At 36.9% G+C, this 72,089-nt stretch overlaps 1 protein-coding gene across 1 annotated transcript; it reads right to left on the reverse strand.

Annotated features, from left to right (window-relative positions):
- Window positions 1–7,362: 7,362 nt before the first annotated feature.
- On the reverse strand, window positions 7,363–53,192 carry LOC149250792 (receptor-like protein kinase THESEUS 1). The gene is made up of 3 exons (XM_089453754.1): window positions 52,990–53,192; window positions 52,356–52,703; window positions 7,363–7,507 (listed from the first exon to the last, which is right to left on the reverse strand). The coding sequence occupies exons 1-3, from the start codon at window positions 53,190–53,192 to the stop codon at window positions 7,363–7,365; spliced, it is 696 nt and encodes a 231-aa protein (XP_089309880.1).
- Window positions 53,193–72,089: the final 18,897 nt, after the last annotated feature.

The following is a 72,089-nucleotide window of genomic DNA, read 5'->3' on the forward strand; positions in this document are numbered from 1 at the left end:
GTGTTGTGTGTTCCTAGCTGATTTGGGACTGATCCCTTTCAACCTTGAACTCACCTTCACCTTCCTCTCCTTTCGAAGTGTTGGAACCTCTCATACTCATTCCTTGACTCACTGCATCAGTCACACCCTTGCTACTGACAGAGTTATCTTACTTGCTTTTGTGCGACATCGTGGTCAACACATTACCTTACGACCCACTGCTGGGACTCCTACACCAAATGGTTTGAGGTCTAATTGGGACTTCTTAATGGGGAGATCCCCTTGACATGTTGGTGGGTCCAGCACAGTCAACATTTCTGGCGCTAGAAGGAGGACCTGATGACAAGTAGTGTCCTCTCATCTAGTTTTGAACTTTTGCATATCTTTCATGGAGTCTTGCATTCTTCCTTCGCTGAGGTGTTTTTCAAATTGCGAAGATGTCTCCATCTCAGGGAAGCTTTTCATTCTCTCGTCCACTCACATGTATGATGGTGAAGGCGAAGTGGCCTAGCCTAAGCACTTATATAACTTTATTTCCATTATTTATGAGGAAGATGAGTTTACTAACGAACAGGTCGGGTTGCTTCTCGCATACACACTTCACGAATCTCCATTTCATTGGATGCTCAGCCTACAGGCTGACACCGTGCACTCATGTGAACACTTTTGTGATCTTATTGAAGACATGTTCTATCATTTTGATCCAAACCATCTTGATAGGAAATTGTTACAACAATGGAGGGCTCCACATGAATCCGTTATTTATTTTTGGTGGAGATTCCGTGACTTACAGTTTCAAGCTTCGAGGAGCCAGATGAAGTTTGCTTATCTATGGGACTGATTCGAGTATTGTCTTAAGAAATCTTCCCATCCCAAGAGGAAGCTTGATGTCAAGCCTCGCTGAACCTTCTTTGTTGATGGAACTGTGCAATCCCATGTGGGATGAGGCACTGCCTCAATGAACTATTTGCCTCCCTTTCATTCAATAGTTCCACCATCGCCCAGTGATGTTGAGGATAATGTTCACACATCTGTTCATTCTTCACACCCTCCCAACATCACTCCACTCAATTTTCATGGAGAGTTGGTTGTGATTTCTTCAAGTTCCCATATGCATTCTTTTCTTCGACCTTCATCTTCGCACTCAGGTGTTCCTCCGGATGATGATGTCTTTTCTTCATCCATTCTAGACTCTTCACTTGTTGTGAATGAGGAATAACCCACTGACGGAGTTGGTGTTGCACAACCAACATGCGTTGTCATTCATGAAGAGTATGAGTGGGAGCTTGAACATCAACACTCGACGAAGGATGTCTCCCTTCTATTCGAGCCCCCTCCATTCCTTCCTATCTTCTTTGGTTAACCTGTCATCCATGATTTTGCATGTGCATCTTCATCCATGGATGCACCCACTGTTGATCACTTGCAAGACTCACCAGATGCTAGTCCATCATTCGACAATGAATAGAATAAGTTATTCATTGAAGATCCACTTGATCCTTCATCTGCCTTTTCCGGAAACACAGAGGATGAGTTCGTTCACTTTTCATCTACCACTTTATTTGTTTCATCTGATCATGAGGATGCCAAAGAATTCATTGATTTTTCTAATCGTGGCAGTCATGATCCATTTGCTTCCATTTTTTATCACAATCATGAATCTATCATAGTTTATCTTTCGAATCCATCGGTTTATGATGATCTACCTAATGATGAAGTTGAGACACCCAAGACTGTCGAGGCACTTCAGCTTGAGCTAATGGTTATGTCAGGCCCTTGCTCTCTTAGATTTAGTCTCACTTCCGATCATGAAACTGTTCAATCACCCAAGGCTCCTCATCACTTGTCTATATGCATTGAAGATCCATCTCACACACAAATCTCACTTCCTCCACTCAAACTGCACGATCCCATTGCTCATGCATTGGAGGAGTCTTACATTGCAAGCACTCGTTCACGACGTAAGTTATCTCTGTTTCTTTCATTTTCTTTCTTGTCTCAGTCAAGAGTGTGCTTTTGCTTCAAAGTTGCATGTAGTGTCACACAACACCATGATAAGTCCACGGACTGTCCGTCATGTACATGCACTCACTTATGTCCCATGGTCACTTTGAAACATGAAGTGTGGCTGTCTTCATTGTCATATCTTTCTTGTAGATTGGTCAGCATGATTGGGTTAGTCGTAGACCAAGCCTTCACCCACATGGGTCTACCAATGCACCGATGGCTGCATTTTAAGTATCACTTCACGTGATCATGCCCATGCACCATTAATGTAGGAGTAGGAGGAGTATTTGCTTTCAGTCCTGTGCTTGCATGCTTGTTTGCTTTCATGTTTTGATTGCTTGTTTTTCTGCTTGCTTGTTTGTTTACTTGCTTCATGTTCATTTTTTCTTCTACTCTTTCTTTTTTTTGTTGATTGTTAGTTCGTTCACTTGTTTTTTCGTAGGCTAGTTTGCATGAAACCATGTGTGACTTATGAAACGTGCTGGGTAAAGTACAATAGGGTTTGTACAACTATCATTACTTGATTATATGTCATCTTGCCTTTGTATGATGAACTTGTTACTCTTAGTCCATGATAGATCGAAGGAAAATACATACTCTTCAAAGTGAACCTTGGTAAGCACAATGCTTTCGTGCTAACTAGTGCCACCTTCCCTAGTCAATTGTTTTTGGGTTAACCGTTTTCAGCTGAGTCAAATAGAGTAAGGTGGGGGGGAAACCTTAACAAGCATATCAAAGATACAATAAACTAATTCTTTGTCAGAACAACCTCTCCTGCACTCAATAAGTCGGGATCCCTCTTCTGCCTCTGAAATGAAAAATGAAAAAGAATGAAATGAAAATGAAAAATGAAAAAAAAATTGAAAATTCAAAAAATTTGAAATGAAAAATGAATAAGGAAAAAGAAGAGAAATGCTTCATATGCAGGGAGGTGATGCAAGTAACTCCACCGAGGTACTGACCAGGCTCGCTGGTAGCGGAGCCATGCTTGTGTTCCTATGTGACTCCACTGGGGTATTGTCTAGGCCTGCTCATAGTGGAGAAACACCAGAGATGAAACTAAGACTCTGACGACTATACATCTTGTGTACCTATATACCCTTCAATCCCAATTGAAACAACTTTGTTTCATTGGTTTGGAATGTGTGTCAATCGACCAAGAGTTTGGCAGATGCTACATCTTACATCAAGCTAGTGTGAAGCCAATATGAGCTAATAACTGAACAATACTTCCAGAGGTGTTAGACTCGTTTTTCATGAACAAGGTCTATTTAAAGAGCTGGAGTTCTACCATTGTGTTACCTAGTGTTGTAGCGGCTACAACCACCTTCCAAAATTTTTCCTTTGCCTATTTTAGAGCCTCCCCTACCAACCTTACACAACACTTTGTCTTGTTTCATCAAGTACTCAAGCTTCAATGCTTTCCTCGCAAAAAGGCAAACTATCGATCACACTTGATCCATTTTCCTCATAGGTTTCTCACCCAGACTTAGTCCAGCTACAAGACGAGCAGCTTCCCAATGAAATTTTCGCATTTCTAGAGGGCAACTAGCCTTCCCTTAGGGAATTGTGCAATTCCCTCTAACAGCTTGCTAGGCTCCAGGATTATGCAATCCTGCCAACCAACCCTCCCAGCAAGATTTCCACAATTTTTCCCATCAATAGGCTATTCAGCCTAGGATTTGAGCAGATCTGGGCAACAGTCAACTGTTGTGCTTAGAAATTTCACAATCCTCTTAGGTAGTCAGCCCAGCTTATAGTCAGGAATGCGCATTTTTCCCAAGCAGTTGAGCACTGGCATGCATGAACAGTCTGATTGACTAGTTCCACCCAAGACCGAGGAAACTTGCCTTGCATGCATGCATGACTTGATCTTCTCGGAATAGCAAGAGGCAACATGAAAAGGGAATCCCGTGGTCCAAGGAGCTATTTTTAGCCACCAGAGGTTACATGGAAAGTTGTTTTAGAATTCCCTCCAAGTGTCAATTTTTCCTAGATTTGTGGCATGCACGTCTTGAGACCAAAATTATTTATTTGACACATCAGAGCTCATTCATTCACATTGATCTTGGAGATTTGACATCCCATAGCACATCCAAGACTCTTTAACACATCCAGCTCAGATGTTCATGGGTAAGTGGCCTCAACTTGTGTTTTTCATCATTTTTGTTGCTTCTTGTGTATTCACTTGTGTGAGTGTTGTTTGCTTGATTTCTTTGAATTCCTACTGCCATTTAAGTATATTATATATTTTCCTAGCTCTGTTTCAATTTTCATGCTATCAAATTATTGTCACATGCATGGAACTATTTTGCACGGACGTTTGCCCAACCAGCGAACAGCCTCACCCACATGCATGTTGATCTGTTTGCTCAATCTTCCATTCATGTTTTGAATGCACTGATTATAACTTTTTCTTCCACTCAGTGTCGCCATGCATTTCATTGACTTACTTTATTTCAGTTTCCCGCCGATGCGTCAGGCCTACCTTGGCCCGGTCTCTACCTTCACCATGGCTGCATTGCGCAATCTGGAGAAGGAAGGCTCACCTTCCTCTCTAGATTTGTGCATTTTGGCCCATCACTAGACTCCTAGACTGAATTGCACATTTCTGGATGTCATTGGCTACTTTGCCCTAAAATTTGCACAAATTTGTCCCTGGGCTAGCAGTCTTTCCCAACCGGAATCACGCATTGCACAATCCCAGTAGCCAACTGCCCAAATGGATTGTGTGTTTTGTAGATCCAGTAGCCAATTTAGCCTCCGAGTCAATCCAGAGTGCATTTTATGTAATTTTGGCAGCTAGTCACTCAAACTCCCAGTGAAATTTGCACAATCTTGCTCATCATTTCCCGAGGTATGTGTTGTTTTCTTCCATGAGTTTTATTTGTTTTCACTGACATATTTCATGCCATGCATGCTGCTTGTTTCCAGATCTTTCAAGTGTTCATATGTCTCAATGGCTTCCAAGAGAAAAGAATCCCAGGACAGTGATGGTGTTGTAGCTAGAACAACAGTTGAATAGGTGTCATATAGCATGGCGATATACAAAGATAAGAAGTTGTATCTAGACAAGGAAATCAAACTAAAGTGGTAAGAGGTGAATGAAACATTCGCGAGTACTTTTGGGGAAGACCTTGAAGACCGTTAGGTGTATGTGAACATTCATAATCCGACTTGTACCGGATTGCATGCAGATACCCTACGTTCCCATGTGCAGATATGATTCACTAGATCATCTCTCACACTGACCTCGAGACGATGACCTTGAGCAGTGTGAGTGGGATGAAGCTTGCAACCTTCTCAGCATGAGATTATGATGAGATGTATCAAATGGATGAGCCGTGACTGTCATGACCCCTCCGTTCAGCTTGCCCAACAGTAAAGGCCACTCCAGAGACATTCTAAAGGATTGGGTAAAAGAGCCTGCTCATTTCAAGATGACCCCTAGTCGAATCTATAAGATGAAGATATTATGGAAGGCATACCAATACTTTGTCATATTTTGATGTGGACTAAGTGGCCAAGCAAGCACTAATACCTTCCCTCAAAGTTGGGTGGTTGTGCTAGACCAACTGGCTAGAGAAGGAAGACCATGCAACTGGTTTGGCATACTAGCTCATCAGCTGAAGGAGCAAGTCACGAAAGCTCGACAGTCACCCGAAGGCATGCATGTAGAGATTTACATGTTTGCCTACATTCTAGATGTAGTTTTTTCCCGACATGAGTTGTCGGACTTAGAGTAGGAATGGTCACTAGTGGACATTGTTGTGAGCACGTGTTTCAAGCTATTCTCTGAGTGCAGCTTCAGAGGAGTGATCAAATGGTCGTCCGAACCTCTTGTCACCCCAGTGTATAGGTTAATATTTGAACAGGATCCCCCTTGCATGTCAAACGAAGCGATGAAAGAATTGTTAGGCATTGCATATTGGTATGCCTCACTGGACAACACGTTCATCCAAGTGTTTAGTGCGGAGAAGCCTCTACATGTTCTTCCAAAGTTTTCTTTGGACGTGCTTGTCATGCAAGAAGTAGCGTATCATATCTCAACAAGATTAATAGCTAGGTTGTAGTGGAAGAAGAAGGCACCTTGGTCCACTCTTCCATTGCGGGTTAGGTTATACAAGATCTGGAGCATCAAGAAAGAGGATGTTGAAGCTGAACAAATGAGTAAGTACTCCTTCGACCTCTAAAGCTTCAACCCATATGACCCACATTGCATTGTTAAGGATCACTGCATGAGATTTCAGTCCAGTTAGATCCATGGGGCATTTCATTGGTTCGAGGAAGACTCATGGAGGTATTGTTACCATTACTCCAGACCCAATGAACAGGTTGGTTTTTCCATAGAATGATTAACACAGCAATGTGAAGTAGCATCACAAATAACACCAGCAGTAGTAGCAGCAGTAGAAACAGTGGAGCGAAGAATACCTACGCATGACAAAGGGAAGAGAAATATTGTCAACCCATGGAGGAGGAACAGAGCTACAAGTTTTGAGTAGATCCACTTGTAGAACAAGCAGCTAAAGCTATTCATGCAAAGAGGTAGCAGTGCGACAAGTGAATCGCGCAAAGGAAGAGGGAGAATAAAAGAATGGGAGAAGCAGAGAAGGAGTTTCGTGAGCTGAGGGAGCAACTCCGAAAAGAACAAGAGTTGTGCCAACATGAGAATGAAGTGCAACAGTAGTAAATTCAGTAGGTGACACATCACGTGAAGACAAATGAAGCAGTTCTCGTATAGTTAGTTGATTCTTCGGAACAATTGGCATCAGGCGAACATGGTTAACCCTCGCAAGGGCAAGAATTTTCTCGTGAGATAGAATAGGCTCTTGAACAGTTGGGTGCACACATGGAGCAGATGGAGTTGGAACGGGAAACTGACAATATGCCTCACCACAAAGAGGTTGACTCGCCCACTTTCATGCATCCAGATGATGATCAAGTCTTGAATGACCAAGGAGGCACTAAGATCCTTGGTGGTCAGACGGAAGCAGAGATGCGCAATAACTCCATTGATGAATCTCAACATAGAGTTGTGCAACCTGACAAAGTACCAACTCTGGAGGACTGAACATCCCTTGCACAAGTTGAAGAACAAGTGATCATGACCGATGTGCACAAAGACCTAGCTGCTTTGGCTGGTGCAACTAGAGTGTATGCCAAAGTCACTAACTTCAGTGTTTGCTTCCTCATAGCTGAGAATGAGAGAATGGAGAAGGAACTACAGGTGGCCAAGCAAGGAGGAGACTTGGTGACAATGTATGCCTGAGCTGAACTAAAGAATGCAATACGGGAGGAAGTGTTGTCCTTGGACACGGTTATGCGAGCATTGTACTCCAAGTTTAGTATCTTACATCAAGGAGTCATTCATATTCACAGATGGCGGCATCCATGTGTGAGAAGAGCTCGCACCTTGAAGAACATACATGATGTCATTGATAACATGCGAGCATGGACGTTGAAGTATAAAGGATCCTTGCTTCCTTTTCCAAATATGATGAAGGCCAATGCGGTCAAGCTGCAAGAACATATTCGGAATCAGATTCGGAACTATGAAGACCTTCCGCAACTCATTACTAGCATACATGCTTCCCATGCATGAGTAGTTAAGAGCATGGAGGTTGTGGTTCAGACACATGCAATTCCGTAACTTGGGACTCTCACCCAAGCGAAAACCAAGAAGCAGGTCCAATAGGAGCTTAACTTGCACATCGATGAGTTGATACACATTGCCACCAATCCATGTTGGCATTATGACACAGGTTGGCGCTATGGCACTGGTATGGCACAGGTGTTGTCCTTGATGGCAACTCACTCTGGTGACAGATCTCAGTTCAGGTTCTCAGAATGAAAGAAAAATATATATACATAGGTTCATCATGACGAAGAAGCGTATACACGCGGGTTAGTCGTTCAAAAGTCGCGTATACGTATACATGCACTTTCATGCAAGGAAAAGCGCGTACATGTGGGAGAGCTTATTTTTGGTCCGTAATATTTTGTCCTTGGTATTTGAACCTATGGTTTTGGGCCATGGTATCTCGTCAGAAGTGTTGATCCCAAGCATTGGGTCCATGGTATTGATTTGTTATGGTTTTGGACCATGGTATTATGAAAGGCCTAAGACTATAAAAGAGGAAGGAGATCATTTGGCAAAGGATCATCTAAATTATTGAATATCTGATAAAAGTGCTAGATCTGGAATACTGGTGACTGGGTTATGGTGTAGATCTGGATTTGAATGAAGGAAGAACCTGAGCGCAAGGAGAAGGATAAGTTATATTGATGGGTTAAAATCTTAAGGCTTGAATAATAGCATATTTATATGATTTTGATCTGTTATGTGTGGCGCATGCTTGATCTATAAATCTGGTAATCTGGGTTAACTAATGTCTGAATGTTTGAAAGAGTGAATTATCCTTTATAGACCTATACACAAGTTCAGTGAAGTGAAGGCACGTATACACGCTGGTTCTGTGAGTAAAAACAGTGTATACGCAGGTTGATCCAAACACAGAAGTGTATGCCCGCAGGTTTCTGGTTATTGCAGTAGCGTACGTTTTTTGAATTGTGTTCTAGCTGCTTTTGTTTATTGTTGCAGTGTTCTGGGTTCAGAATTGGTGTGTGGTTATTGTTACTATGCTCTGGGTACAGCTGTCAGAGAAGTGGCTATTTGATTCAGTGTTAATTTGTGGAAAGGAGATTGTTTGATGTAGAAATTCTTGATCATTGATTGATGTTCATGGATCTAGTCTGAAAATTTATGAAACATGGTCCCTGAGAAGGTTGTAGCCTTCTGTAGGTAGTAGCCTGCGTACTAGTATCCCAGCTAGTACAAGAGCTAAGGGGGTTGTAGCTCCCTTCTAGGAAAAGCTGGAGAATGAGAGAGGGTTGTAGCTCTCTGCAGGTAGTAGCCTTCGTACTAGTAAAGGACTGCACCAGTACAGAAACATTGTAAAAATAAGTTTCTAATTAAAAGAAGATAGAGACGAATTGCAGCAGGTGGTTTTCACCCACATTGGGTTTCCACCTTATATCTTGTGTTCTTGTGTGTGATTATCTTCTACTCTATTTCATTGTTTCTGGTTACTGTTTTGATACACAGATTAATGATCAACATCTGTAAGATAAATTAAATTAAGTCTGCATGGTATACGTGGGTTTCCTTATCTATAGTTGTGTATATACGCGGTTTTAACTAACTTGAAGTAGCATATATGATCTGGGTTTGAAAAAGAAAATAATTGACTTGATAATACTGTTTCACACCCCCTCTCAGTATTATTTCAACAATTGGTATCAGAGCAGGTCCTTCAGAAGAAGCTTGATCACTTGAAGGAAGATCTATCATCATGAGCAACTACGAGATAGAAGCATCAATCAAGGCACCAATTTTCGATGGGACCAACTTTGTCTATTGGAAGGTAAGAGTCACAACATATCTTCAATATCTTGGTACAGAAGTCTGGGATATCATAGATACATGGTACACATTTCCTTCAACAAATCCTATAGATTCAGCTGGTAAGAAGCAATATGAAACAAATGTGTGGTTGTCAATACTCTATTAGGATGCCTATCTCAATCAGAATTCATCAAGGTTATGCAGTATAAATCCGCAAAAGAAATATGGGACAAGATCGTTTTGAGCTATGAAGGAGATGAACAGGTAAAACAAGCAAAACTTCAAACCCTCTGAGTTCAGTATGAAAATTTCAGAATGTACAATGATGAAAGTGTGGCTAACTATTTTCTACATATAGATGAGATTGTTAATTGTATGAAAAACTTGGGTGAAGAAATAAAAGAGGTTGTTGTGGTTGAAAAGGTTCTAAGATCTTTGTCCTCTAAGTTTGAATCAAAAGTTTCTGCAATAGAAGAAAAACAGAATCTACAGAACCTTACCATGTCACAGCTGCAGGGAATTCTAACTGCTTACGAAATGAGGAAAGGAGGACCATCAGACAGGAGAGAAGCTGCATTGAAGGCTTCAGGCAAAGGAGATTACTATGTGTCATGACATATGTCAGAAGAACAGGAAGAGTCAAATTTTGTTAAGAACCTTCAACGGGGTGTTGGAAGATTCAGAGGTAAGTTGCCTTTCAAATGCTTTGCTTTTGGAAGAGTCGGTCATTGTGCTGCAAAATGCCCTCATAAAGATAAACTAGACAAAGATAAGGAGCCAGTTAGATGGAACAAGAAACAAAATGTAAATAAGAAAAGCTATTACACTCACGAAGACAATGATGGACTTTCAAATAGTGATGAAGATGAATGAGGTAATAATTATAGACTCTTAATGGCTTTTGAAGATGATGATTTCTTAGATGCTATAGATGATTAAAGTCTTTATGAAGAGATTTCTAAACTCAAAATTTTCTTAGAAAAGAAAAATATGATTATTAATACTCTGCAAGTCCAACTGGCTGAAGGGAAAAACATCATGAAAAATTCTAATGTGAAATTGTGGGACTTAGAAAAGAGATTGAGAAAACAAAATCTCTTAATCTTAGATTTGTTAAAGGATCTGAAACGTTAGATGAGATTATCAAAGTGCAGCGTTCTCCACTAATTAAGACAGGTTTGGGATATAATGAAGAAGCGTCTCAAGCGCAGAAACCATCTACCTCCAAAAGTTAGCTTGATGCAGCAAGGAGAAGTGAGCAAAGGCCCCATGGAGATCACCAGGTAAATCAGGGAAAATTTACCTCAAGAATGAACAAAGACTACCAGGTAAATCAAGGGCAATCTACTTTAAGGATGAACAAAAGCCACAACCAGCCACAGGTAAAACATTCTCAATTTGGCTCAAGAATGGATATAAACTGCAATCATTTGGTTGGTAGATTTGATAATCGCAGGAGTTTCTTTAATGGCCAATGTTTCTCTTGTCATAACTTTGGTCACAAAGTAGCTCAATGTGTTGCCTATAAGACAATCATGACTAGAGAAGCTAAAAAACAAAGAAGCATGATTGGAATCATGAAAGGAACCTATAATAACTTTTCTACTCTTGAAAATGAAATAGAATGTTCTATCTGTAACAACTTCGGTCATGAAGATTCTGAATGCAGAAGCAGGTTTTGGTAGACAAAGGAACAAGTCTCAAGTGCCAAAACATGGAGAATGAAAGAACAACAACCAAAAATATGTGGTATAGCCCTATATGCGGAAGGGCAGGAAAATCAATGGTACATTGACAGTGGATGTTCAAAACATATGACAGGTGATAAGTAAAAACTTCAGTCGTATAGTGCCTTAGAAAAGGAGAAAAAGGTCTCATTTGGAAATGACATCCCAGCACTCATAAAAGGTAAAGGTTCTGTTCAATTGAAAGAAAAGGTCAAAGTTGGAAATGTTATGTATGTGGATGGCTTAAAGCATAATCTATTGAGTGTCAGACAGATGTGCGATCAAGGAACTGAGGTAATATTTCGATCAAATGGATGTAGTGTCCGTGATCTTGATACAGGAAAAACAGTGATCAAAGGCATAAGAACTCCAAATAATTTATACATATTCAAAGAAGGACAACATCAATGTTATCTAAGTAAGAATGATGAACATTGGCTATGGCACAGAAGATTGGGGCATCTTAGCTTCTCTCAGATAAGGAAAGCATGCAAATATCAGGCAGTTTGTGGTCTTCCGGACATCATAATTCCAGACAATACAATATGAAAATCATGTCAGTTTGGCAAGCAAACTAGAACTAACTTCCCTAAGAAGGAAGGATCAGCTAACAGACCACTTGAACTTGTCCATACTGATGCATGTGGTCCTTCTAGGAAAAGGTCACCTCGAGGAGAAGAATACTTTATATTATTCATTGACGACTTCTCCAAGATGTGTTGGATAGGACTTATGAAGCACAAAGATGAAGCCTTCGAAAAATTCAAATCTTTCAAAGCCTTGGTTGAAAACGAATCAGATCACAAAATCAAATGCCTTAGGTCTGATAGAGGTGGGGAGTTTACCTCAAATGAATTTTTTGATTTTTGTGAAGAACATGGAATAAGAAGGGAATTCTCTACTGCAAGGACTCCTCAACAAAATGGAGTGATGGAAAGGATGAAAAAACGGTTCAACAAATGGCTCGTGCTATGATGGATGAGTCTGGAACTCCCGCAACTTTCTGGGGTGAATCTACATTTGCTGCAGTTGTTATTCTCAACAAGACAAATGTCTGCGTGAACAGCATGTAAACACCTCATGAGCTCTGGTATGGTAAGACTCCTACTGATGAAAATCTTGGCAAGTTTGAACCTAGAGCAAATGAAGGCATTCTCCTTGGTTACTCTCCCCACAACAAAGCATACAAGTGTTACAATAAAAGACTTGGAAGAATTGTTGACAGCATTGATGTAGTGGTTAACGAAGAAGGAAACGTCCCTAGGCAAGTAAGTCTCGAAAATTTTGAAGATGATGAGGACTATCCTTCAACGTCAAATCAGAAGTATGATGAAGAAGAAGCTCAAGAGATACTAGAAGAATAGATAAGGATAGAAGATAAGACTCCATCCAGATACGTTCAAAAGAATCATCTTGAATCTCAAATTTTGGGGCAAAAGGAGGCAGGTATACAAACAAGAAGAACAATTGCAGAAGCTTCAAGTTATTTGGCATTACTCTCCTCCACTGAACCACAAAATGTAAGAGAGGCATGCAGAGATGAATGTTGGGTCAAGGAAATGGATGAAGAACTTTAGTAGATTGAAAAGAACAACACCTGGGAGTTGGTTCCTAGACCAAAAGATAAGAATGTCATAGGAACAAAATGGATATTCAAAAGCAAGTTGAATGAAAATGGGGAAGTTATTAGAAGCAAGGCCAGACTTGTTTGTAAAGGGTATGCTCAACAAGAAGGAATAGACTTTGAAGAAACTTTTGCTCCTGTTGCTAGACTTGAGGCCATCAGAATGTTCCTTGCTCTCTCTAGTTTTAAAAAATTCAAAGTATTTCAAATGGACGTGAAATCTACCTTTCTGAATGGAGACTTAGAAGAAGAAGTGTACATTGAGCAACCAGATGGATTCATCCTTGGCAATGATCCAAAACTTGTATGCTAACTTAAGAAGGCTCTCTATGGTCTTAAACAAGCTCCAAGGACTTGGTATTATCGTCTGGACAAATATCTTCATCAACAAGGCTTCTCAAAAGGATCAACAGATAGCAATCTTTATATAAAAATTGAAAATGACAAATTACTAATACTTGTTGTGTATGTTGATGATATCATCTTTAGTAGTAATGAAGAAGCTATGAGTCAAAACTTTGCCTTGGTGATGCAGAAAGAATTCGAAATGTCCTTGCTTGGAGAACTGACATATTTTCTTGGATTACAAATCCAACAAAATGAATGCGGTATTTTTTATCTCAAACCAAGTACCTCAAGCAGATTTTGAAGAAGTATGGCATGGAAGATTCGAAACCAGTATGTACCCCTATGGTTACAAGATGCAGCCTCAGTGCAAATGATGAATCAGCAACAGTGCATCAACCAACTTATAGATCCATGATTAGAAGTCTGCTCTATTTAACAGGTACTCGACCAGACATCATACATGTGGTGGGAATGGTTGGAAGATTTCAGGCAAATCCTAAGGAAACTCATCTTCAGGCAGTAAAGATAATTTTCAAGTATCTTCAAGGAACTCAAAACTATGGCCTGTGGTATCCAAGAGATACATATCTCACTCTTCAGGCTTATACAGATGCAGATTGGGCTGGAAGCATGGATGACAGGAAAAGCACTAGTGGTGGTGCATTCTTTATGGGTTCCAGATTAGTATCTTGGTTCAACAAGAAACAAAGCTCAATTGCAATATCTACAGCTGAAGCAGAATATGTGGCTGCTGCATCTTGTTGCACACAACTCCTTTGGATGATGCAAACCTTGCAGGATTTTCAAATCACTTGTACTCCACCTATCTCCATCTTTTGTGATAACACAAGTGCTATTAGTATCTCAAAGAATCCTGTTATGCATTCAAAGACTAAGCACATATCGATCAAGTATCATTTTCTCCGGGAACAAGTATTGGAACAAAAGGTCAAATTGGAGTATGTTCCCTCTAAGGAACAAGTTATTGATATTCTCACAAAACCACTGCCCAGGGAAACTTTTGAATACCTCAGACAAAAGCTGGGAGTAGTTGATGCATCATCTTGTTGTTGAATCTTTCCTGTTTCAGAGAAAAGTGGGTGTACGCGAGTTGCCTGAGGAGGATCCGTGTACATACGCCGGTTTATACAAAGATAGTCGCGTATATGGTGGTTTGAAGGAAATCAGTAGGGTCAGACTCTGGTTGAAGACAGTCTGATATGGGTCTGACAGAGATCATCTGGCACAGGTTCAGGGGGAGCAGATAGACTTCTAAATAATGCATTGTTGGCATTATCTTAGGAGCTTTTGGTTCAAGTACACAGCTGTTGTTGATTTCAGGTGGAACAAATGCAGAGGGAGAACAGAAGGAGATCATGGTTGCTGATCTGAATAGTGATTGACAGATGCTGCTGATATTAGTTACTATGTCTTGCATAGTCTTGCTCTAGATATTTCGTCTCTATGTCATGTATATCTTTTATTATTATCCAGGTCATGTAACGGCCTATGTTGGTTTCCCCACTATGCCTGGGATGAATGTTGTAATGTTCTTGGTTGTCATACGTAATCTTCTGATGTATCCCCACTTGTTTGGGTGGATGACCCTATTATCGGGAATAATGTCTATGGAGAGCTACTAATCCCACTAAGGCTGGTAGCTACCTTAGAAACAAACACACTGAAAACTACTTTCATTTTCCTTTATGAGAAATAGATAAGAGAAGAATAAGGAGACCAACCTCTATCTTGCGCTTAGTTCCTTGCTCGATTCCTCTCTCTTCTGGTAGGTATTTGCCACTCGCTTCCTTGTCTACCCAGCTTCAAAGAGTACCTGTAGAATCAAAGTAGCATAACACTATCCAAGAACATAGATCTATTATCATAAACAATATAGGATCAGATGTACATTGACCATACAAATGCATAAATAATCAATCACGCAAGAATATGGAGGAAAACTTGAATAGCTTTATTGATAATCAAGAAAGAGCAAAGAGAATTACAACCGATTGTTCTGACCCAGCATCATACTCTTAGCAAGTAAGCCCTTCTTCACCTCATGAAATGCTTAGATCACCCAACACTATGATGTTGCCCTAAGAAACCAACAGCACTTCCTTACAAGATACAAAATTCCAGCCTCTGGATCTCTGGGATGAGGGATCCATATATAGATGTCTGCAAGGGAGGTGAGTCAGCTTTTGAGATTTGATTAGTGTCATCCCTCTGATAGTTCTTGATTCTACTTGGAGATTGATGATCTCTTACTCATCCCTGGTCGAATTCAGAGAGGCAAGTGTCACAGGAGAAGTTTCTGGAAGATTCCATGCTTCTCCACCTTGCGGATTGACCCTGCCATTTGTCCCTTCTCGCCCATCGCACCCCATAGAAGGGCTTTTTGACATGCATCACACCTACTGTGTGTATTTAGGTGGGATGCAATGCACTTTGCCTATGGAGCAGGTGAAATGGTCCAGTTTTGACTAGTTCTGAGTAGTTTTTCATGGAGAACTTCTGGGAGATGCTGTAATTAGTTGACCTTGTTCTTCTAGGGGTTGGAACAACACCTTTAGGGACTTAGGAGCCCTTGGTTTATGGACATTTATGCTTGGGGTTTCAGTGCCCAAAAATGTCTATAGCAAACCCCCACTTGGTTGGGTGATGGATATTGTATAGAGTCTTTTGGTGATAGGAAGGTCTTTTATGATGTAAAAGTCATGGTTCTTCTTGAAGAACATCTTTTTGCAGATATTGCCTACAGTTATGGGGAGCATGGTCAGCACAGCAGAGCAGAGATTCCAACAGGTACTCAGGGGGAGCACAAACCTTTGCCCTTGATGACAAAGGGGGAGAATGACTTTGAGGATCTTGGGGTTGCCATCAAGTCCAAAGGGGGAGATTGTTGGCATTATGACACAGGTTGGCACTATGGCACAGGTGTTGTCCTTGATGGCAACTCACTCTGGTGACAAATGTCAGTTCAGGCTCTCAAAATCAAAGATAAATATATATACGTAGGTTCACCATGACGAAGACGCGTATACACGCAAGTTAGTCGTTCAAAATTCGTATATGTGTATACATGCACTTTCATGCAACGAAAAGTGCGTACATGTGGGAGAACTTATTTTTGGTCCGTGCTATTTTGTCCTTGGTATTTGAACCTATGGTTTTGGGCCATGGTATCTCGTCAGAAGTGTTGATCCAAAGTATTGGGTCCATGGTATTGATTTGTTACGGTTTTGGACCATGGTATTGTGAAAGGCCTAAGACTATAAAAGAGGAAGGAGATCATTTGGCAAAGGATCATCTAAATTATTGAATATCTGATAAAAGTGCTAGATCTGGAATACTGGTGACTGAGTTATGGTGCAGATCTGGATCTGAATGAAGGAAGAACCTGAGCGCAAGGAGAAGGATAAGTTATATTGATGGGTCAAAATCTTAAGGCTTGAATAATAGCATATTTATATGATTTTGATCTGTTATATGTGGCGCATGCTTGATCTATAAATCTAGTAATCTGGGTTAACTAATGTCTAAATGTTTGAAAGAGTGAATTATCCTTTATAGATCTGTACGCAAGTTCAGTGAAGTGAAGGCACGTATACACGCTGGTTCTGTGAGTAAAAACAATGTATACGTAGGTTGATCCAAACACAGAAGCATATGCACGCAAGTTTCTGGTTATTGAAGTAGCGTGCGTCTTTTGAATTGTGTTCTAGCTGCTTCTATTTATTGTTGCAGTGCTCTGGGTTCAGAATTGGTGTGTGGTTACTGTTACTGTGCTCTGGGTACAGCTGTCAGAGAAGTGGCTATTTGATTCAGTGTTAATTTGTGGAAAGGAGATTATTTGATGTAGAAATTCTTGATGATTGATTGATGTTCATGGATCCAGTCTGAAAATTTATGAAACATGGTCCCTGAGAAGGTTGTAGCCTTCTGTAGGTAGTAGCCTGTGTACTAGTATCCCAGCTAGTACAAGAGCTAAGGGGGTTGTAGCTCCCTTCCAGGAAAAGCTAGAGAATGAGAGAGGGTTGTAGCTCTCTACAGGTAGCAGCTTGCGTACTAGTAAAGCACTGCACCAGTACAGAAACATTGTAAAAATAAGTTTCTAATTAAAAGAAGATAGAGACGAATTGCAACAGGTGGTTTTCACCCACATTGGGTTTCCACCTTATATCTTGTGTTCTTGTGTGTGATTATCTTCTGCTCTATTTCACTGTTTCTGGTTACTGTTTTGATACACAGATTAATGATCAACATCTGTAAGATAAATTAAATTAAGTCTGCATGGTATACGCAGGTTTCCTTATCTTTAGTTGTGTATATACGTGGTTTTAACTAACTGAAGTAGCGTATATGATCTGGGTTTGAAAAAGAAAATAATTGACTTGATAATACTGATTCAGCCCCCCTCTCAGTATTATTTCAACAGTCCAAACTTGCCTGTCAGTGTAGACATCATGCGCAAGCATGTTACTGGTCTAGCCACATTGAGGACAATGATGCTTATACTTTCAAATGCGTTGGACAGAGAATCCCAAGCGTGTACTGGAATGCCATGGAGGCAAGGTTCAGGTTCCAAACATATGTCACACCAGAACACACGGAAACTATCAGAGACTACCAACATTGGCACCAATATGTTACTATTGATTAGCATGAGGATGTCGAGCAATTGGACTTCTATGGTTGTCTAAGTCAGTATGGTGTCTAGTTTGGCTTGTTTAGGCCATTGTTCACATGGGTACATGTGCATTGTAATGTTGAGTCATGTCAAGTGTAAGTCAAGTGTCAAGAGAGAATGCAACAGTCATAGAGTAGGTGAAGAGTCATGAGGGTAGGTGAACGGTCACAAAGGGGAATGTTAAGGGTCACCCCACCCTTTGCTATAAATAGTCCCTCATAACTTATTGTGTAGGCTTTTGGTGAGCCAAGATTCTACTAAGACTATATTGAAGAAGGCTTGGACAGTATTGTAACGCGCCTTGGCTTCTCCACTCCACGGAGCTAGTACAACTCTTTGGAGGAGTAGGCGGATGTGGCTGTAACGTTCCACTGATTGGGCTAGCAGGTTTACATGGTGTATTGTATGATTGTGACTTACACTTCTTTAATAATAAGAGCCAACACATTTTCATGCATATGTTGTTATTATAGTTGGACTGTTCTGGTTTCCTTAATGATATATGTTGTTTAACTTATGTACTTGTATATGAACTTATTTGTATGCAATTATTTGAATCTTGTTGTTAATGTGTTGCATATGTTGTTAATGTTGTCATCATTCGTGTCAATTTCTTTGCTAGAAATCAAACAAACCTTTCTCTGAACCTTCTTATATCAACCGTCACACTCATCTCAGACTGATCTGTAAGTGTTGTTCATGTTATCTTACCTTGTATGTTGTGACTTCCGCATCTGTGTCGACTTCTCTATGGAAGTTTTGCATGTCATTTGTGATTTGTGTTCCTAGCCTAGTTGGGACTGATCCCTTTCAACCTGGAACTCACCTTCACCTTCCTCTTCTTTCAAAGTGTTGGAATCTCTCATACTCATTCCTTGACTCACTGCATCAGTCACACCCTTGCTACTAAAATAGCTAACTTACTTGCCTCTGTGCGACATTGTGGTCAAGGGATTACCTTACGACCCAATGATGGGACTCCTACACCAAATGGTCTAAGGTCTAATTGGGACTTCTTACCAGGGACATCCCCTTGACATGTTGGCAGGTACAACACCTTCAACAGGACTATTTTCCAGAATTTGTGCACGTCTTCTTGTTTTGTGTGTTCCTAACAGAGTTGGGGCTTCCTCCCAACCAACTTGGGACTCACTCCCACCCTCTCCCTCTACGATGAAAGAACCTTTGACACAAGTAACACTAGTAATCGCCAAGCATGTCAACCTCACTACTCAAAGACAAAGCAGACCACTCTCCTATGCTGACAACCAAGAGCTCAGACAAATATTTAAGATAATGGCAATCGGGCCATCATACTGGATGGAACTCCCACACCAAAGGGAGTGAGGTCTAGATGGGAATTGATACTGGGGTGATCCCCTGAATGTTGGCGGGTCCAGCACTGTCAACATAGTCTTAAATACTTTTTGGAACAAATATTATCTTCATAAGAGAATCAAAAATGGATGACAAAGATGTGTTGATATAACTTTGAAATCATATACAAAAAAGGGAAGAAAAATGTTGTTGTCGATGCACTCTCAAGAAAGGATGAGGATGAGAAAGAATTTCTTTGTTCCATTTTTATTATCCAACCTGAGTGGATAATTGAAGCAAGGGATGAACGTAAAAATGATGAAGAGGTGTGGTCACTCATTCAAAATTTGCAGCAAGATCCTAGTACATCAGATACATTTAGCTAGAAAAATTACTCATTATGGTACAAAGGTCAATTATATCTTTGTAAGAAATCCCTACTTAAGCAAAAAATTATTTTGGAATTTCACACCTCTCCCTTAGGAGGCCACTCATGATTTTTTAAAACTTACCATAGGGCCAAAAATGATTTTTTTTGGATGGCCTTAAATATATTATTCAGAAGTTTGTCGCAGAACGTTTGGTTTTCCAACAAAATAAAGTTGAGGCAATTAAGACCAAGGATCTGTTACAACCTTTAGCCTTTCTAAGTCAACATTGGGAGGAGGTCTCAATGAATTTATCACAAGTTTACCCAAGTCTAAAGGAAAGAGTGTCATCATGGTGCTAGTTGATAGACTTACTAATTATGCACACTTTTGTGCATTATTTCATCCTTTTAAAGCCAATACAATTGCTACTTAATTTATGGAAACAATTCAAAATCTTCATGGAAACCCAAATATTATTGTAAGTGACAGAGATCATATTTTCACTATAAATTTTTCAACAAAATTATTTTCTTGACTTGGTACTCAGTTAGCTCATAGCTCAACTTATCATCCTCAATTTGATTGCCAAAGTGAGATAGCGAACAAATGTTTGGAAGGATATGTTTGTTTCTTGTATCTGAGAAACAAACACAATGGGTCAAGTGGCTACCTCTAGCTCAGTGGTTGTATAACACTTCCTTTCATACTGCAGCAAAAATGACCCCATTTATGGCACTTTATGGATATCATCCACCATCCGTCACATTATCTTTAAGAAAAAATTCTAAGGTTCAAGCAATGGAATATAGCATTGAGCATCAACAACAAGTTCTCCAAATCTTAAAGGATAACCTCAATCTTGCGCAAAATCAAATGAAACAACAAGTAGATTAGCATCGTAGTGAGATAAGTTTTGATGTAGGTGACTGGGTATTTTTGTGGCTACAACCATACAAACAAATTTCTCTCAAGCAAGCTAAGAAGGATAATAAATTATCACCCAAGTACTATGGCCCTTACAAGGTGTTGCAAAATATTGGTATTGTGCCATACAAATTGGAGTCGCCTCCATCTTCCCGAGTAGACCTAGTTTTCCATGTTTCATGCTTAAAAAGGGTTATCGATGACAAGCTTCTAGTTCAAACAGTGTTGCGAGAACTTATCAAAGAAGGAAAAATCATATTTGGCCCTGAAGAAATCATGGAAACAAGAACTCGATAGCTATGAAATCGATCAATTTCAAAGCATCTCATTAAGTGGAAGAACTTACCCGCTAGAGATTCCATGTCAGAGGATGAGAATTTTATAGAGAATCATCGAGAACTACTCAAGCGTGGAGGAAAACACTTTTTTACAAGATAGGGCATGTTAGGTCCCTATAATACTAGTGTATCCCCCTTATTGTTATTGGTGGGCCCATGTATCCCCCATATTGTTATTGTTGTGCCCCATAGAAGCCCAATATTGTTATTTTTGTGTCATTACATTATTATTGTTATGTAGGCTCTAATTATATTTTGACCCCTTAGACTCTGATATATACAAAGGAGGTCTTTTCATTTTTATCATCCAAGAATTGTTCATTTATGTAATGTAAAGGAGGTTCCCCCCTTGAAGAGGATAATTTTTAAGTCTTTGATCTATCTATTTTTGAGTTGGTTGCATAACAAAAATTCATACTTGAGATGCTAGACATGACTTTCTATTTTTAGGAAGTCACTCCACAATGGTCAAAAATGAGATTTTATTAAGGAAATTCATCCCGAATCTTCCCATGAGTGGTATTTTTCTTCCGGAGAATAGGGATTCCACATCCCTATCACATACATATATTTTCTTTAGTAGATTGGTGACTTTATGCCCTAATCTACTCTTAGGTTCTAAGATTCCACATTTTGATTTTTTAAATATTCAGTACTTTGCGTCCTAATCCTTTTATTATAGATCCAAGACTTCACGTCATTAGCTTTCATGGATTTAGGACTCCGCAACCTAATTTCCATGACTTCTCATCTACTCTTCTTTGAAACTCTCTGCTTCGCCTTAAGTTATTAATTGTGAGCTCATAGCCATCTGATGGTTTGTTGGTAATATCTTTTTCTAGGCCAAGAATTGTGCATGACTTCAACAATAATTTTGGTTTTGGATAAGTGACTTCCACAATCAATTATAATTTGAATAGCCATGTCTACAAATAACTAGGCCCCTTTCCATATCCTACTCAGTACAAGATTAAGCATATATTATCATACAAATCATTTATTATCAATAAATCATAATTAATCATATGGTCCATATAACCTTTATCATCCATGGATCTATGTGTCTCAATCCTAGATCACCATCAATGTCACACACCTATGTCCAAACTAGGATACCAAAGGAGAAATCATCGATAATATGCATTTAACCAAAATTAGTTTTACTAAAATTAGTCTTTATCATAAGCACAAAGCAATCGTGTGACCTAAAACAAGTCTATAGCATAAAATCATGGGCATAACTCTAACATGCATAACCTTTATATCACTACATCAAAAGAAGCCTCTCCAAGTGTCATCAAAGCTATCTCACCAACAAGGGCCACTACATACTCCCCCTCTTGGTCTAAACTTGGCCCGAAGTTTTCCTATAGTCATAATATAATTATTTCTTTTTTATTCTCATATCAATAAGGTGTTAACCTTATGTATATGTATTTGGCATCTTTTTCTTCATGCGAATTCATAGTTTAATGTTTGCTAAATTGGAATCAACTCCATGAAAACTAGAACATACCATTGTTAATCAAGTAGAAAATATATCTATACCATATTAGACATGTTTTGATATAAAATTCAAAATATTTATATGTCAAACATAGGCATACAATTATATTACCACATTAAAATACTATTTTATGTAATTGATATGACATTTACTTAAATTATCTATAATAATTTGATATTCTACATGTTGTTCTTTCTCATAGTCTACATGAATCCTACATGTTTCATCATCTTGGTTATATAGTATATTGAGCTTTCTAGAATATAAATAGATCACACATTGGTTGTATAAACAAAAATGATGGTCCATCCCATCTCAAATCAAATTTGCATACAAGAAGCATCAAATCATACACATACAATTTCTAGTGAAACTACACAACAAAACATGATGTCATAAATAAAACCACTCTTACATCCCACTTGATTTATGCCTTCTCAATCCAAGTTTCCCCTTTTGACTCCATAAGACATCCCTACAATTAAAATATTTGGGATCTACCTACAATTTTTACTAAATGTTTACTCTTTTAGGGAAGAATACAATTTGAGGTACAAGACACCTTTTTTTATATATTTAAACTAACAAAATAAGGTTCCATACAATCCTCATTGACTCACTTTTGTATTATAGACCATTCCTTGAGTTCCCATAATTTTCATTGTTATTCACTTCTCTTACTTGAGAATCAATTATGAGTGACTCTATTAGTAGATCTTCTTTCCCAAAAAAAATTAATGATATCTTTCGAAAGCAGTTTGTAATCAAGAACAACTTTCATAATTATGTAAATATGATATCTATATTATTGAATCTATCTTTATAAATTTAATTCAACTTGTTTTCCAACTATAAAATCTCTCATGATTTCTATTCAATAATTAATCAATTCATTTGGTTTCAGGTCTTATTCATTACTATTAATACACACACAAAAAAAAAGCTATGAAAACCATACATTTCTCAAACTATGAAGAATCTTGTTGAATTTAAATAAGATTTAGGCTATACAAGGGAATTTTTAGCCTTAAGCTAAGCCACACCGGCCGCCCCCACACCCCCCGCCCACCCCATTCTAAGGAGAATTACCACCCTCTCAAAATATTACAACCTTTAGTATGACTAATAAATACTCACACAACTATACATTCAAGCACAAATTACTAAATCCAACAATCTCTTCCATTCCACATATAATACATTCATCTTAGGTTTCTAAATCATGCAACAAATCCAATGCATCAAAATGTGATCTCATCTCCTTCAATTTCTCCCTCAAAAAATATCACAAGCATATATTTTTGTAAAACAAGAACTCAAATAATATTTCCGTTCATCACATACCTTTTCCTTTATGTTCAAATAAAACAATGTCCTCACCAGAAAAGATGTTTATCTCTAAACATGTTTCTCTTAAAAATTTATAAGTTAATCAAATTTCAATAAAGCAAGTTATCAAGCTCATAAACATTATGAATTTTGACTTGATTTCCTAACTAACAGTAGTTTAGAGAATTTCGTGCATTCAATCCTCATCATTTCTCTAATTGATTTATTCGAATACAATTCAATGAACATGCAATTGATAAAGTCATTACGAAGACTATTATGACTTTCCTAGACACAAGAATATGAAATCTTCTTTGAATATTCTAGACCTAATTTCTCTTAAGCCAATAGAAAATGTATTTGATCAACTTATCACAATAATATTTTTATACATCTTCAAGCATTTGAAAATCAATTTAATTAATCTGCCTAAATCACATACAAAAGAGTTACAATACTAGAGGATAGATACCTAGTTCACACTTGGCTACTATATCAAAATCAGTTATTCCAAACATTCTAAACCACCTAATGGTTTTCACTATACCAAACTTAGTATCTTTATTTGTAATAAAAATAAAATAATGGATTTAAATCTTAAGAAATTTCATGCTACGAATATCTATCCATTTAACTTTAATTACACATAATGAATCCTCTTTAATCATGTCTATGAAATTCCATCAAAATAGTTGGTTCATTCTAAGAAGAAGAATTACTTACCTCATACATATATGTTAGTGTGGATTCCACACCCATGCCTTACCTCATTACTTAGCTCATATATATATGCTAGTATGGATTCCACAACCATACATTAGCTCATAGATATATGCCAGTATGGATTCCACACCCATACATAACTTAAGGAAAACATAACCTTCAAATTTTCCTTAAAATGGCTTCCACAACCATTCATGCAGAAGTAATTTAATCATCTTGTTTATTAGGAAGGTCATAGCACAACCTAGCATTTGATTGAAAATGTCAACCCAAAATTCACAAATTAACAACTACAAAAAATTGTGTCAAGAAACCATAGGAATTCTATTCTTACTTGTTATGAATCTACATTCACAGTTAATAGTGACATCCTTCAAGGTAACTTTTGTTAAGTTTCCATTAGTGTATATAATAAAAGATTCAAAATTAACTTGATGAACTCAATCATCATGTTAATTGAATCTCAGTCTTACACTTGTTACACATTCCCAAATAATACACATCAAAGTCATTATACTATAGTCCATATTAAGCCAATATTTTTCTTGGTAGATACGATTTCAGCTAGTAAATATGGCTACTAAGCCCATATCACATTGATAATGATGCATTAAACATATATGCAACCATTCATGAACTCCATATATCACACTCACCCATTGACAATCAAGCCATCACTAGTAGAAAATGACTAATTAATTACTAAAAGAATGACTAAAATTTGCATATAAATGACTATTTTTCGATCGGTGAATAATAGTAGCTAATTTACAGTATCTTATAAGGCAACCAACTTTTAGTCATTTTTAACTTAGTCATTAATTGGTTGTCTCAATTTTATTGTCTAGTAATATATTTAGTCATTAATTTATTCATTAATTTAGACATTAATTTAGTCATTAATTTAGAAATTAATTTAGTCATTAATTTAATCATTGATTTGGTCATTAATTTAGTCATTGATTTGGTCATTAATTGTCACAATTAATGACTAAATATACAACAAATATATTACTAAAAGATCACCTGAAAAAACCAACTAATGACAAAAAATGTTAGTCATGTTATAAGATACTGTAAATTAACCACTAATAGTCGTATATATGCAAAATTTAGTCGTAATTTGTAATCACAAATTTATTATTTGCATTATTCATTTATATTTTTTGGTAGTATCGTATTTATTATATAAATTACTACTTTGGTAGTTTATATTCATTTCATTTATTTTCATTAACAATCATTATAAGAAACTACTTTAGTTGTACATTCATTTTATGTGTTCATCATTAATAAACATAAACTACTAATTTAGTAGTTTTAGATTGATTTTATGTTTTCATTATTAATCAGCATAAATTAATTAGTATGATTTTGTAACTAAATTAAAAAACAAAAAAAATAACATACAATGTACATGTTCATATTATATGAAAATGCAAAGTCACATATGTTAATTTCAATACTAAGTAATATCAAGTGCAACTATAAATAATTCCAACCACATAAAGTATATTATATAAAATGTCAAGTATTACAATATGAGTTTCCAACTTAATATTGGTTGGAGTACAATTTACACATGAAATATTGTTTCATCACTTCAAAACATTACCATTGTGTTGCCAAGGCATTGCAGGTGAATTCACCAACTCTGAAAATTTGACCATTAGTTTTTATGTGTGTCTTATGTGGGATATTGGCTCTATGGGTACCACTGGACCAATCCTCTTCTCCTTCTCTTTAATTTGCATTTTTTCATTCTAGTGTTATTTTTCTCCTCTGATGCAAGAGCATTCAACTCAACAATATCATTTTATTTAGTAAGGCATAGGGGGTCTTCTGTTTCCAAGGAAGTTGGTTTCCTAAGTGTGAATTAATGTAATTATTTAGGATTTTGAGTGATTTTAATGAGAATAGGAATTAATTGAAAATTGTGAGACATATTTGTAAACATTCTCGAATGTAGGAGAATATGAGAGATTTAAGATAGTTGAGAGATTGAGGGATTTGAGAATTCACTGTAAAACTCAGATTAGGAGTTAGTTCATGATTTTGGGGATTGAAGTGGATCCTTAGAGATAAGGAAGATATTTTAGGATTTTTTTGAGAGGTTTATGGATCTAAAACAGAAATTGGTTTTAGAATTCTTTTTTATAAATGTAAGCCTTAAAGGCATAATCAGAGGTTAGATAGGTTAGATGGTTGGACAGATAACCAAGCTAATTAGAGGGTGACTGTAAGTCTACAGGCATATTGTGATGATGATGATGATGATGATGATGATGATGATGGTGGTTAACGTCCGCTGAGACCAAACACTGATCTATCGGACCTAAATAAACAAATTATTTATTTTGATTTAAGATTTTATTCCTATGCTCAAAAAGCTTGGAGAGAAGCCTCCCGAGCTCACTATAATTTTGACATTCTAAAAGGCTAGGAAGGTCAGTATTGTAACAAAGATTGTGAAATTGAGATCTAATGTGGTTGTACGCAGGGCACTCTAAGAGGAAGTGGTTTTCATCCTCGATGCTCTTATTCTCACAAATATGGCAAATCCTTTCCATCCATGGCATTTTAGGAACTGCCCAATGACCTGTTTCACTATGGAGCTCATGAGAATTCGTTCTAATCTTTGCTATATTAATTTTCTTCTTTGAGCTAGTTAAAATAGAGAGATACTTTTGATCTTCAAGGGTGGAGTTGATGACCTTCTTATAATAACTAAATTTTCTTTTGGACGCTAAATCTTTCTCACGCCACAATTTTTCTTTGAACTTAGAAGTAACAATATCTTTAATGTTACTTATGTTTTGCAATGCATCATTCTCGTTGATCTCCCAATAGTTTAACCAGGCCCTTGTGTCTTTATGCCATCCTCGATTGAGCCTTAGGTGGTTTTGGCTGGAATTTAAAGCTAGCTTAGGAAGTCTATGATCACCTATGTTGTTGAGCTTGTGCTTGTACAACAGAAACCTAAGCATAGCTAGGCTCTCAATAGGGGAAGACCTGCTTCTATAAGGAGAATAGGATATGGTGTATTACTTTTAATTTTTAGGTTATAAGTTATAAAACGCTTCTGGATTTGCTCAATCTTTCTCCATGATTCTCTGGAGATGCTGCAACCCCAAACCTCACAGCCATATAAGATAACAGGAGTGACTAAAGTTTCAAAGAGGAACTTCTTTTTATCCCACATTACGAGGTTTGCTATTTTACAATTATTTTCAAGACCAAAATAAGCTTTCCACCCCCCATTAATCCTTTTCTCAATGCTATGGTTCCAGTTAAGATTGTGATGGATATCAATTCCTAGGTACTTGTAAGAATACACTTCCTCCAAGTTATTATTGTCATACATAAAATTAGCATAAGTGTCCTTCTTGGATTTGATAATCATAACTTTTGTTTTGTCAGTGTTAACAGTCATACCCATGGTAAAGCAGAAATCCTTAAGAAGCTTGAGTTGCTTATCAAGATCAGAAGGGCACCTTGCCAAAAGAACAATATCGTCAGCATAGAGAAGAAGGATAACGACTATCCCAGCTAAGATCGTGCCCTCACATCCTGCTTCCTCTAAATAGCCTTCGCGCTTATCGATGTAAATGCCAAATAGGGTAGGGGAGAGGGGACAACCTTGTTTAACTCCGATGTTACACTTAATATCTTTCAACCACCCCTTATTGCTCTTTAGCTTGGCAATTACATTCTTGTATAACCTTATAGCAGCAGCTCTCAACTCAAGAGGAACCTTTAGCTCTTCTAACCTATTCCAAAGGTTGTATCTAGGAACCGTATCGAAAGCCTTTCTAAAGTCCACAAAGCAACAAAATAAATTGGATTTATCATTACGAAATTGCTCCGCAATGATCCTAAGCGTAACAAGGTGGTCTATTGTTGAGTGATGCCTTTTTAAACTTGCTTGGCCTTTAGTCCACTGACCTTCACTCTCAAGCCATATGCTTAACTTCTTTTCCAGAATACTACCATACAACTTGGCTAAGAGAGGGCTGATCATAATTGTCCGATAATTAGAGGGGTTATTTGTATCCCCACTTTTAAAAATAGGGATAATGAGGCTCTCAGTCCAAGGTTTAGGGAACCCTTGCTTGGTTGCTTGATTGAAAAGCTTGTGGATGTGTGGGATGAGGACAGGACCTCCAATTTTTAAGATTTCCACCTGGTAACCTTCAATGTCCTTAGCTTTCCCATTAGCGAGGCGATTAACCCCAAACTTAATGTCTTCTAAAGAGAAAACTTCTTTCGTTGTGAGCAAGGTTTCCAAATTATCCATGAAATTTGGAGATTCATAAAGCTTATTAAGATAAGAATTCCAATCGTGAAGAGCAATTTTATTATTATCCTTAGTCTTCCTAGTCAGAATCTGCCTCCAAAATTTCTTAGGAGCTACCTTAGAGAGGTGTAAGAGGTTCTCCTGTCTTTGACGAATGTACTACCTCTTTTTCCTTTTAGTTAGGGCTTTGTATATTTTTATCTTGTCCATTTTAAGAGAATCATCAACAACTTCCTTAATTGCTCTCCTCGCACTTTTACAATCTTTGTCATACCATGGATTGGTTTTGCTATTTCTTTTATTATTTGAGACTTCAATTGAGAACTTGTTAATAGAATATGAGAGGGTTGTAGTAAAATTATGATAGAGGACTTCTATGTTGTCTATACTAGATAAAGGAAGCAAATTAGTTTTTAATTCATTTAGAAAGAGATCCTTTTTATTTCTATCAAATATTAAGTTCTTTTGGCTGTAAGTATTATTTTCTATGGGAATTCTATGCATGACAAAATTGAGAGTTATAAGTAAAGGCCTATGATCAGAGTCAGGTTCGTGGTCGTTTAAGATGTCAAAATTTACCATTTCGTTGTATAATGGGAGATCGGAAATAACGTAGTCTACCACGCTGCTACCAAGTCCATGGATGCACGTCATCTTGCTAGAATTGGGCCACTTCTTTAGACCGTTGCAAATTATGAGATCCTGAGCACTACAGAGCTTGACTAGCTCTGACCCAAACAAATTTTCCCCGAGGTCTTCAGAGCTCCTTTTGTACCTACTAGCCAGGGTAGGGTCTTCGTCTAACAAAAGAGGATTAGGATTGGAATGACTGCTTAGAATAATAGCTTGGTTATTTGAGGTTCAAGCATTAAAGTCACCTATTAAAAGGATATTACCGTCATTCCTTAGGCTATAAATATCATTCTCTAAACCATTGTAAGGGTTAGTTTTATCTAGATTCTTCTTTTTATAGAAGTTAGAATTGATGGGCGGAAATAACATATTGCTATGTAGGACTTTTTATTATTAATGTCTCTGATCTCTATCCAACTATATTGGTTGTAAGGGTCATTTTTATAAATCCTAACATGGGGGGAGATGTTCTTCTTAATGTAACAAGCTATTCCCCCAATGCCTCTACGGGAGGATCGCTTGTTCCACGTAGACCATAGCGTAAAGCCATCTATGTTAGTGACCTTAGATTCTTCGTGCTCCCAAGTTTCAACAAGCAAAATAATATCAACATCATTTGAGATCCAACTTAGCTTGGGGCCTTTGTTCCATGGGAAGCCCCGACAGTTCCAAGAAAGGATCCGAAGCATGTTTAATTGCTATTGATTACTATCTTTTTGGTTTCTATCTCGAATAAAGGCTTTTCTATTTCTGATTATTGCCCATTTTCCTTCCTTTCTAGCTTCTTTTACCTTTTGAACCTCCTTTCTTAATTCTACTTGATCTTCTGGAATGAGATCTTCATTTATGAATATTCCCGTTCCTTTTAGACTTGAGGTTTTACTAAGTATGTCATGCTTATGATCAGTAGAGCTCACCTTTATGCGGATTAGTCTTCCTTTATTCTCGGTTAACTTCCCCAACCTTGTTGCTTATGTAAACAGAGGCTATTAATTAGAAGAATCAGGTCAAAAAGGGACAGAGAGTCCCAATATGTAATCATTTGTTTATATGTTTATATAAAAAGATTAATTCTGAAATTGTATAAGTGTGTGATTCGAGTATGGCATGATGAATTATGAATGAATCAGAATTCAATACAATATATGTATGTAGGCAGAGTTCGACAGAATAAACAAAGAAAAGAATGATTTGAAGAATTATAATGGATCTTTGAAACCATTCGAAGGATCAACGTAATACTCTAGAATGACAGTGATCAAAGGAATATGCAGAATTAAGCTCAGGAGGGAGTTGCACAGTGGAACAGTGAAAGGATAAGAAACCTTGAAGAAAACCAAAACCATAGAGAACATTGAAGAATGGTGGAAAAAGTTCCAAGTGAAGAACGAAAGAGTAAAGAATCGATGGACAGGCACCGTTAGATCTATCAGATCAATAGATGAGATCAAGTCGCATAGAATGGAGTTATGAATATCGCATTGCAACTTATGAAGTAAGTGAATGAATCGGCCTTAAGGGAATTTTGATTGCGATATGCGGGATCATCGCTAACCCTTGGATCAAGTGATTGGATCAATGGTGGAGAAGCTTTAATAGATATCGCATCGCAATGTTTCACTTGTGAATGATTCAACCTCGGCCATAAGCGATTGTGATATGCGATAGCGATGTCTGATGCAATCAGAGATTTGATCGCATCACAAATATTCCATAGTAATTTATCAAGCCTTAACCAATGTGACATGTGATGTGGAGCAAGCGGATAAATAATGCGGTATGCGATGTTAAATGGGTGAAAGTATTTGCGATGTGTGATGGAAGAGAGGACCTGAGAAAGTAATGAATGCGGTTTATATTATAGTGAAGTCCAGAGGGTTATCACTTATCGGATGCAATAAAGAGTCGTGTGAGATGTGCAAGGAGAATTGTGATTGCGATAGCGATAAGGCATGCATTGATAAATGTGTAAAGATTGTGGAAAAGTGGAAAAGGTATATTTTATATGAACTTTTGTTATAAAGGGTTTATAATAGAAATAGCGTTGATAGGTGATTTGTGGGTTAAACCTATGAATAACCAAAGCATAAAGGTTTTTTAGGGTTTGGTCATATATATGCTTAGTACATTAAATTTTAATGAAGTTGTGTATGTGCCGGCTCAAGGTATAGAAGGTTTATGAGGTGAATAGAGTCCCGATGAATGGGGATGAATGAAGGGTAGATTGTGTTTAGTTAATATATCATTCTACATATATTTATTAAGAGGGAGCCTTAAACCATTAAGGGTTGAAGATTTGACTTAGCGGAGAGTTAAAACTCCTGGGGAAAAATAGATATGTGCATTTTACATGCATACTGTGGGTATACGCGGGTTTTCCTGCGTCATTTTGGTATCAGATATGAATTGTGATTGAAACATTTGGTATTAAGGCAACACAAAGAAAATCTATGTGAACATTTCTTTGAAAAGAGTTTAGGACATAGTTATATTCTGAAGGTGCATATATAGGCGAATGATGATGAAATCAGGAAAGGGCGATCGGATTTTAACCTGACACACAGTAAGTATACAGAGGTAAGGTATAGCAGAATATTGGAAGAATTGCAGATGCAAGAGACAGAGGACAATCCATTCGAAGTATAGAAGATGGTGGAACAAGATCATGCAGAGGTCTTGAAGGTGAGGTGACATGTTCTGTTTTAAGTTGATTTCAAGATTGGAGAATGTGTGGTTTTTATAATGATGCACAGGTAGAAACATAACAAGTTGAGAAGGTTGCAGCAATCTATAGCAGGGAATTCTCGATTGCTTCCAAAGGAAAGAACCAAAGAGATGCTAAAAGACTGAGCTCAGAGGAGAGAATATTAGTGAGGCATAGATAGCAAGAAGGAGACTTGTTACTGTAGAGATATTATTGCAGATCACAAAGGAAATTACACAAAGGATGTGGGTAGAATTGCTGAGTAATGAAGGAAGTTGGTAAGACTTTCTAATTGAAAGAAGAGGTGGCTAGAACCAAGTATTTCATGGTGATTGAAATACAAGAGGACAATTGTGTTCTTAAGAGATGAAAATGAGTTGAAGCCTAGAAGGAGCAGAGAAGAGTGCTCAAAGGAGGTTCCAGAGATAGAGAACCAAGTGCTTGCCAAAATACTGAGTACAAAGAAAAGCTTAGTGAGGTAAGTGGCAGCAGGGAAGACTTGCTGTTGTAGAGGCTTTAGTGCAGCTCATAGTGAATGAGTGATGAGCTCATGAATATAGAAATGGAGGAGAATATGACTACTAATAGTCATAGTAGAGGTTCTGAGGAAGACCACAGCAGAAGAAAAGTGAAGAAGGAAGATGCCAAGGAAAATGGCAAGAGGATGAGTCAAGAGGAAATTGACAAAGAGATTGCCAAGATGAAAGAACACCTCAATGTGTTGATGATGACACAAGAGGAAAACCAGAGATTAGGCTGGGTCTTAAAGAAGAAGCCAATGAAGTGGCATAAGTTACAGAGAAGGCTACAACAGAGGCAAGTAAGGTGGCTGATGAAAAAACTCATAGAAGCTGAGTTGGAAGTGGAAATGTCTATTTGTGAACCAGAGTAGGGTGAATTTCTGGGTGAAGATGAAGACTTGAAGACTGGAACTTCAAGTGAGACCAAAGAGTCACATGAATTTAAATCTGACAATTTGTGTATGTTTGCAGGTGAAACATGTGAAGGATGACAATTTGCTGATATTGACATAAAGAAGGAAGAAGATAGGCATTACATGAATTATGTTCTAAAAGAAGAAGTAGAGATGGATATCAATCAATCAAGTAAAGGACTTGATGAGATTGAGGAGAATACCATCGAAGTATTTCTAAGCTATGTAAAGGACTTGGAACAACGGGAGGAATTGGTGATTGAATCATCAAATGAGATCATGAGGTCTTGTGGTTTTACAACTTACAAGGTGTGTGTGAATGTAGGTATTGTAGAATACAAACTATTTTATGGAACTATCTTGAATGAAGCTGAAATTTTCCAAGTAAAGTATGATGATGACTGTCTTTCAAATGAAGATCAAGTTGAGTTATTACAACAGAAGGAGTTCATAAATTCCATGTTTAGTGGAGGAAATATCTTTAGTAAGGATGAGACAGTTATGACTTATGATAGGAAATTTTCTATTGGAAAAAACAATGAGGAATTGATTTTCTTAAATGATCAAAGGGATAGTGATGAGCAGACATCTAAAACTATCACAAAGATGGAGGACCAAGATTTTATTCTAATCAAGAAGGAAGAGGTAGTTTCAACAAGAAGTTGTAATTGTGATAAAGAATAAGATACCAAGGATTGTACAGAAATTTTAGGCAAAATCCCAAGTGAGATGGAAAATTTGTGGCAAGAGTTAAGTCTTTTGGAGAAAAGACTAGAAAACCAAAAATTAAGTGTTCAGATTCTAAAGTTAGAATTGGATGAGAATGAAGAAGTTCACTGCAGTGGACAGGGACAGAAAGATATCATTGAAACAGATGGTGTGGATGAGAGACTACCTGACAATCTTGTGAATTCTGTTGAGAATTCAAAACAACATACTGATGTGCTAACAGAGGAGGAAGAATTAGAGAAGCAAACTAAATTGTTGCTAAAGGAAGAAAAGCCGCAGAAGCCATATGATTTTTATTTTAACAATTGTTTTATGAGTGTAAGTTTTGTTGCAGACAATGAGAAGAAATTAGATGTTGTATAGGGAGATATATTCAAAGATATTCAGGAAGCTTGGGTGGAAGCAATATCTACAGCAATACCTGAAGTAATATCAAGAGTAATGGTAGAAGCTGAAGTAGAAGAGACTGAGGAAAGTAATTAACAGTTTAAATACAAATGGACAATGTGCAGTGAGATGTAGCATGTGAAGGTGCCAACGTTAGTGGAAAACAATAATAATCTGAAACAAAGAGAAAGAGAAACACGTAAGTGGTAGAGTATGGACCAGTCCAAGGATATGCTGGAAACAGAGATTGAAGAATTATGGCAGTTGATGATGAAACAGTTCGTATGGAGGAGATTGATAGTAGCTGGAAGGATGATCAGTCAAAGTATGAACCTGATTGACAAGGAGAGAAACATGAAACAAAAGACAGCATACATACAATAGCAGCAAAGGTGCAAGGCATTTGGGTAGTTACAAACTAAATTTTGGGACCCTAGAGGTTTTCTATAAACACACATGATCTGGAGATCATGAATATTTTCCACTTTGGGAGTTTGATGCAGGAGAATTCATCTCAATAATACCATTGTATTTAGTAAGGCATAGGGGGTCTTGTGTTTCCAAGGAATTTGGTTTCCTAAGTGTGAATTAATGTAATTATTTAGGCTTTTGAGTGATTTTAATGAGAATAGGAATTATTGAATATTTTCAGACATATTTGTAAATATTCGCGAATGTATGAGAATATGAGAGATTTAGGATAGTTGAGAAATTGAGGGATTTGAGAATTAATTGTAAAACTCAGATTAGGAGTTAGCTCATGATTTTGGGGATTGAAGAGGATCCTTAGAGATAAGGAAGAGATTTAGGATTTTGTTGAGAGGTTTATGGATCTAAAACATGAATTGCTTTTAGAATCCTTTTGTATAAATGTAAGCCCTAGATGGTTGGACAGATAACCAAACTAATTAGAGGGTGACTATAAGCCTATGGGCAGATTGTAAACAGAGGCCATTAATTAGAAGAATTTGGCTAGAAAGGGATGGAGATTCTCAATATGTAATCATTTGTTTATATGCTTATATACAAAGATTAATTTTGAAATTGTATAAGTTTGTGATTCGAGTATGGCATGATGAATTATGAACGAATCAGAATCCAATACAATATATGTATGCAAGTAGAGTTCGACAGAATACATAGAGAGAAGAATGATTTGAAGAATTATAATGGATCTTTGAAATGATTCAAAGGATCAACGTAATACTCTGGAATGATAGTGATCAAAGGCATATGAAAAAGGATAAGAAACCTTGAAGAAAACCAAAACCATAGAGAACATTGAAGAATGGCTGAAAAAAAACCAAGTGAAGAACCAAATATTAAAGAATCGATGCACAGGCACCGTTGGATCTATTAGATCAACAGATGAGATCAAGTCACATAGAATGGAGTTATGAATATCACATTGCAACTTATCAAGTAAGTGAATGAATCAGCCTTAATGGAATTGCGATTACGATATGCCGAATCATCGCTGACCATTGGATCGAGTGATTGGACCAACGATGGAGGAGCTTTAATATATCTCACATCACAATGTTTCTTTGGTGAGTGATTCAACCTCGGCCACAAGCGATTGTGATATGCGATTGCAATGTCTAATGCAATCGGAGATTTGATCGCATCACAAACATTCGATGGTAATGTGTCGGGCCTTAACCAATGCGACATGTGATGTGGAGCGAGCCGATAAATAATGTGGTATGCGATGTTAAACGGGCGAAAAGATTTGTGATGTGTGATGGAAGAGAGGACCCAAGAAAGTAATGAATGTGGTTTATGTTATAGTGAAGTCCGGAGGGTTATCGCATATCGGATGCGATAAAGAGTCGTGTGAGATGCGAAAGGAGAATTGCAATAGCGATAGCAATAAGGCATGCATTGATAAATGTGTAAAGACTGTGGAAAAGTGGAAAAGGTATGTTTTAAATGAACTTTTGTTATAAAGGGTTTATAATATAAATAGCACCGATAGATGATTTGTGGGTTAAGCCTATGAATACCAAAGCATAAAGGTTTTGTGGGGTTTGGTTATATATGTGTACAGTACATTAAAGTTTAATGAAGTTGTATATGTTCAGGCTTAAGGTATAGAAGGTTTATGAGGTGAATAGAATCTCGATGAATGGGGATGAATGAAGGGAAGACTGTGTTTAGTTAATATATCATTCTATAGGGATTTATTAAAAGGGGGCCTTAAACCATTAAGGATTGAAGATTTGACTCAACAGAGAGTTAAAATTCCTGGGGCAAAACAGGTATGGGCATTTTACATGCATAGTGTGGGTATACGTGGGTTTTCCTATGTCATCTTCTTTCTTCAATTCTTGCTTCTTACCATCAATACTGAGTTCCTTTCCTAAAAAAAAGATACATTGCAAAGTATAAGACATGAAAGTCGATGAACACTGGAATATAAACTAAAAGAGACTATAAATGATTTATACGATATATACCTTAACATTAGCAATATTGTTAATGTCATTTTTCCCAATAAAAGAAAGAAACTCGAACAAGTTTTCTTTAGTTGGGAAATAATGACCACTATGTGGCCAGATAACCTATATAGACAAAGAAAATAAAACATCACTATAGAATAAATTTTGTACCTACTATGTTCTCAGTGTACAACATTTGTTCATCAAATGTTATCTTCAAGTAAAGTAATAAATGCAAATAGACGCACACATTTCTATCCCAATATTTTGAATTCCCATGCTTATGGACATTACAATTTTGATTTTATAAAACATAATCAAACACATCGGAGGTAGCTATTTCTATTAAGAATATTTCATGCTTCCCTTTTGTAGTTGTATCGTTTCCTCTAGTTATATTAAGAAGCAGTGACACTTCAACAATCAGTGTACAATATTTGTTCATCAAATGTTATCTTCAACTAAATTAATAAATGCAAATAGAAGCACAAATTTCTATCCCAGTATTTTGAATTCCCATGCTTATGGTACATTACAATTTTTATTTTATACAACATAATCAAACACATCGAAGCTAGCTATTTCTATTAAGAATGTTTCATGCTTCACTTTTGTAGTTGTATCGTTTCCTCTAGTTATATTTAAGAAGCAGTGGCACTTCAATAATAAAATTGGTCAGTAAAAATCTAATGGGTGGAGAAAAGTATTGCTAACACAAGATTACAACAATAAAGTAGAAAATAATAAGACGCAACTTTATAAACTGCGATACTAACTGGGAATATAGCTTCAACATAGTAATCTTCAATTGTCAGCGTACCATTCCGAGAGAAAATGAATCCAATTCCAAGAAGCCAACAAATTATGTATGCCCCTTGTTTTCCCTGTAATTAATTGAGCAAGATTAGCACATGCAATTTCCATTTAAAATATCTAAAATGATTCTATAAATATTCAAATAAAACTTAATGTTACTCATTCGTTTTTCTCTAATGCACACGAAACTGAATATGCTAACATGTTTTTGAGTTGGAGAGTTATGTAATTCATTTTTCCAAAATCATTGCTTATTGTCATGACTATTTGTTTTAATGATCATGCAATGGGCCTATATAATATTTGATCAAAAAACATATTTTTCAAAATATATTCCATTTTTCTAATTCAAATCTAATTTTTCTTCCACTTTATGGCGTTAAAACAAACCAAAATGTTTTTCCTTTAACAAGTCATTGTTTTAATATATTACTAAACGAGTAGCTACGTAATGAAGTTATTAGTGGTGGAATACTAATAAATCACAAATACATGCAAGAAACAACACCACTATGTCCTATGCATGCCAAGTATTTATCCTCTCAGTTGGAAATATTACTTCATGAAAACAACATATTTGACAGAGAACTTTTTTGAAACTAACCAACGCCAATGTGTCCAAAAACAATAACATTTCTATTGGCATGCCATCAAAATGTGTGGAAGTATCAAACACATGTCCTACACTTCCCTATACACACGCCTCTTTCGTCGTGTCTTCATATGAAGCCCTCAAGTTCGATACTATTGCAAGTACTGCTACAAAGTTCTAGCTCTAAAGGCACTCAGATTTCAAATAGATGAATGTATTATATCTTGGTTCTAAAAGATAGACACAGTGATGGAAGCATCTGCTAATCCTAAGCTCGATTATATGTCTCTATGAAATGGCATTAAGAAAAATGTTTCTATAAAGAATTAGGTCCAACTCAACATGGACAAAGAAACAAGGTCTATCAAGAATTGATCATTATTCTTGATCATTTGTGTGTACTATATTGCATAGAGAAATACATAAACAAATATGATGAATCCTAAATAAATACAATGTGATCATCTCCCTCCACTTCAAAATTATACCTTGTAAAGTTGTGATCGCAAAGAAGAATGATAAGGAAAGCAAAATGCTTGCTACCAAAAATGAAAATGATTTCAAAATAATTAAAAAAAAAAAATCAATTGAACCTGGAGGTAAAAGAATAACTTATTGGTCTGAATATTGAAACCGCAAGCCCAATTTTGCTCAATATTCTGGATTCCCACATCAAAAATTCATTACTACCCTTTGAATCTCTAACCCGACAAACAAATAATAATCTCCAAGCATATAACTTCAAAAAAGGACCCTCTAAAGCTATTGCAACTTGTCCACATTTTTTGACATAGGTTAGGCTTCGAATTGGTGAATGATTTAGTTTTTATGTAGTTGTCTTAAAATGGCGTGAAATCAACGTTGACACCATAAAATATCCCATGTACAAGGAATGTTTAGATGTTCTTGCGTAAGAAGCAACACCCTAGAGTGTTTCCCCTCTAAGAGGGACATCTCCCAAATGTCCCCTATTTGGAAGAAATGCCCTAAGAGATGGAGGGCATCACCAACATCCTCTAGGGTGTCCACTCATATATAAAATGTAACAAGGAAGAACAATTTTTGGGCCACTTCCCTTTAACTCATGCAATATAGACAAAAAGCCATAGACAAACATGAAAATTAAGATATTGTGCAAAAGTTGTCTAGTCTTCTAATCTAAACTTGATGTGAGGAAATGACAAGAAATTACCCATCAAATATCCATGCATCCATATGATCTCACACATTCCAAATATAATTACCCATAGCTACGTTGCAGCACTTCTATGTGCCTTCAAATTTTATTACAGTCATAGGATGAGCCATATGAATTCTAGGTGCTTTTCAATTATCTCTCTTCGGTGGTATCCACTCTTGAACCTAACCTAGGCTTGCATAAATTGAAGGACATTCCATAAATTATATCATGTATGTACCATTATCAAATCAATGATTTCCACTTTAAAAATAACTCATAAAGATAACTATAAATAAAGAAACAATTTCTGGGCCACTTCCTTTTAACTCGTGCAATATAGACAAAAAGCCATAGACAAGCGTACAAATTAAGAGATTGTGCAAAAGTTGGTTGGTGTTCTAATCTAAACTTGATGTGAGAAAATGACAAGATTACCCATCAAATATCCATGCATCCGCATGATCTCGCACATTCCAATTATAGTTACCCATAGCTGCTCTGCAGTGCTTTGTGTGCATTCAAATTTTATACATTCATAGGATGAGCCATATGAATTCTAGGTGCTTTTCCATTATCTCTCTTCAATGGTATCCACTCTTGAAGCTAACCTAGCCCTGCATAAATTGAAGGACATTCCATAAATAATATCATGTATGCTTCCATTATTAAATCAATGATTTCCACCATCCAAGGTTGGAAGGAATAAACTCAGATTGGGTCTCTCCCCACTCCTATGGGACTAGGAGTCAACTAATAAATTTGTAGTGGCCATACATTCATCATAGAAGAGGCATGTGAAACATTCATTGATGATTGTTGATAAGGAACTCAAATGGATTCCATAGTAATGACATAACTTGAACAGCATAGCTAATGCCATATAACAAAACTATCAAAAATGTTGATTGAAAGAAAAACCAATTCTCAACTTGAAACAAAATCAAATATATGATAGTTGACATTGATCCTAAATTGCAATAACTTCAAAGTTACATCAGACATTTACATTGAAATAGGGAACCTATTACCAAAAATTCTAGATCATTGAGCAATTTTTCTCAAACTATAGTTGGAGTTGTAGTTCACCGATGAAACCAAAGGAGCATTAAACATCCACCAAGATTCCATTCTAATGTCATCTACCCTACAGCCCCCTCGAAGTGCATGTGCCAAAAACAAATGACGCTAGGTGCAAGTCCCGACAAATTTAGGAATAAGTGTTCCACATCCTTGGATGGCATGTATCAAAAACAGATGAGACAAGTCCTATGATATTTTGGAAGGAGAGTCACACCTGTTCATTGATGAAGCCAATGGAGCATTAAACATCCACCAAGATTCCATTCTCATGTCGTCTGCCCTATAGCCCCCTCAAAGGGCTTTTGCCAAAAACAGATGATGGCAGGTGCAAGTCCTAGGAAATTTTGGCAGAAGAGTTCCACATCCTTGGATGGCATGTGTCAAAAATGGATGAGGCTGGGTGCAAGTCCCAGGATATTTTGGAAGGATAGTCACACCTCAAACTTGAAATTAAAGACAAAGTCGACCCATGTTATACAATGATCAATGAATATTATAAAAATAACCCTAAGGAATAGGTGAAAACAGAAGAGAGGGGACAGAAAAAGAGAAGGCGATTTTATCTGGTGCAAGTGGCTCAGTAGACTGAAGTGCATAGGATGAAAAGTTTAGGAGGACTAGAGGGTGTATCAAGAGGACAAATTGCTGGAAATTGGAGGGCCAAGTTGTTGAAGAGAGAGGGAGGTCAATTTGATTGGAGAAAATTATTTTCGAGGGCCGAATTTCCTAAGGCGCAATGGTAGCTCAAAGGGAAGGTGCAATGTCGATTTGATGGAAATTTGTTGGGGCGGAATACTCCAGACCAAGTTCCTTCATAGGTTGATTTCATAGAGGCTGAATTCCTTGGGCCAAATTCATTGTATGTGGGGTTAAAAGTTCCATTAAATGCATTTTTCCTTGTAATTTTCTGTGAGTTGAAAACCTTGATTTCCTAGATTAATGAATGATGGAGAATTGTTGTAGGTAAATAAATCTGGGTTGGTAATAAGAGATTTAACACTTACCATTGTTTGAATTTCTTTCAAAACAAAAAATCAGCTTTTAATTGTTTGGTTCATAACAATTATATCAAAGCCACTTTCTTGGTCTCATGGGTAGTCACCAATTATGGCTTCTTTTTCATCATCTCATGGGGAAGATAATTAGAAAGCCAAAGATTGAATTATTAGTGAAAGAAGCCATAATGATTCCCTTGGATGGAATGAGAGACCTTGTGAAACAAGTGAATTAATCAATTTATATATTAATTGTGGCAATGAGCAAAAGGGAAGGGAAGAAGGTAGTAGTATTAAGGAAGAAGATCAATGGAGACCCCAAGATTGAAAAAAAAGGCTAACTGACATGATAATGATTGAAATTCTTTGTAGGAAACATTAATGGGAGGAAGGCCTAGCATGGGAGTCATCAAAATCAAGATAATTCAAAAGGAAATCATATTAATCAACCAACCACTACTTGAGAGGATTACCATTCACAAGTTTAATGTAGTCAATGAAAAGACTAAACCAACGGTTTGGATTTGTATGTTGTTACATGTCTTTCAACTAAATCATATGGAGGACTATTAGAAAATCCAATTTGCAACCCTACACTAGAAGGACATGCATTTTATTAGTGGCAAATGAAGTAACATGAAGGTGATCAACATGAAATTACTACTCGAGATGAATATGTCACTACTTTTTATCTAAACTTTTAGGCTTACATCCAAGAAGACTACTTCTCACCTTTTCAGAATACGAAGCAACAATGCCCTATGACCTACTACTCTAAAGAGTTTCACCAAGCTAGCCTACATATAGAAAATATTTCTCCTACAGATTTATTTGCTATGTATATTATTGCACACAAGTGCTAGTCCCCTCGAAAGATCCACATGATTACCAGAGTAGATAGCAAAGGATGAGGAATAAATTACTCACATGGATAACAAAGATCAACAAGAGATTCCAATAGTTTCCCTCATTTCCATACATGGGGTAACCCAATATCAAACCCTGCAAGTAAGGAGCAAGGTCAAGGGGAGGACTCTAGTTGTGCTTATTGAGTTTGGCAGAACCCATAACTTTATAGATTCCAAGTTAGTATTATCAATGAATTCAAAAGTAAATCCATAGCCAAATTTCCAAGTTACAGTAGCCAATGATGTTATGATGGAGTGCACACGAGTGGTTAAATCATTGAAAGTACAACACAACAATTATGTACTAAGTTTGATATCTACATCATGGTTTTAGTTGACATTGATGTGGTAATGAGTGTAGAGGTTGAAGACCTTCGCAAAATTTCCAATTAATTTGGATGAGTACATGAAACTTGAAGGAGGACATTAGCTATGATTAGGTCGCAACATAATGTAAAAAAGTTGATTTCCACAAACAAAATAACAAAACTAGTTAAAAGTAACTTGTGTTTCATCCTTTAATGTAATTCCATGAAAGCTTTGCATGTCAAGGTACAGGAACAAAAACCAACAAAAAAAGGGGAAGAGAAAAGGTTGATTAATGAATTTGTAGTTGTCTTCATAGATCTACCCCATGGGCTATTGTTACCAACTCATGCGTATGAGATCTTGAGTGCTATATGTGAAGGGGGGCTTAAGAGAGACTTTTGGTAGAAGACTTGGTTTATGAGGGGACCTTTCTCTATTATTTAATGTAGTTTGGACTACTGGAGGTCATTTTTGGCATTGCTCTCATTTTTCAAGGAAAATTCACATATTTGGAGGCATGATGACTTTGTTTGAGTAGCACCCTACACGTTAGGAGGGAATCCAAGATAGACCCCTCGTTGGCATTATTACATAGGACGTCCCTATTTTTTGGCTTTTATTATAGGTAAAAAAATAAAATAATTGGAAGCCCTCAGAATAAGGAAGACTAAAGACATTGGTAATGACACTTGGCACAAGAAGCAGAACAATCCCCTAGGTCAACCCATTTTCAAAGCATACCCACTCTTCGAGAGGGGTGCCCAACTTGGAGGAATGACATGTCACATGTTTGACTTGATCAAAGCATCTAAATCAATGAGATTGACCCATTGAAGTGAAGTGCTCTACTATTGAGGGTCTGTAAGCCATGCTCGTATTATTTTTTTCCAAAAGATAGTTGCAAGGAGAGCCTATAAAAGAGGACTTGTCACTTTGCCATTCATGATTCATGGTGGAGAAAAATCTGGACTAGAGTGTTGGACCTTGAAGACATCTTTGGGGTAGTTCTAGAGCATTGTCATGAAAATTTTCAAGGCTGCCTTATCGCATTGTAAGGCCAATTATATTGTTGTTTCAGTGTTTATTTCAACATGGAAAAGACTGAAAGTGTGACGTTTTGTCCACTTGAAGCCCTTTTTAATTTCAGATCTGAATTTGTGCAATATGGGGCCCATTATAGCCAAGCCTTGATGTCTTCAAATCCATATATACTTCAAAAGCTTCCAACATCCTTTTCCGAAGCAACTGACCATAAGTTATGGGTTTTATGTTATTTTGGATTTTTCTAGATTTTCTCATCAATTGTGTGTGTGTGATTAGGGGCAGCTGGGGAGGATAACAGTCTTTTCGTACGTTTCAGTTAGGAGTCTACATAACTGCACTGTTGTGATTTCTAATCTGAATATTGATACTGTGCTAATAAATAAATTGAAGTAAAATTTCTCTAAAGCATAGAACATACCATCGTTGCCTAAAATTAACATAAACACTGATGTGATCTCAACCAATGTGCCTCTCTATGCTATGGATAGGAACTAAGGTAGTGCTGCTATAGAACCTGCTACACCTATGCTAAAGGATAAAATATCAGCAGCAAGAGATAAAACTAACACTGTGTCTCTTAGAAAGCCACCCTATTAGGAGATAGACTTCCTTGGAACATTGACATTGATGCAACATGGAAAATTATTGGAATTGAAGTCTATTTTTTTCATATGCAAAAGAAGAAATGAGTATCTATTTAACCAAAGCCAACATAGTAAATGCTTTACCTGGGATGATGGCTTCCTAATTTTTCCACAGTTTCAAACCTCCATTTGCAGATCTAATTATAGGTTTGCAAGTTGGAGATAGAGATTGGGTATCTATGCCAACCTCTAAACTTTTAAGGTAGTGCACCTTGAAACATGAACAAGGAACCCTTTACTAACGCTGCCCATTCTACTTGGTCTCTTTGGTCTAAAGGTCACCTTTGAGACTGAACTAGCCATGCATTTTGGCAGCATTGCGAAAGTCACCATAGCTAAATCCTCCGTGTCCCTCCCAAAATGAAAAGTTTTGTTACCTGGATCTCGTTGTCTCCAAGGATGAGAAGCCTCCCAAACCCAATCAATGAGATGATGTTTGGGAACCCATTATCACTGGTCTTAGGTCCACTGTTCAAGGTTGGGGGCCACCCCCAAATGACAAAGAAGATCCTCTGCCCAATAGTAATGATTCCTACTATTGCATGACTTGACAACTTGAGTGGGCTAGCTAGCCCTACTTTAATTTCAATATATTTCGTTTTAAAGTTTGTACTATACATGTGGCCTATCTGGAATTTGTTATTTTTTTGGCTTGTAAGTTATCTAGATATCTAGGCTTCAGGGTCTCTTATCTCCCGGCAACTGCTTGATGCAGCCCACATTTTTTTATAAAGTGCCTTGTCTGTATTTAGATTCAGTAGTATTCAAAGGAAGCTTTAATAAAAAAACATCTAAATACACCTTTAAGCTTTGCAATTTCCCCTGAGTCCATATTTCAAATTTCAAGCAGCTAAACCAGAAACACTACTAGCAACATAAAAGGAGAAAATATTTTAGTGCTAAAGCACAAGGAAAAAGGCAAAGGAACATAAGATACTGTCATTAAATAAAATTGATAGAAAACAAAAAGGAAGGGCCAATATGACTACCCAAATTTTCCCCAAAATACATGGCGTGAACCGAATATCCCATGCAAGATGATTGTATAGCTCTCCTCTTGGTCTCCACCATCTGTATGCCTCAATCTGAATAAAATATCAAGTAAGAATAAGGAAAATTAGTAAAAGGCTAAGACCTAATGTGTCAATAAATACAAATGTTGTGGCATAGTAAGGTATCATTATATACTAATAATAAACATTAGAAACAAAGAAAAAATAAATTTGAAAATTGAATGAGATATCTCAAGGAGACAACTTCAATAATTTAAATAAATGATTCTCACGTTCACCAACCTCACCAAAGCAAAACAGAGGGAGTAAGGGACAACTAGTTTCAATAGCCAGACGGACAAATCCATGCCTCTTTCTCAGAATAGCAACCTATCAAAATGTAGTAATTTTAAAGTAAGTTCACCTATTCATATATCATTTCCTTGAAGAACATGATACATTTGCATAGTGCCTAAGTGATATTTCTCTCTAAACCAGTGCTTCTAAGTTCCCACTAGCTCTCCATATTTCTCTCTAAACCAGTGCTTCTAAGTTCCCACTAGCTCTCATGAGAGACATTCTTTTTCAATAAAAACAGAACCTCAGAATAATTACCATAAAATGAACATTTAGTATTTACATAGATAGTGGAGAAGAACTGACCTCTGTACCATACTCCATATAAAATATTTCTCGAACACCACCAGGAATAACAATGCAACTAAAACCAGAGGTCAGATACTTAATAAAGTTCTTCCGAGAAGCAACCACCAATCCCAACTAGGACCATATATGGCGTAAGAGTGGTGTGTAGAATATATAACCAAACGAATCAAAAATAATGAATCAGAGTACATCCATAGTGTTCTACATGACAGTCTCATCCATCCCTCACAATTTCTAACAAAATTTCATTATGATTAAGAAAGTTACCAAAACATAATGTTGATAGTTTAACTTCATGTGATCTTGTTAGTATTAGTACTTACAGCTCTACTTGCAAGAGCCTTGATCCTAGACAGGGGCATATAACCAGTATGATTGCACAGGGCTACAATGTTGATTGGTAAAACTAAATGTGGTTCTACAACAGACAAAAGTCCATCTTAGAAAACAAAATATTTTCACCCATATAAAATATTGGGAAGACAAACTACAACAAGACTTATATCAAACTCCTCTTCTTACTATCTTCTTCTTTCAAACAAATGACTAGACAACTATGTTGCACAAAACTTCTAGGAACCCAACGTTTCTAGCCGTAACCATACCCGAAACTCGACCAAAACTTGACCATCATGTAATCATGTATGAGAGTTAATATAGACTTGGTTTTCCTTATAAATTGTCATCTATGGGTCTTATTCCCTTTTTTCTTGCAAGATAATGTGTTATTCACTTATTTATAACCTTTTTTATATATATCTAGACATATATGATGTTTCAGCTGATGTTTCAGTTGAGGTTTCCATTTTTGGGAGGTGAAATTTCTAAACGTACCTATTTTGGAAACTCTGAAACGTTTTGGCATTTCGTGAAACTTAGCTAGACAGCAAATAAAGACAAAATTGATGATTTGTCACATTTGTGCCTGTTATTTAGCATAACTGGATATTGTGCCTTGAAATTTGATACATTGTTCGAATTTGTTTAATGTATTAATTTTATCTCTTTTTATTATAGAACGTGGAGGGTTTGTAAAAAAGGAAACAGAAAAGTTGCACCAATGATATTACAAGAATCCAAAGAGAGGTTTGTAGTGTGTGACTGAATAAATGCAGTGATGGAGATAATAGAGAAACTACTGAAGCAGCTTTGACACTAAGTTGAGAAGTGCTTTCACTTAGTTCAAAACCTGCCAAGACCTAAAAGTAGTATTAGTCATTTACATTTGTTCTTCCTTAAATTAATCCAAAAATTGTACAAAGATAATAAATTTCCCAAAAAACACATATAACATCCCAGTTGGAAGTTGGTTACTGAGCCAATAAGTTAGACCTTCCAACACATGTCTAAGGCTCAATGTGATATCACAGTGGATTCAGAGAAATCAAATACCTATATCCTACATTAAAGCAGTTGACTGAAATAATGACAAATTTGTTAAGAAGCATGAGGTCAATAGCTATAACTTCGAGGAATGATATCTTCCACATGCATAGAACATTCATAAGGCTCAAGTCTCAAATGGATTCCATAGTAATGACATAACCTGAACAACATAGCTAATGTCATATAACAAAACTATCAAAAATGTTGATTGAAAAAAAACCAATTCTCTACTTGAAACAAAAACAAATATATGATAGCTAACATTGACCCTAAATTGCAATAACTTCTAAGTTACATTAGACATTCGCATTGAAATAGGGAACCTATTACCAAAAATTCTAGATCATTGAGACATTTTTCTCAAACTATAGTTGGAGTTGCAGTTCACTGATGAAACCAATGGAGCATTAAACATCCACCAAGATTCCATTCTCATGTCGTCTTCACTACAGGCCCCTCAAAGTGCATGTGAAAAAAACAGATAATTCCAGGTGTAAGTCCCGACAAATTTAGGAAGAAGGGTTCCACATCCTTGGATGGCATGTATAAAAAATAGATGAGACAAGTCCCGCAATATTTTGGAAGGAGTCACACATGTTCACTGATGAAGCCAATGGAGCATTAAAAATCCACCAAGATTCCATTCTCATGTCATCTACCCTACAGCCCCCTCAAAGGACATGTGCCAAAAAAATATGTTGGCAGGCACAAGTCCCAAGAAATTTTGGCAGAAGAGTTCCACATCCTTGGATGGCATGTGTCAAAAACGGATGAGGTTGGGTGCAAGTCCCAGGATATTTTGGAAGGAGAGTCACACCTCAAACTTGACATTAAAGACAAACTCTACCCATGTTATACAGTGTAGCCCGGAAACCTTGGAATGTGTTTCTTGAAGCTACTTCAGAATAAAAGGGAAAGAAAATAGAAATGTCAGTTATGCCAACTAGAAAAAATGATTTCTTTGCCTATAATAGAAACACATAGTATACACCTCTCAGGCCATGGATTAGCTACAAGTTGAATGCTTGCAACGATAATCAACCAGATTCCAAACCTTGTAAGCATGATGCCCATGATAATGCAGGGAATAAAATCTTTACAAATGTCAGTCAGGATATTGTGGTTGACAAAATCTTATGAAACATTGATCATGATAATGCAACAAAACTAATTCCAGTGATAATAAGCACTGCTACTATGAGAAAAAGTGTGGCTAGAGGCATTTGGATCAAGCAAGTGAAAGTTGTCAAGAGTTAGTGGATTACCTGAACCCAGTTGACATCCACATAGCAAAGGTTCCTTCGCATGGAAAACAAAAGAAGCAAACAATCCCTCATAATAGCAGAGAAGCTTCATAAATTTATGGTAAGTGGTTCATCTTTGAAAATCCTCATTAGAACAAAAAGGTCATCCAATGTTCCATTTAGATTTGAAAAATTGCAATGCACAAACTTTATGGAGGGTAGAAGACCACTTGAGAAGAGGTTATAAAATGTTCATCCTGGAAATGTTAATGCTACTGTGAGAAAAAGGGTGGCTAGAGGCATTTGGATCAAGCAAGTGAAAGTTGTCAAGAGTTAGTGGATTACCTGAACCCAGTTGACATCCACAGAGCAATGGTTCCTTTGAATGGAAAACAAAAGAAGCAAACAATCCCTCACAATAGCATAGAAGCTTTGTAAATTTATGGTAAGTGATTCCTCTTTGACAATGTGAGTGGGTGAGGTGGACTCATAATTTCCTGAGGGTATTCTTGCTCCCACCCCTCCCTAAGTTAGAAACCCCAGTAATTCTAGTCGGAAATAAATGGCTCCTTGACATTTCCAAGTCTACTGACCTCATTCCTGAAATAGGATTCCTTGCATCAGTGGCATTAACTGATGCAAAAGGAGTTGTAATGTTCATGACTTCAACAAGGACATCCCAAAGTGTTTCCTCTCTAAGAAGGACATCTCCCAGATGTCCCCTATTTGGAAGAGATGCCCTAAGAGATGGAGCACATCACCAACATCCTCCAAGGTGTCCACTCATATATAAAATGTAACAAGGAAGAACAACTTTCGGGCCACTTCCCTTTAACTCGTGCAATATAGACAAAAAGCCATAGACAAGCATAAAAATTAAGAGATTGTGCAAAAGTTGTCTGGTCTTCTAATCTAAACTTGATGTGAGAAAATGACAAGAGATTACCCATCAAATATAGGACTACTCTAGTAGTTTTATTGACCCCTAAAAACCCTTAGCTCTGTTTAGTCCCAAAAAGCTTTAACAAGGACTTTTTTTTTTAATTCAAGTTGTGGCCCTATCTTCTTTCTAATTTGTTATGGTCCTTGGTAAAGAGGAAAATATACTAATTTTTTATTTTGTAACTGAAATTGATTGTACCATGGATGTTTTTTGTTTTTTGGTTTTGCTTAGGTATCAGGAGAATCAGTAGACCTGCCATTGGTCAGCAAGGTAGACTTGTGGTTTGTCACTGAGGAGGCCCAGGGTTGAGTTAGAGGGACTGCCCCCACACTCCTGAGCCTATAACAAAATTGCCCACAAGCCACGCTAGGCGGGTTAACTGAGTTTCAAACATGCACAGAGCTCCAATATTGGTCAACAAATGCTTTCTGGTGCATGATTTCCATAGTTTGGTCTAACCCTATGTGCTTTTGTGCCAGGAATGTTAACATGTTTGTTTGGTTCAAGTCTCTGGTTCACATCCTAAATCCTTCTAATAAAAAATTTTAACCTAAGCCACTAAAAACAAGCTAAAAAAAATCTTGTTATACCTTATTCTCAAAATGGGGGTTTTTGAAATTTTGCAAATATATTGAAAATCACATACATAATTACTTTGCATGGGTCATTCAAATTATCAAGTTGCCTCAATAACACAATGCAAAACATTTTTCTTGTGATAAAATTTTCAAGAATCAATTGTTTAACATCAAATATGAAACTTGGCATCCTTAGCGACATTTATTCTTCAATGTAAGTTGGACAGTATAAAATCTATAAGTTTAGGATCCCATGCATCCATATGATCACACACATTCCAAATATAATTACCCATAGCTGCACTGCAGCACTTCTGTGTGCCTTCAACTTTTGTTACAGTCATAGGATGAGCCTTATGAATTCTAGGTGCTTTTCAATTATCTCTCTTCAGCATTATCCACTCTTGAAGCTAACCTGGGCCTGCATAAATTGAAGGACATGCAATAAATCATATCATGTATGTACCATTATTAAATCAATGTTTTCCACTTAAAAAAGAACTCATAAAGAGAAATGCAAAATAAAGAAACAGTTTCTGGGCCACTTCCCTTTAACTCATGCAATATAGACAAAAAGCGATAGACAGGGATAAAAATTAAGAGATTGTGCAAACGTTGGTTGGTTTTCTAATCTAAACTTGATGTGAGAAAATGAAAAGAGATTACCCATGAAATATCCATGCATCCACATGATATCACACATTCCAAATATAATTACCCATAGCTGCTTTGTAGCACCTCTTTGTGCATTCAAATTTTATACAGTCATAAGATGAGCCATATGAATTGTAGGTGCTTTTCCATTACCTCTCGTCAATGATATCCACTCTTGAAGCTAACTTGGGCTTGCATAAATCAAAGGACATGCCATAAATCATATCATGTATGCTTCCATTATTAAATCAGTGCCTAGTGAAAAGATAATAATTCATACAATTAATGTTAAGAAGTCAAAGAAGGGATCTACAAGTTGTGACCAGAAATTTGGTACTAGTAGAGTCATTTGTTTATGGCTTGTTGCAACTATTTGTAGTACAACAGTGAAAGTTAAGGACTTGTTCATTTAGTAGTAGTGTGCAACAATACTAAACAGGAACATAAGACTTCATGCACAAGTCCTCTTAATAGCATTCCACAGTGTACATCAGCATGCACCATGCAGTCAGCATTGCCAGATTTGAATGCAATGGTGGCACTAACATCAATGTCTATATAAAATCCCTTCATCTATTCACTGCAAGTACATTTTTTTATAGAGATTCTTATGTAGATCTCCTATTCAAGTATTTCTACCATAATACGTGATCATGGTAACAAATTTTGATTATATAAAAGCATCTCAAAACTGTAAATTTTTATTATCTAGAGATAGGGTTTTGTGAAAGAATGTTTTGCATATTGGTGTAGATTGCATTGATAGGAAAAACATATTCGTTATTTCTTCTTGTTTGAGAAAACTAGCAACAAACTCTACAAAATTGGTGAAGGCATGAAGACTCCAAGTCTTGCAACAAAAGTTAATGTCAATGATGCAAAAGTAATACCTTCCTTGGAAATGAAGGGGAGAAAAATAGAGTAGCTTGTATCAGTCCATTATTTTCCAAGATAGATGATTCTATGGAGGAACTAAAGTATGGCATTTTAAGACGTCTTGGATTACTGTCAGGTCACAAAAGATACCACACCATTCATTGAACTAGGGCCTGAAAATTCACCAGCTACCTCTAACCACCATTGACCAAGTCCACCAACTACAACTTAATATCATATACCCTATGGCTAAGATAAAACTTTGATAACTAGCATAAAACATCATTAAAATGAAAAAGGTGCATTTAATTTCTATAATTGTGTGCCAAATTGAAAGCTTTAGAAGGTGGTGTGAAGATAATTATAAGTAGATTTTAGTTGGATGGCTTTGTGGAAAATGTCCTCATAGACATGCATGTGAAATGTGGAACTATAGAGAAGGCATGGTAATTGTTTTAGAAAACGTGGTCTGATGGAACATTATCACTGCTTGACATGCTCTTGAGGCCTGAAACTCTGAAAAGATACAACATAAAAGTATTGGGCTAGAATCCAAAAGATTTTATACGGTTCTTCATGTGTGCCACTTTGGCAACTCTAGAACAAAGCATGGAGATTCATGAACGAATCAAGGGAGTGGTTTTGAGATGAATATGTTTGTATGGAATGCCTTTGTAAGCATGTATGTGAAATGGGGAAGCATATAAATTGCAAGTGATATGTTTGAAAAAATCCCTTAGCAAAACATTGTCCCATCTTCCAGTTCACCTTTATAAACTGCACAAAAACATCTCATGTCGAGTATAAAATTTTCATCAAAGTTGGTAGATTATTGTATCTCTGCATTTGTAAACAACTAGCCCATACTTGAAGGTGCAGACGAAACATAGCTACCAGTACCACTCTTGTGGGAACCTGGGGAAACATTGCTGGCCATATTTTCTGAATTCCCACCATGCAAAGGAAGAGGCAACCAGGTTGGAGGGGAGTTCATTCACTTCGATTTTGGGTGGATATATATGCAATACCCTATTGCTAGTAGTCTCAGTGTAGCAAAAGATCCAACAATTGATCCAATAATAGGTCCCATCTTCTCATTTTTTCCTTTGGAATTCATAGGACTATTGCCATGAATAGGATAGGTCTCGTCCAAACTTCTAGAAGGACTGCTTATCTTCATTATTTCCAACCCATTTAGTATAGCATTAACATTGGTATTATCATATAGAGGACTTGTCGGCCCAACTTGGATCTGGACCAACTTCACCCCAACTAAAGTGTTGGCAACAAAGTCTCGATAGAAAGACACATCCAACCCCCTTGCCTTGCTAGACATATCAAAGTCCGCTAATGCAGATTGGCCATTGATATAGGCACTGCAAATCAACAGATATATAGCTCAGCTACCAATATCACAAAAATGCATCCAAACAAAATATGTGAGAATAGATTCCACACTAAAAGTCCAAGAAATGTTGAAATTTTGGGTTTACAATACTGGATGCACTCACAACCATTTCCTGTGTTGTTGCATAGACCATGTTAGGAGAAATAATGTCACTAACAAGAGAATTGTATTTGATAAAGTTGGGATTAATAGAAGCACTCTTAGCAGTATTTTTTATCTTCAAATACTTCTGAAGAGTCTCCCAAACTCTTCACAAAGTATCATTCCTAGAATCGATCTTAGTTCCTCCCATATTAATCATATAGACTGTCTCCAAAGCTATGCCATAGAGTGCATAACCATCCACAAGAGGCTGAATAGACAGAACCCTCGTTGGTATCAACCCATCAGGGGCCAAGACAACCTCAATGGCATTGACAAATGCCAGAGACCTTTGCCTTTGCCAGCATTCTTCCATCTTGTAGTAACATGGCAACCCTAGAACTAGGTGTGGATATCCATGAAGAAATAATTAGAAATGGGTTTTTGTATGATGTGGTTGTAGAAAATTCCCTCAGAGACATTAATGCAAAATGTGGAAGTATATGGAAGGCACATGAATTGTTTAACAAAATGAATGAACAAAATGTTGTCTCAAAAACAACCATTCTTGCAGGATATGCATAGAATAAACTCATTCATGAAGCCTTAAAGTTATTTAAGGAAGCAGGTGTACAAGTGACAAGTCTTCCAAACTATCATAACCAATGTAGGATCCTTCTGGCATGCCTGCGCTTGCTCACCAAGTGCTCGATAATGGTTCATTCTCCTTTCAACTTACTTGATAATGAATTTTCCTTGTTCATCTTCTCCAAGTTCTTCTACAACTACAAATATCTCAATGGAACAGATAACCTTGCATAAAATACAAAAGAAATCAAATGCAACGCAGTGAGATAACAACTTTGTTTCTAGTCTACTTAGTGGCAATCCTTCTGCCGCAGTTCTTGCAAAAGGAGAAAATTGGTGCTAGATTGATGATAGAATTAAAATACTCGTTAATGGGGCCATTGTCTACCTAATCAGTATCCAAGGAGAATGGATGTTGCTTACTTTCCACTTGAGAACCTTCGAACCATTCTTGGCTCATAGGTGCACACCATCAATGGTAGCTTTTCTAGATGCAAAGAAATTATAATAGGAGAGGAAGACTGCTTATTAGCCCTCATCAATGAATTATTAGGCTTATCTAAATCTTATATTAAAGAATATACTCAACAAAGTTTCTCAAAATATATTCAACATTATGAAGAAGATCAGAAGATATGACTCTAAGAACTTAGAATATTATACAGAAAGGAAATATTCAGGTTATGAGGAACATGTAGGTGTTGTTTAGGACTCTAAAAATAAGTTGAACACCCTAGTTTCACAATTCAAATGCTCTAGAATTTGACAATGCTTTACAAAGAACCTCAGAAGAGATGCTATGAACTTGAAAAGTCTACAAAAGTGGAATTAGTAGGTGATGAGGAACATGTAGGTCATCTTGAGAATTGTAAAGATGAAGTCAACACCCTAGTTCACAGCTCATGTGCTCTAAAAAGTTGAAAGTGTTTTCTCAATGCTTCTTCAGAATTTTTTAATGGTAAGGATGGAGAAGAGGATTCTGCTAAATAATCAAGGATTATTGTATTGCACATTGGAAATGATGTTGTTAAGTGAAATCTTTCAATCACTAATACAAAATCAATACTCTAAAACTGTAATTTTGGCTTGAATATAGTTAAAACTAAATCGGTGCCAAGTGAAAAGATAATAATTCATACAATTAATGTTAAGAAGTCACAGAAGGGATCTACAAGTTGTGACCAGAAATTTGTTACTAGTAGAGTCATTTGTTTATGCCTTGTTGCAACTATTTGTAGTACGACAATGAAAGCTAAGGACTTGTTCATTTAGTAGTAGTGTGCAACAATACTAAACAGGAACATAGGACTTCATGCACAAGTCCTCTTAATAGCATTCCATAGTGTACATCAGCATGCACCATGCAGTCAACATTGCCAGATTTGAATGCAATGGTGGCACTAGCATCAATGTCTATATAAAAGCCCTTCATCTATTCACTACAAGTACATTTTTTTGCAAATATGATTATGTAGATCTCCCATTCAAGGATTGCTACCATAATATGTGATCATGGCAATAGTTTTTGATGATATAGAAGCATCTCAAAATGGTAAATTTCTATAAGTAGAACTTCGGTGTAAATCACATATAGAAAGACCTTTGTCGACGTGTTTCGAACCAACCAGTGTGGTTCATCGTCAGGACAAGTTGAAGAAACAGATCCATCTTTGCATGTTAAATAGTCTGAGCAGAGCCTCCAACGGCTATCTTGATCAATGGCTAATTTTGACTTAGGGACCAGAGTCAAAAAGTCAATTTGATAATTTAAAGGAAGCTAGTTATTGGCCATATCTATATATATATATATATATATATATATATATATATATATAGATATATATGGAATAATTTTAGATGGTGTTTACGTTATTAGTTAGTTAAAAAGGTATAATTTAATATTTAAAAATTGTAATTTAAATGGGAATTAGTTAAATTGAAGACCTGACTTTTTTATAAATATATAAATAAGGTAAATTTAAGATGATAGTTAGTTAAAAAAAAAAAAAAAAAAAAATCAATCAATAAAAAAATAAATAAATAAAAAATAAAAAATAAAAATAAAAAATAAAAAATAAAATAAATAATAATAATAATTAATAAATAAATAAATAAAAAATAAAATAAAATAAAAAATAATAATAAAAGAAAAAATAAAAAATAAAAAATAAAAAATAAAAGAAAAAATAAATATAAATATAAATATAAAAAATAAAAAATAATAATAATAATAAATAAACAAATAATATATATATATATATATATATATATATATATATATATATATATATATATATATATATATATATATATATTAGTTACGTTTGTAAATAGTAATATCTATCAGGAAAAATAAAAAGAAAGAGCGACCCAAAATAAAAAGAAGGAGAAGGACCAGAAAAAGTCCAGAGCAAGAAGGATAAACCCTAGGAGAAAGGAAGGCTCCAGGGGGGACAACGAAAGCGAAAAAGATGAAAGAGGGGGGGGGAAGACTAAGACGAAAGGGTAGGAATCCAACATCTACTGATCTTCCAGCCGTCATCTCTATTGAGATTGTTAGGCCTTCTTTCGATCTCAATAGCTTCCCTGAATTTACGATGATGTAACTCGGCAAATTTGGCAACAACCTTGGCCTCCTCTATACACACCTGATGCTTGGTCTTTTCCACATGTTCTGATAATGATGAAGACTTGGTTCTCCCATGTCTTAGGTCAGATGCATGTTTGCTAATCCTCTGATGGATGGAGCGCCCTGTTACCACGATATATGGGGTCCCACAAGAACAAGGGATCAAGTAGACACCCTTAATGTCCTTAGGGTTAACGGGATCTTTCACCGATGCAAAATTAATGTCAATGATGCAAAATTAATACCTTCCTTGGCAATGAAGGGGAGAAAAATAGAGCAAGTTGTAGCAATCCATTATTTTCCAAGACAAATTATTCTATGGAGGAACTAAAGTATGGGATTTTAAGACCTCTTGGACTACTGTCGGATCATAAAAGAGACCACACCATTCATTGAACTAGGGCCTGAAAAATCACCAGCTACCTCTAACCACCATTGACCAAGTCCACCAACTACAACTTAATATCATATACCCTATGACTAAGAAAAAACTTTGATAACTAGCATAAAACATAATTAAAATGAAAAAGGTGCATTTAATTGCTTTGATTGTGTGCCAAATTGAAAGCTTTAGAAGGTGGTGTGAAAATAATTATAAGTAGATTTTAGTTGGATGGATTTGTCGAAAATGTCCTCATAAACATGCATGTGAAATTTGGAACTATAGAGAAGGCATGGTAATTTTTTTACAAAACGTGGTCTGATGGAACACTATCACTGCATGATATGCACATAATTGACATGCTCTTGAGGCCCTGAAACTTTGAAAAGATACAACATAAAGGTATTGGGCTAGAATCCAAAATATTTTATACGGTTCTTCATGTGTGCCACTTTGGCAACTCTAGAACAGGGCATGGTGATTCATGAATGAATCAAGGGAGTGGTTTTGAGATGAATATATTTGTATGGAATTCCTTTGTAACCATGTATGTGAAATGGGGAGGCATATAAATTGCAAGTGATATGTTTGACAAAATCCCTTAGCAAAACATTGTCCCATCTTCTAGTTTACCTTTATAAACTTCACAAAAACTTCTCATGTCAAGTATAAAACTAAATCAGTGCTTAGTTAAAAGATAATAATTCATACAATTAATGTTAAGAAGTCAAAGAAGGGATCTACATGTTGTGACGAGAAATTTGGTACTAGTAGAGTCATTTGTTTATGCCTTGTTGCAACTATTTATAGTACAACTGTGAAAGTTAGGGCCTTGTTCATTTAGTAGTAGTGTGCAACAATACTAAACAAGAACATAAGACCTCATCCACAAGTCCTCTTAATAGCATTCCATAGTGTACATTAGCATGCAACATGGAGTCAGCATTGATAGATTTGAACACAATGGTGGCACTAGCATCAATGTCTGTATAAAATCCCTTCATCTATTCACTGCAAGTACATTTTTTTCAGATATTCTTATGTAGATCTCCTATTCAAGGATTGCTACCATAATACGTGATCATGGTAACAAATTTTGATGATATAGAAGCATCTCAAAATGGTAAATTTTTATTAACTAGAGATAGGATTTTGTGAAAGAATGTTTTGCATATTGGTGTAGATTGCAATGATAGGAAAAACATATTTGTTCATTCTTCTTGTTCGAGAAAACTAGCAACAAACTCTACAAAATTGGTGAAGGCATGAAGACTCCAAGTCTTGCAACAAAATTTAATGTCAATGATGCAAAATTAATACCTTCCTTGGCAATGAAGGGGAGAAAAATAGAGCAAGCTGTAGCAATCCATTCTTTTCCAAGATAGATGATCTTATGGAGGAAATAAAGTATGGGATTTTAAGACCTCTTGAACTATTGTCAGATCACAAAAGGGACCACACCGTTCATTGAACTAGGGCCTGAAAATTCACCAGCTACCTTTAACCACCATTGACCAAGTCCACCAACTACAACTTAATATTATATACTCTATGAATAAGAAAAAACTTTGATAACTAGCATAGAACATAATTAAAATGAAAAAGGTGCATTTAATTTATTTGATTGTGTTCCAAATTGAAAGCTTTAGAAGGTGGTGTGAAGATAATTATAAGTAGATTTTAGTTGGATGGCTTTGTGGAAAATGTCCTCATAGACATGCATGTGAAATGTGGAACTATAGAGAAGGCATGGTAATTGTTTTACAAAACGTGGTCTGATGGAACACTATCATTGCTTGATATGCACATAATTGACATGCTCTTGAGGCCCTGAAACTCTGAAAAGATACAACATAAAGGTATTGGGCTAGAATCCAAAATATTTTATACGGTTCTTCATGTGTGCCACTTTGGCAACTCTAGAACAGGGCATGGAGATTCATGAACGAATCAAGGGAGTGGTTTTGAGATGAATATGTTTGTATGGAATGCCTTTGTAAGCATGTATGTGAAATGGGGAAGCATATAAATTGCAAGTGATATGTTTGACAAAATCCCTTAGCAAAACATTGTCCCATCTTCTAGTTCACCTTTATAAACTTCACAAAAACTTCTCATGTCAAGTATAAAATTTTCATCAAAGTTGTTGGTGGATTATTGTATCTCTACAAATGTAAAGAACTGGCCCATACTTGAAGGTGCAGACGAAACATAGCTACCAGTACCACTCTTGTGGGAACCTAGGGAAACTTTTCTGGCCATAGTTTTTGAATTCCCACCATGCAATGGAAGAGACAACCAGGTTGGAAGGGAGTTCTTTCACTTCAATTTTGGGCAGATATACATGCAATACCTTGTTGCTAGTAGTCTCAGTGTAGAAAAAGCTCCAACAATTGATCCAATAGTATGTTCCATCTTCCCATTTTTTCTTTTGGATTTCATAGGACTATTGCCATGAACATGATAGGGCTCATCCAGACTTTCAGAAGGACTGCTTTTCTTCATTATTTCCAACCCATTTAGTATAGCATTAACATTGTTATTATCATATAGAGGACCTATGGGCCCAACTTGGATCCAGACCAGCTTCATCCCAGCTGAAGTGTTAGCAACAAAGTCTTGGTAGAAAGACACATCCAACCCCCTTGCCCTGCTAGACATATCAAAGTGCACTAATGCAGATTATCCATTGATATAGGCACTCCAAATCAACAAATATATATCTCAGCTACCAATATCATAGAAATGCGCCCGAACAAAATATGTGAGAATAGTGTCCACACTAAAATTCCATGAAATATTGAACTTTTGGGTTTACAGTACTGGATGCACCCACAACCATTTCTTGTGTTGTTGCATAGACCATGTTAGGAGAAATACCATCACTAAAAAGAGAATGGTATTTGGTAAATTTGGGATTAATAGAAGCACTCTTAGCATTGTTTTTTATCTTCAAATACTTCTGAACAATCTCCCAAACTCTTCACAAAGTATCATTCCTAGAATCGATCTTAGTTCCTCCCATATTAATCGTATAGACTATCTCCAGAGCTATGCCATAGAGTGCATAGCCATCCACAAGAGGCTGAATAGACAGAGCCCTCATTGGTATCAACCCATCAAGGGCCAAGACAACCTCAATGGCATTGACAATTGTGAAAGATTGTTGCCTTTGCCAACATTCTTCCATCTTGCAGTAACATGGCAGCCCTAGAACTAGGTGTGGAGATCCATGAAGAAATAATTAGAAATGGGTTTTTGTATGATGTGGTTGTAGCAAATTCCCTCATAGACATGTATGCAAAATGTGGAAGTATATGGAAGGCACGTGAATTGTTTAACAAAATGCATCAACAAAATGTTGTCTCACAAACAACCATGCTTGCAGGATATGCACAGAATCAACTCATTGATGAAGCCCTAAAGTTATTTAAGGAAATGCCTCAACGGAATGTGGTCTCATGGAATGCCATGATTGTAGGATTTACATAGAATGGGCATTGTAAGGAAGCCCTGAAGCTATTTTTTGAAATGAAATTGATGGGCATAAGAGCTAATTCAAAAACATTTGTTAGTCTTCTTCCAACTTGTGCTAGCTTGGAGTTTGTGCTGGCTTGGAGCAGGGTATGGAAATCCATCAAGAAATAATTCAAAGTGGATTTCAATTTTGATGTTGTGGTGATGACTGCACTTATTGATATGTATGATAGGCAAGTCATGGTAATTATTTGGCAAAATGCATCATAGAGACCTCATGTCATGAAATGAAATGATTACAGGTTATACACAAAATGGACTTGTTCAGGAAGCCCTGGAACTCTTTAAGGAAATGCCTGATGTGAATGTAGTCTCATGGAATGCATTGATAACAGGATTTCCATAGAATGGGCATGGTGCAGAAGCCTTGGAGATTTTTCAACAAATGCAATTGGCAGGTATGAAGCCAAACTCAAAAACATTTGTCAGTATTCTTCTAGTATGTGTCAATTTAGAAGCTTTGGAATAGGGTACAGAGATCCATGATAAAATAAGTAGAAATGGATTCATGTTTGATGTCATGGGGGTGCATTCCTTGATAGAAATGTATGAAAAATGTGGGTGCATTCATAAGTAAGTTGAATTATTTGAGAAAATGCCTCAACGAAATATAGTCTCATGGAATGCAATGATTGTAGGATACACAATGCATGACTAGGGCAAGGAGGCACTAAAACTCTTTGAAAAAATGAACCATTATGGGATGAACCCAAATCATGTGACCTTAGTGTTTTATCTGCATGAATCCATGCACATCTAGTTGATGAAGGCTATAGATATTTTTACTGCATGAGAGAACATTAGCATATCACACCTGCAATGGAGCACTATATATATATATATATATATATATATATATATATATATATATAATCAGCATGCACTTAGCATCGATAGAAAATCTTCCATATCATCTTTGGAAAGCTTGGGAATGGCATGAAGGACCTTCCAAATGAAGAGGAATGGAGCCCAACCAAAAGGGAAATCCTCACATGTGTTTCCTCAGCTTTTGCTACACCAAAGGCTGGACTCGCCTAAGGGATCACTACAACAACCTCCACTAACAACATCTGAATGCAAAGCACCCTCAACTTATCCCGCAAGCAGGGGCTAATATACTTTCACTCTTCTAGGAAGAGGTTGGCAGTGGATTCAACAAGCTTGAGGATTTTATCGGAGAGAGGAGGATTCAACCCATATGGGATCACAATGTGATGGAAATTTCAGTTTTTTGGATTTGGTTTCTATAGAAAAATAGTTTGGAGTGTTAGATTGGGCTCAAAATGGAATGTACAAAAGTGATCTTTGGTATTTATCTGTGGCTTCATGTCTCGAAGCAAGAATGGGATAGTTTTTATAGTATAAATCAAACTCTAATATGTACTAGAATGGTAGTCTCATGCTTTTAAAGATGAACTTAAAGTTGGGAATGACTCACCAAGTTTTGAATATATCGAAAAGAGGAAAGATGCTTCTGGAAGATGGATATTGGCAACAACAACAGGAATATATGTCTCTAAGTTATATGTTACACATCCAATGTTTTATATGCTGCATTAAAACCAAATCTTTGTCAAGCATAATGAGAGCATCTTGATAACTCATTTTCTTGTGATCTCCGAGCATTCATTTGCACTCACTTCAGAGTCCATAGTCATGTAGTACCTTATACTTTGTCGGGCACACCTAGATGATAAATCCTCTGACTATTTAAAGACATAAATATTTTAGTGCAATACCTGGAGGGCACCGTGAAAATCAAGCATATTCCAATGGTTTCCTTGGCTTGCATCATGATATTTGGTCTGTAAAACTCCCTGGATGTCGCCATGGCCTTGTAGAAAGCCACCAAAATGGGCTCCATCGCTCAAGGAGAAATCAATCTTTGGGTCTTCTTGCTGCATCCTCTCATGCTCAACGGCCCTACCCTGGGCTTCTACTATCTACCAGATTCCCTGACCTCCCTCCTGTCAAGCTGATGGCCAGTCGTTTCTGTTCAAATTTTTTAATTCAGTTACCAAGCTAGTGGATCACTAACCATGGCACCTTTTTATTGGAAGTTTACACGAAATTATAGAGAAACAAAACACATTGTAGTTGTCAGATCGACATCATAACACTATAAGTAAAATTTGAAGAAAATCTGACCCTTCATAGAGGAATCGTTCCAGTTAATTTATGATTGTCTGCTAAATAAAGTTTGTTTGTGATGGATTTGGATAATCCACACAAGCTATGCTTGTCTTTGTTCATGTGTTGCTCCCATTTTTTCATGAAGTAGGTATTGTGCTTGTGACTCTCACAGAACTATATCCCGTAGCCCATGATACTTCTCCGCAGTGAGTTTCTCTTTATCCACCTTATTCTAGCAATCAACAACATATCTAGGGCCACTTCTAGCTTTGACAATCACTTTGCAATAAGGCTTTACCTTACTGTGTTGGTAACTGAATGCGATCTATGTTTGTTTTTAGCACCAATCCTCCATGGACAATACATTCTTGAAATTTAAATGGAGTGGGAAAATGATATTCATAAGTCAAAGCATTTTAATGGGAAGCATCCAAAATTTTATCATAATGTAAAAAAAGTTATTGGAATATAATAAATACTTTAATTTATTTTAAAGTTATTCCAATATTATAAATATTATAATATTTCCAAAAGAAATGTAGAAACATGTTGAGTTTGCAAGACATTTTTCTTCTCATTTTTCTCATTGTATATGAGTAATCTAGATCCATCTTAAATTCAGATTTGACAAATTCCTAGAGGGATAAAAAAAAATTCACTTTAAAAAAGGTTTGTACCTCAAGATATTTCATTCCTACCTCTAGGCGCTTGGTATATCTAGAGTTAAGATGAATCTAGATTGATTTAATTATTAATTATAATTGTAATTTTTTCCCCTTTGAAAAATTGTAATTTTCATTAGTAAAGGAAAATTACATATTGTAGATGCAAAAAAGCATATGTTGTATGTGAGGCAAAAAGCCTATCAAGTGAGAGGTATCAAAAATAGTATAGTGTACTCCATGTAGGGAGACATTGTGCTTCAGCACTAGTTCAAAAAAGACTCTACACAGAGAGTATTATATAACTGTCATTGTGCATATCTAATAACTCAAAAAACATTAATATTATTTACATAATCAAAAAATCAGGCTCCATCTGAGCCAGTTAATCTATAAGGTCCATGAAAGGTTGATGGTAATATCGATAGCGTGCACCATCCCTTTGCACCTCGATCAACCAAGTACCAAGAGGCCTGAACACAACTTCCTTGGATAGTAAATTGTTATATGAGTTGTGTTCCCTGTATATATGATGAGAGACAAAAGTATCAAAAAGAGTAATGATTCGATGAGTCTCATTCAAAATAGGTCTCAGAGTATAAGCAAAGTAGTTATATGTTTTATTTATCCAATTGTAAACAATTTTTGAATCCCCAAGCAATTGGAGGTTCTTGCAATGTTTTTCGAGAGCATATTGTATGAGGTATTTGGCTATAATTAATTCAGCAAAATTGTTTGTGCCCCTCCCCAGGCCCATTTGTATACGGAAGTGATGAGATTCGAAAAGGTATAGAATGGCTCCTCCCCCATAACCATCTTCCTGAGTTGAACCATCGAAGTATGCCCATGGCTGAGAGTGGTGGATGATTTTAGGAATGATGTGCCTGGGAGTAGTGTTTTCCTCTTCATCTAGTATGGTATGATAATCTGTCAGAATGCGAGCACTGATGGAGGGCCAATGTGGAGCAATGTCCTAAAAAATGTATCGGTTGTGAGCTATCCAAATAGTCCAGTAGATGAGAAGTGGAAGGTTCCTAGCTTTTGTTGGAGAGGCAGATGTCCACCATGTGTTCCAGGCCTCCATTACAAACTGACCCTACCAATGGCATTGGGTGGGAATAGTCAAAAGGATATAGTTCCAGAGTTCCTTAACGGTCGAGCAAGCAAGAAAGAGATGGTTTGTGTCTTCAATGCTATTCTTGCACAGGCAACACCAGAAAGGGCCATGTTGTGCTCTTTTGATTAAGTTGTCACCTGTGGGGATCTTATTATTTAGAACTGCCCACATGAGTAACCGAGTCCTAGGGTGTGCTTTTAATTTCCACATACCTTTCCACCAAAGTTCACAAACTAGTGTTTTTTGGGTATCAACTAAGACTAGATATCCCTCTTTGGGGTAATATCTCCCGTTTTTTGTAGGTGCCCAGATTAGCTCGTCCTCCCCTCCAAAAATTGTGACATGAGATTTAGTTAGGAATGCTATGTATTCCTCCCAGTGTTGAAGCGAGGGTTGTGGAATGTGCAATGCATGAGCAGATTTCCATGCTTTTTGTGAGAAAGTGGTGTGTCATTGTCCACTATATGGTTTATATGGGTGATACCCGCATTTCTAAGGTGTAGCTTAAGCTCATCAGGTAGCCTGTGTGCATTACCACATCCAATCCAAGAGTTGACACCTATTCTCACTGATGTGGCAGATTCAATTCTCCATTTGAGTCCCCCTCGGATAATGGGCATCAAATTAAGAGTAGCTTTCCAGATGATTGATATCCCTGATTTATTCCACTGTGGCTGTCGAAGCCAGTTCATCAGGTTTGGGGGGCTATGTATTTTGAAGAGGCCACCTTAGTCCACAGGTTGTTTGTGGTGATTAGTTTCCATCCAAGCTTGGCTGCCAGTGCGGAGGAGATATCATCCAACCATTTTATGCGTCACCCTCCCTATTCCTTTGGGAGAGCAAGCGCCTCCCATTTGACCCAGGCATATATTCTCCCTGGCTGATTACATTTCCATAGGAACTTGTAGCAAAAATTTTGTATTCTGGAGAATATGCCTCTGGGTATCCATGCCAGAGACATCCAATACATCGGGGTGGCTTCCAAAAAAACTTTGATAAGAACTAGTCTGCCTGCTCTTAACAGGTACTTATGGTACCAAATTTTGAGTTGCTTTTCCATCTTAGATATTAACCAAGTCCAATCTGCTATCTTATAGCCATGGTGCTTTAGACTATATCCCAAATACCTTAGGCCATCTTCCATGTGTAGTAAAGTAAAAGGAAATATGTGCAGAGCATACTGTATCTCATGGTGAGAGCATCCAGTGGCTATTATGGTGGACTTAGTGTTGTTTATGACCATTCTTGAGGACAATTGAAATAAAGATAAGGTGTTTTTCAATGTAGTCAAGTCCCCAATGCCTCCATTGAGAAAAATCAGTACACCATCCACAAAGAGTAGGTGTGTCAGGGTGCATCTGTCAGTAATTATGATTCCTCTAAGCCTTCCCCTGCTATGTTCCTCTTTTATGAGTCTACTGAGCCCTTCCATGATGAGTAAAAATAGTAATGGGGACAAAGGGAAGCCTTGCTGTTACAGATCCATTTAGGCACATCAACCCCGACTTACAGATCAGTACTATTATGGCCCATCAAACCCTAGTTCAATTGTTACATTCCCTAATGAATTCAACCATCATAATGCCTCCTTCCCAAGATATTCCATGATTGAAATCATCCAAAAACTACCTCTAAGAAGATCAGCACACGCAGGCCTTTATTAAGGTGCACTGCAGTGCAGCCCAGCACACTGCTAGGGTGCATTGCAGCGCACTGGAGCCCTCTTTGGCCTGCACAGGGAGAATTTGAGTGAAATATGCATATCAATAGAATGCCTCTAGAAGTTTCCCAAGGCTATCCACTCCTTTGGGCTTGAAATTGGATGAGGGAGGAAGTTAAGGAACATCATTCCCTTTATCCCTTCCTCCATGGAACTAAATCCTAAGTTTGGGAGGGCATTCATTGTCACCATTTATGGCATAACTTCCTTCATTCACCTATGAAAAGACCACTCATCTAAGTGATAAGGGGCTGGAAATGATTGAATTATATGGAGATGTTGTTAGTATGAGACTTGAGTTGGTTTCAAGTATTGTAATGATGTCAAAATTTCTTTCTTGTTATGAGGAGAGGATGGAATTGAAATGGAGGAGTGGCACTGACTCAAGAAAATTGGGGTGTAACTCTTCCTTTTACTAATAAAGTGTTCAAATCTTTTTCCATATGTTTGCATTGTTTATTGATGCTTTCATATGTGTATTATGCACTTGATTTCATTTTATGTTTAATCAATATATCATTATCATATGCTTTGATCGGTTTGTCTTCTGTCCGTGTGCATGTACTTTTTAAGCGGATTAAGTACGGAAAGGAGCAACAGAATTGGTCAAGGGAGATAAGGAGTAAGAAAAATCTTCAGGTAGTCCTCCTTACTATCTTATTTAATCCATTGGTTATAGAAAAAGTAGAGAATGCTTTGCACTATTGTTCTAGACTTAGCTACTAGTCTAGGGGTTTAGGCGTTTATCCATAGACACTAAAACTTCCCAAAACAAATTGGCGACTCCACTAGGGATCGATTATCCATCTTAGTAGCTTATCAGCCTCTTAAGATATTTTTACATACTGTACTTGTGGTCGTTGATTGAATTTCAGTCTTATTTCATTGAAAATTGAGTCAAAACTATGTCAAATTTCCTTCAAAAATGGCTTACTGTCACCAGTGCAACCCAGTGAAGGACACAGTGCACTGCAATGCACTTCCCGCATAGAGCCAATGCACTGAAGTGCACTATCTCTCACTGCAGCCTGCGCTGATCCCTTGAGGGTCAGTTTCCCATCTAGGAGCTGAAGTTTTTTTCTAATTTTCTCCTGTTTGAATGATTTGCTGAATGTCAATGATGTCTTGTCTCTGAAAATATTTTTTCATCTCCTTAGCTGGCCCTACTTAGACTAGGATTGATAAAAAATTTTATGTATTTACTTTGTCATTTTCAATCTATAGTCGAAAGTTAGTTTTTTGGTCGATTGATCTTTGTCGAAAGAAAGTGTCGTAAAATCATATTTTCCTTCAAAAATTGAATTGTCGTAAAGTCTTCATTCATGAAAGATCGATTGATTGATGTGTGCATATGATTAGTATTTTCGTTGAAAGTGTCATAATTCCTCATTTCTTTGAAAACAAAAGTGTCGTAAAGTCTTCCTTTCCTTGAAAAGAAATTGTCGCAAAATTGTCATTTTTATGAAAAGAGTTTATTGATCGATTATCCATTAGTTTTCATTTTTCTTCATTCACATTAAGGGAAATCGAAAAGAAATACATGCATGTTGCATTGAAAAAGTTTGTGAATGATTGAAAGGAATAGCTAGGGAAATTGCATTAGATGTGCTCTTTGCACTTTGTCAAAGATCTGATTGATCTATCCCTACTAGCTAAGGATTTTCATTATTAAATTGAATGGAAAGAATGCTTATCATGATAGTTTCATTTTAGGAATTACAAACATACATCACGTGGTGAACCTTGAAAGGAAAATCTAAAGAAGATCAACTTAAAATTTATCTGAATTTACCTAATGGAGCATTGTCACCTAACAAAAAACATTTATAGGTCTAGGCTAGAGACGTGTTTCGACGTCGTAAAACAAAGCAACTGTCATTAACTTGTCTGCAATACATCCCAAGTGTGATACCTCATTCCATGCATGTGAGTATATTTTAGCTTGTCCACGTATCTTCAGGTATATAGGGTGGTGTTACATTATGTAAAGTATATGGGAATGCTCTCACTGTGCGGTTTTGCATTAGACAACACTTATACAGATTGGGCCTCCGCGTACTTTTGGGTATATATGGGAGGACAACACTAGGTTGCTATCCATCCTTAGGAAACTAAGTTAGCCACCTTGTACATTGTGATACATCGAACACAGCATTCGGGGAGATTTCTTGCTTGTACTTCTTGGTTTGCCAGGAGGTATTTTGTAGTTCACAATTGCTTGGTAAACCTTTTTCCTATATTATCCCTCTTTTGTTTCGTTATGTTACCTTGATTAAATTCAAATTAATTGACTATGGATAACATTCTCAACTCTCACTCCTTAGTTGATCTTAGGTTGAAACATATGGCGATAAATCCAGAGTCCACCAATCAAGGAATTCTCTTTGATGGGAAGCCTAGTCCTTTTCCTCCTTTCGGAAATATTAGTGCTCCTTAAATGGATACATTTTCCCTTCCGGGATTTACCATTGGCTTGCCAGTATGGCTATTTTCAACCTCCTTAGTTCAAAATGTCATGATTTCTCCACAATCGAGTATGCCTCCAACTAGACAAAATCAACCTCCAGTTGATCCTAAAGTTGACTCTTTGCCTTCTTCCTCATTTGTTTCTTCCTCCCCTTCTTCCTCTTCACCTGGTGAAAGTATTGGTACTAGTAACTAGGTGGCTAAGAAGAATAAGAAATGGAAGAAGAAGAAGAAGAAGCAAATTCAAAAGAAGGGAAGTCAAGCAACTATTGCTTTGAAAGCAACATCTGATGAGAAACCATCCATCAAGCCTCAGAAATTTCGATATCCATGCAAACTTTGTGCGGGAGACCATCTTCTTCGAAATTGTCCTGATATTCCTCAGATCTTAGAAGAATGGTCTTCCTTTTCACATCATCATGTGTCATCAACTTCTGGAGATCATGCTGGTGACACACCATCAAGTAGTGATAGTAAAATTCATGGAAAGACGTGTAAAGTTAAGTTTCCATGTAGGTTATGTGAATGGAATCACCCCATTCACCTTTTTCCCTATCTAGATAAATCCCAAAAAGTGTTGGATAACTTTCCTGCTTCACTGCAGTGACTTCCATCTGGTTACAGGAGACTCTCCCTTAATCCTTTACTAGTTGATGAATTGATTGACTCAAATCAATCGTTGGTCAAACCCACTCTCTTTGAAAGTGAATCCTATGAGTCTATACCCGACCCAAACCAATAGGTCGAGGTAACAGTTGACCCGATTTCACCTTCAGTTAATCGTACCTTTCTTGAAGAGAGTGAATATGATACCACTCAAGTTCTTTTTGTTTCTTCAGATTCTAATGAGCTTGGGGTAATCCTCTTGTTCCATCAAGACAGGAAGAAAATCTTCCCGCTCTTGTAACTTAAGGGGTTAATTCTCCCATTTCTATGGTATCCCATTCAAGTAGTCTTGTCACTTCCTTTGATTGGAATCAGCTGGTAGTATTTTGTCTTCCTTCTTATGTGCCTTTCTAGATCATAGTATAGGTTTGTAATATGATCGTATCTGGAACTATTATAGATGAAGGTGCATCTGTGAGTATCCTTTCCTCAACTGCTTGGCAAGCGCTTCGTTCGCCACTGCTTGTGCCTATTACCCAGAATCTGTTGGGTTTTAACAGAGGAACCAGTCAACCATTAGGGATCCTTCCTTAGTTTCCTATTACTTTCGGAGGAAAAATCGTTTATCTGAATGTGATGGTAGTCCCAGGCCCTTTAGATTACAATTTACTTCTTGGGCACGACTATGTTTATAACATGGGAGATATTGTTTCAACACTCTTTTGAGTGATTTGTTTCCTGCATGAAGGCAGAATTGTCACCGTTGACCAGCTTTCATTTCCCGGTCCAAATATGGCTTCCAGTCAACCATCTTCCCTAAATGGTCCTTTTGTACCAATGGTATCATCCCCGCCACAGGTTAATTATGTGGCAACCCATTCGATACCTACATCAATTGACGATCAATTCAATGATGTTGTACATCATGTACTGGGGGCATTGGAACCAGATCTCTCCTTCATGACCTCTTATGAGTTGTGAAACAAGGAGTATGAGGATAGTTCTTTTACTGTGTCAACCTCGGTAAAAAATGAAACAGGTCCATGAGGATAGTTCTTGGTCTTGTTTCAACCTCGTTAAAAAATGAAACAAAGGGTATGAGGATAGTTCCTTGTCTTGTGTCAACCTCGTTAAAAAATGAAACAACTCTTATGAGCATTATTCCTTGTCTTGTGTCAAGCTCGTTAAAAAATGAGACAAGGAATACGAGGATAGTTCCTGATCTCGTGTCAACCTCGTTAAAAAATGAAGCCAAGGATATGAGGATGGTTCTTTTACTTTGTCAACCTCATTAAAAAATGAAACAACTCCCATGAGGATAGTTCGTGGTCTTGTGTTAACCTCGTTAAAAAATGAAACAAGGAGTATGAGGATAGTTCTTTTACTGTGTCAACCTCATTAAAAATGAAACAAGCCCATGAGCATAGTTCCTTGTGTTAAGCTCATTAAAAAATGAAACAAGGTCCCTTGGAGCAAAGTTCCAAGTTGAGTCTTTGATTAGATCTTGTAAAATCCCATTCGAGTCTTTCACTTGATCTCATAAACAAACCTTCATTCCATCCACCTGATAGCCACGAGTAGTCTACTTAGGTGAACGTAATGAAGCTTTGGGGGCATGCGCCTAATGGTAAAGTTAAGTTTCCCTATAGGTTATGTGAAGAGAATCACCTCATTCACCTTTGTCCCTATCTGGATGAAACCAAAAAGGTGTTGGATAACCGTCCTGCTTCATTGCATCGACTTCCATCTGGTTATAGAATACTCTCCCTTTTATCATGCTCGAGGCATGTAAACTAATATCAAGCATAGTTTTTCATTTTAATCTTGTGTAAAAATGAAACTGAATCCAAGCATAGTTTTTCATTTCAAGCTTGTGTAAACATGAAACTAAATCCAAGCATAGTTCCCTATGGTTCAAGCTTATGTAAAAATGAACCCATTTCCATTTTAACCCTTGTGATTGCCATTTTGTCAGCCTTTTTGTCAGATCAGCCTTGGTTGTTTTCATCCCATTGCCACCACCCCTTTGGACGATCATATGGTTTCACTTGGTTGTTTTACCCTTTTTGAGGAACAATTGCAATGAGTGGTCTTATTAGCCAGCCCCTTCACATAAATCGACATGTTTTGAGAAGTTCCAACATCACCAGAACTAGTTGCTATCCTAGACACCACTCGTTCTTCAAAATGGAGTCCTCTTTAAGTTCTTTTCAGACACTCTAAACATGAAAAGATTGCCAAGCGCTTGTCATTGCCAGCTCGTTAACGGATTGGAATTGATATATACTCAGTATAAGTTTATCCCTTTTTTGGGGTGCGATAGATTAACTACGAAAAAGGAATATGTTGATCGAACATGGTCAATAGGTTCTCTCTCGTATTGTTTTATGTTTTTTCGAACTTGAGATACAAATCTATGAAAAAGAACTTTTGGAGTTTCCTTTTCGTCCCTTTTCAAACTCTCTAAACATGGAAATGACCGAGTTATCTTTGTCGTTAAACTCATTAAAAACATAAAATAGCGACAAACTTGTCCATCTAGACAAGACTGAGTTTCACCTTCGCTACACTCGTTAAAGCATCAAATAGCGATGGATTCCCCGAAGGGTGGAATTATACAACAAGCATATGTTATCCTCCTCAAACTTGATAAAAATAAAGAGGTACTGGTCAGCAATGACAGGGAAAATGGGAAAAAGGTGAGAACACTTTATGGTAGCAAGTGCCTCTTGAACATGACACTTTCACCTCATCACTATGACTATGTGGGTTGGGTCATTCAGCTTGATGGTTATCACACCATTGGTCTATTATACCATCCATTACTTTGTTTTGGGTCAATGCTACCAATTCATTTTAGTGTTGCTGACATGTTCAAGAGAAGTCGTTCAGTTCAAACTTCATCCTTTGCAAACCCATAAACCTTCATTTTCATTACAACCATTCATGAACCTTCTGTCGTCAGTCAATTTTCATCTCCAAAGTCATCTACCTCGTTTCATGTCGTTGATGTGGGATACATCAAGGCCCTCCTACGACGAGTCGCTTCTTGTCAACATCAGCACATTATCCAAGAAGTTGACTTAGAAACACCCCTTCAGTACCTTGAGGCTTGCATACATCAATGATAGGTTTCTCGCTTTCAGTGATAGGTTGACATTGCTGGCCTTTGACCGAAAGACTTTGTATGGTGTTCGACATCAAATCATTTATTCACACCATGTGAAATATACTATAGTACCTTGAGGTTCATTATCATTATCAGTGATTCCTCTCGCTTCTGTTAGCGGCTTACATCATTGGCTGGTAATCAAACGATATCTTCCAATGTTCGACATCAGATCATCTATTCACATGGTTAGACTTGTACTTGAGCAAAAGATTGAACGAGATTTAAGACCTTGGATCTAGTTTCATCCATCTGGGCTCCGAT

This window comes from Pinus tabuliformis, chromosome 7 (genome assembly GCF_031772625.1).
Source record: "Pinus tabuliformis cultivar Carrire ecotype Pingquan chromosome 7, CPIR1, whole genome shotgun sequence".
NCBI lineage: Eukaryota > Viridiplantae > Streptophyta > Pinopsida > Pinales > Pinaceae > Pinus > Pinus tabuliformis.

Coding starts and splice junctions, on each gene's coding strand:
- LOC149250792 (XM_089453754.1), bottom strand. CDS start 53,192: ATGGAAGAATGCTGGCAAAGGCAAAGGTCTCTGGCATTTGTCAATGCC. Junction 52,704..52,989: donor GATTCTAGGAATGATACTTT/GTGAAGAGTTTG, acceptor GTTGATTTGCAG/TGCCTATATCAATGGCCAAT. Junction 7,508..52,355: donor CTGAGACTACTAGCAATAGG/GTATTGCATATA, acceptor ATGTTCTTGCAG/CTTGACCGCATTGGCCTTCA.